The sequence below is a fragment of the Brachyhypopomus gauderio genome, unplaced genomic scaffold, assembly GCF_052324685.1.
Source record: "Brachyhypopomus gauderio isolate BG-103 unplaced genomic scaffold, BGAUD_0.2 sc93, whole genome shotgun sequence".
In the NCBI taxonomy this organism is placed as follows: Eukaryota; Metazoa; Chordata; class Actinopteri; order Gymnotiformes; family Hypopomidae; genus Brachyhypopomus; species Brachyhypopomus gauderio.
In genome coordinates, this window is record NW_027506914.1 from 39,369 (window position 1) to 111,457 (window position 72,089).

At 40.8% G+C, this 72,089-nt stretch overlaps 3 protein-coding genes, 2 long non-coding RNA genes and 1 pseudogene across 5 annotated transcripts; 1 reads left to right on the forward strand and 5 right to left on the reverse strand.

The window, feature by feature from the left end:
• Positions 1–2,411: 2,411 nt before the first annotated feature.
• Positions 2,412–3,296, reverse strand: LOC143495138 (histone H2A-like). The gene has a single exon (XM_076992428.1). The coding sequence runs from the start codon at positions 3,294–3,296 to the stop codon at positions 2,910–2,912; it is 387 nt and encodes a 128-aa protein (XP_076848543.1). The 3' UTR covers positions 2,412–2,909.
• Positions 3,297–3,790: 494 nt separating this feature from the next.
• On the reverse strand, positions 3,791–4,969 carry LOC143495140 (histone H1 pseudogene; annotated as a pseudogene).
• A 1,223-nt stretch (positions 4,970–6,192) lies between these two features.
• Positions 6,193–6,619, reverse strand: LOC143495133 (uncharacterized). Its single transcript, XR_013125581.1, has 2 exons — positions 6,542–6,619; positions 6,193–6,323 (listed from the first exon to the last, which is right to left on the reverse strand). It is a non-coding gene; the product is annotated as an uncharacterized LOC143495133 (long non-coding RNA).
• Positions 6,620–16,140: 9,521 nt separating this feature from the next.
• On the reverse strand, positions 16,141–19,831 carry LOC143495174 (uncharacterized). The gene is made up of 9 exons (XM_076992469.1): positions 19,141–19,831; positions 18,825–18,920; positions 18,301–18,419; positions 17,803–18,204; positions 17,514–17,721; positions 17,103–17,320; positions 16,868–17,021; positions 16,638–16,747; positions 16,141–16,544 (listed from the first exon to the last, which is right to left on the reverse strand). The coding sequence occupies exons 2-9, from the start codon at positions 18,862–18,864 to the stop codon at positions 16,233–16,235; spliced, it is 1,563 nt and encodes a 520-aa protein (XP_076848584.1). The 5' UTR covers positions 18,865–18,920; positions 19,141–19,831; the 3' UTR covers positions 16,141–16,232.
• LOC143495175 (uncharacterized) lies at positions 19,294–22,180 on the forward strand. The gene is made up of 3 exons (XR_013125585.1): positions 19,294–19,836; positions 20,297–20,395; positions 20,572–22,180. It is a non-coding gene; the product is annotated as an uncharacterized LOC143495175 (long non-coding RNA).
• Positions 22,181–40,645: 18,465 nt separating this feature from the next.
• On the reverse strand, positions 40,646–45,738 carry LOC143495173 (uncharacterized). The gene is made up of 9 exons (XM_076992468.1): positions 45,593–45,738; positions 45,278–45,432; positions 45,054–45,190; positions 44,849–44,942; positions 44,391–44,502; positions 44,072–44,295; positions 43,807–43,978; positions 43,536–43,663; positions 40,646–43,440 (listed from the first exon to the last, which is right to left on the reverse strand). Exons 3-9 carry the CDS (start codon positions 45,143–45,145, stop codon positions 43,123–43,125), a joined length of 1,140 nt encoding a protein of 379 aa, XP_076848583.1. The 5' UTR covers positions 45,146–45,190; positions 45,278–45,432; positions 45,593–45,738; the 3' UTR covers positions 40,646–43,122.
• Positions 45,739–72,089: the final 26,351 nt, after the last annotated feature.

Below are 72,089 nucleotides of genomic sequence, written 5' to 3' on the forward strand. Positions count from 1 at the left end.
TTAACCTTATTTTAAGTAGTTAAAACTGTCAATAGGTATAGGTAAAGATATTTTTACATAAATTTATACAAAAAACCCTCAGCTACTTGAAATAGAATAATATTCTTGAGCAATTTTAACTCATCAAGATGGTACTTTTTGCAGTGTGTCTCTTTCAAAAACACAACAGCCATAACTAGCAAACACAAATAGAAAATTTACTTTTCTCTCCCTACTCTCTTTTTTTGGCCTACCTCCACCCCCCCCCCCCCCCCCCCACACCTTCTTTGGAGGACAACTTTATTTTTATGTAAGGATCAGAAAACAATTCTGTACCACCACCATCACCACACAGAGAGTAGCCTGTTCAGCCATACCAGTGTTATGAAAATGAGGCCATTACATTGATTCTAAATGTAGGAGTACTGTTTGTGTGTTTGTATGGGGAGGGGTGGAGGTGGGAATATGCAGGTCCAGAAGAAATGGTCCTCTGGAACAAGGTGAAGTTGAATTGGTGAAGCCACCCCCCACCCCCAAAAAAAGTCAACATTGCCAGAAATTTATATTCAAGTTAGATTTATTGGTATACAGGTGTATATATAAATACACCTATGAATATTCTGCACACACCTGGCACTGCCACATCATCTCTTTTCTGCACTTGCCACATGTGAACCTATCACAAGACACACAATGATTAGTGGCACGGTTACTTTTGCAACAACACTTGACCTGGCACCATGCCCTTTTCCCTGTGTCAGGTGTGGGTGGTTGCTGCTGCTGAGCCTTTTCCTTGGCCACCTCCTTGGCTGCCACATGAGCCTGTGCAAGCTCTTCTGTAAGATTGACCAAAAACTCCGACCGTCTCTCCTTTACCCCAGTGCATGCTTGAAAAAGCACATAGGCATTCAGTGCTGCAATGTCAATCATATTATAAAACACAGCGACTGGCCAACGCCGTGTTCCGCAACGCACTGTGTACTTTCGTACCATCTGGTCCATTATATCCACACCACATTTTAGGGAGTTGTAGTCAGTGATTGTGTTTGGCTTTTTTTTGTGTGTTCCCAGTCTCCACCGTACTGTGCATGGTACTGAGGATGCAGACAGTCTAGACGGGTCTTGGATGGGAAAAGTTGCTCATCTATGGTGATATGCCTTCCTGGGTGGTACGAAGTGATGCAGTTGCCAACGAAAGATTTCCAAATATTAGAAATTGCAGCAAACCGGTCAGTTGCAGCTCGTTCATGAAGTATCTCCAAAGAGATGAAACAGAGGAAACTTTGCAAGCGACTAGTCACTTTTCACTATAAAGGTGCTATAGAAATAAAGATTATTATTATTATTTATATTATAAAAAGGGAAGGGCAGAAAAAAAACACAGCTCAAATGACCACTGCAATGGTTCACCAACTGCTGCTACATTGGGCATCCATATTCACCCAAACACATATGCACACACACACACACACACATCCTCACACACATACACCCACAAACCTTATTTTCAGTAGTTTTTAGCACATGCATGTATGTATGAAAGGTGCTATAGAAATAAAGATTATTTATATTATAAAAAGGGAAGGGCAGAAAAAACACAGCTCAAATGTCCACTGCAATGCTTCACCAACTGCTGCTACATTGGACATCCATATTCATCCAAACACAAAGACAATCTCCCTCAATCTCCCCAAAGGGAGGCCAGAGTTTTTTCTTCTCTATCTGAGTCAGTGAACACATCCAGCTGAACAATGAACTGATGGTTCACACCATCACCCCCCCTCCACCCACTCCCCGTCCACCTATAATGGCTGCATGTGCATAACAAAGGGTGGCCTAATGGGATGCAAATGTCCCCAGAACTGCCCCCTGGTGGAGGCCAGGTAGAAAAGTTTGGAATTAAAATGGTGGTAGTCCTAGTGTTAAAGTGTTATAATCATCACCTTACTAAGAAAACATTCTTGATTTTAATAATTTTACAGAATGTCTAGGCAGTGAAAAAGAAAGACTAACAGTGGTGAGCCTGCAAATGTAAAAAAAAAAAAAAAACATCTTATGAGGTCACAAAGAAGGGCAAGTCAGTCAGATCAGTTGTGAAGGCACATAGTATCTGTGATATAACACACACACACACACACACACACACACACACATTGACATTGCTTATTATTTGACCTCCATGTTCTTTACACAGGTACAATGTATTAGAGTGTTCATTAAGCATAATGAACCTATATTGTTAAATAAGTTTGTTCTATTACACTAATTTACACACACACTTGAATAAAACCAAGTGGATATGAGTTATGGTCAGTCACAGAGAGAGAGAGACATTGTTCTGGATTGTTCTTTCATTATTTTATTTCAAAAACCTCTTTTTGAAGCATATTGCATGGTGTGGCCTCTGTTGTTGCTTGTTTTGTCTAATTGTTACAATTTACCCCAGCATGTGGTAAAATAAGGAGTAAAAAATAAGGAGTAAAGGATTTTATATGCTGTGATTCTATAAGTTTACATAATGTACCATAATCAGTCTCCTTAATTCGCATACAATCTGCTTAAAAACAGACTGCAGGTATAACACTGTTATTTTATGTCTCTGGTACCATATAATCCTACATTTCTCACCTGCCAACACTGCTGGCTTTTATTAGTTGCCAGCAGCTTATGCTTACTGTCCTATATTCTGTTCATAGGAGCAACATCATGTCTGTCTTTATGCACACGTATAAATTCATGTGTGCATATGCAACATTACTGAGTGATTGTGCGCATTTAAACGAAGTGTGCGAATGCTTAGACGTGAAACAGCAGCATCCAATAATGACAAGAGCGCAGAATAAAATCTGCATGAATGAAAAGTTGCACTTCATAAGTCGATGTGGGTGGCTCTTAAAAGAGCCGTTGGATTCTGAAAACAGAAGGGAAATTTACTTGGATTTAACGGTCTTCTCGGTCTTTTTGGGCAGCAAAACAGCCTGAATGTTGGGCAGCACGCCACCCTGAGCGATGGTCACTCCTCCCAACAGCTTGTTCAACTCCTCGTCGTTACGCACGGCGAGCTGCAGGTGACGAGGAATGATACGAGTCTTCTTGTTGTCGCGGGCGGCGTTGCCTGCCAACTCGAGAATCTCAGCAGTTAGATACTCCAACACGGCAGCCAAGTAGACGGGAGCACCGGCACCGACGCGCTCGGCGTAGTTACCCTTGCGCAAAAGCCTGTGTACACGGCCCACAGGAAACTGTAGTCCGGCGCGAGACGAACGAGTCTTGGCCTTGGCCCTAGCCTTACCACCGGTCTTGCCTCTGCCACTCATAATGTCAACCACAGCGCTGTAAGCAAAGACGAAATAATCACGCCTGCTCTAAGAGGGCTGGAGATATAGCTAAATAAGCTGCTCTCCTATTGGCTTAAAGAAGGCATGACGAATAACCAACCCGAAGCGGTCGACATCCAAAGCCAGCCTCCATCTCTTTCCCCTGCAACACTCCATGTGGCACGTCTTTTCTTGTTGTCCTTCGTATATGCATTTCAATATTGAATAAAGTTTTAGAAATCTTCTAAGCTATTCAGGGTACACGCATATGTATGACAAGGACAGGAGAGATTGGCAAATTAAAAAATAGCATACAATAGAATATTACTGTGTACATGTCCATATGTTGAATGAGATGCAAAATGTTTTACGCGCGTTTACTCTACAAAACTCCCTCTCGTAATAACGTTTTTCTATATGTATGCACTTCAATTTAATGTAGAAATGTACTCAAGTTATTCAAGCTACGTACATGTATGACAAGGAGAGGAGAGATGGGCAGACTAATGTATTCATAGCATACAATAAAATCTTATTATATACAATATTTCTGTGAATAATGAAATGCAACATGTTTACTATGGATACAGTAAGAAAAACTGATTGTCGTTGGACCCTAATAGATATATAAAGTTACATATATGTTGTTTTACCGTCATATTGATATTGTAATGTTATGAGTATGGATTGCTTGAAATGCTTGTGTATTGACTTTTCATTCTCCATTTTAATAAAGTACACTTGGGCAAATAAAACACACGTATATAAAATAGAATCTTATTCTACACAGTATTTCTGTATTTAGGACGGGATGAATGTTTTAGGTTGTCATTTTTCTTCCCAATGTCCACGCACTTAATGTAGAGCAATGGATGAAACTGCACCTTAAAATCCACCAACGACACAAAATATTTAGAGTTTAAAGAAAAGCGCTCTTTAGAAAAAAAGGTGGGTGGCTCTTAAAAGAGCCTTTTGGGGAGACCAAGACATGAAAACATGCACGTTTACTTCTTCTTGGGGGCTGCTTTTTTCGCCTTTGCTGCTTTTGGCTTGGCGGTCTTGGGCTTCGCAACCTTTGCCTTCTTGGGGCTCTTGGCTGCTTTCTTCGGAGCGGCCGGCTTCTTCGCTTTCTTGGGACTCTTGGTAGCTTTGGCGGCAGCGGGCTTCTTCGCCTTCTTGGGCGACTTCTTTGCAGCGGCGGCGGGCTTCTTTGCCGCGACCTTCTTGGGCTTTTTAGCCGCGGCAGGCTTCTTAACGGGGGACTTTTTCGCCTTAGGCGCGGCTTTCTTGGCGGGCTTCTTCTTAGTTTCCGCTTGCTTGTTGATCTTAAACGAGCCAGACGCTCCGGTGCCTTTGGTCTGCACCAAAGTCCCTTTCGTCACCAGGCTCTTGATGGCGAGCTTGACGCGAGAGTTGTTCTTCTCCACGTCGTAACCGCCAGCAGCCAAAGCTTTCTTCAGCGCGGCGAGAGACACGCCGCTCCGTTCTTTGGAAGCAGAAACAGCTTTAACGATAAGCTCACCGACGCTGGGTCCCGCTTTCTTGGGTCTAGCGGCAGCTTTCTTCTTGGGCGCTTTAGCCGGCGCGGCAGCGGTTGAGGCTGGAGCCACTTCTGCCATCCTTGAATTTTCTAAGAGAAATAAACACTGAACGAACTGATCTGTGAACGCGAACCTCCCTCCTCGCGACGGACTGTGGTCTTAAAATACACATGAGGACGGTGTAGACTCAACTCGCCCGACACTGCGTGCCTGTGCTTCCGTGAGTAGATGGTACTTGTGTTTTCTCACGACAAATCTCGACCTAATATATGCATCCAAACACTATTTGCAGTGCATCAAAAAACGCGAATGGCAAGAGAAGGCTCTCTCGTTTATTTGCGTGCCAGGGAAGCCCATGCAGTTTCGGGTCGTTTTTCACAACTGCCACAAAAATGCAACCTGCGACTGTCTCACCTAAGAAGACATGCTGTGTTTTGTGTGATATGTGGGGTGAAATTGACAGAAATGAAGGAGTAGGTCTAACAGCTCATAGTGTGTGCTATGAAGGAGAGTCTGAGTAAAGGCATGGAGGTGTTTTGAACGTGACAATGGTGTGTTTATTAGTTAAAAAACCCCTTGTGTAGGTGTGACTAAAACACAAGCATGGGGTGCAGGAGGCCGTGGCCATATGTACAAATACTATGAGATAACAGTGGTGCTCTCAAGAATCAGGACAAATTAAACTTATGCACATGTAGTAGTAACACACAAATAATACAAAAGAAGAGTGTGAATGGTCAGTAGTCCAGAAGAAAAGTAGGCATGGTGCAATGATCATTTATACCTGTGGACAGACATCTATGTAGTTGGAGACATGTGTCCATGATGTAGTAACACGTAGGAGGTGTACTGTGCAATTTAGAGCATTAGGCATTCCTGCAATGCCATAAACACTAACAGCTCTCAGTGGTTTAGAAGCAAACCTGTCCAACAGCAATTATTATAAATACATATATTTCCTAAAATTGATTAGATGTCAACTCCAATTAATATGTATATGGAACAGCTTCATTGTACCCCTGATGTGCATTACCCCAAGTTCACACAAATCCTAATGTGGAACCCTAATCTAAATAATAGGAATATCATGTCAAGCAGTTTTTCTGTGTCCTTTCCTCCGTGTTGTTTGTGTAGTGTCCACCATGGTTTGCTGTGCTGCATGGGGATACTCCAATCGATCAGAGAAAGGAGCAAAAATGTATGGTTTCCCCACTGATACTGAGAGGAGAAAAAAAATGGTTGTCTCAACTAAGCAGGAACAATCTTACCCTCACTAAAGATTACAACAGCAAATATATATGTGAGGTAATCATCAAACACTGCATTTGCACTTTTCACAATAAACACACTATTGGAAAGCTTAATGCCTGATTTATTAAAATACAGAATAGTGAACAAAAAAAATCAAAGACTCCAGACAGACTCGGGTGCAGGGTGAGGGTGCTATCTAGTTGCAGGCTCCATTGAATCCCCTATGGTTCTTTGGCTTAAAGAGAGAGAGAAGAAAAAGACAGGAGAAAATGATTATTATGAGTATTGATGTGATATGAATTAGAATTTGTTGCACATCCTTGGTTGTTTTTTATACGTGTAATGAGTGTATACATATCCAGTAAGTGTTCTCTAATACTGTGTATTCACCCACTATGGGATATATATATGGGTAGACAAAACTGAGTTGTCATGTGTGAGGAGTAAACTCACATCACTCTGCAGGCACATTTTGAGGCAGACCAATTCATCAAAACCAAACAGGGCAAGACTAGGCTGAAAGCAGATGCTGTTCCCACCATTTTTGTGCATCGCCCCGCACTCAGAAAGAGGAAGCCCCCTGCACTACGATGCACCACTGGACCTGTAAAGACAGGCCCCATAGCTGCTGATAGTGTTAGGGGTGACACAGGTATAATAAGTATGAATTCCTAATAATTAATATTATTTCTTTAAGTGATATACTATGTAGTGTGATGAAGTTTTAAATATTCTATGTCTTTTATATCCAGCAGTTTCAAAAACTGAGGAAATACGTTAATAAAATAAAATAAAAATAAATAAAATGAAATAAAAAGGAAAATAAAATAAATAAAAGGATAAATAAATAAAATAAAAGGAAATAAAACGTTAGCTGGTACTCCAAAATTGATATCCTCACTTCACCTTCTCGACCCAACACACTCTACAATCACACTCAAATGTTATATTTAACCAATACTTAGCTACCCCGCAAAAACTTCGCTGAAAAGAGTAACTGGCTCTAATGTGTGCTGATCTGGTAAACGTTGGAGGTTGGAAGCTCCGGTCAGAGAGCTAGACTCAGAGAGATTTTGGTTATCCACCTTTTATTTATTGAACATGGAATATTACAAGGATTGGATGAGAGATGGATGATACAGACATGATTTGGGATAGATGCCCGTGACGATATGTGTAGAGGGTTGTATGTGTGTGGCTGTAATTACAGGAAAAACAGATTAATTACTTTAATAGTACATTCAATCAATTACTACAAGGCTAAGCAAACAAACACATCCTCCAAATTAGTACAGTGACAAACAGAAATTAATCCAATGAATGAAAATGTTACATCTAACAGATCACCAATCATGTGTAGATAAACTGAATGACATAACAGAACACCTGTAAATTACTCAATCGCTCGTAACGAGCTAACAAGGCTACTGAATTTCTCCCGCACCGGTATGCTAATTAGCTCGCTAGCGAAACTAACAACAACACAGGTCGAAATAATAACGACTCGCATCGACCTAGTACATATTATATCACACTCGTTGCAGCATGTACTACATTAGTACTAACCATGGCCGGAGTGAGCCACTTTTTCAGCCCGGGAGTTTCATGCGCAAATCCGGCCCAAAATTATGTTTCCATCCCAATCGGCCCAAACTAGAGATTGACATGAGCCGTGGCTCCGCCCGTGCGCGAGGGCCTCGCTCGCTGTCGATTTGCGAGGTCGTGCACCTCTCGAATTTTGTAACTTCGCGTGCGCGGCACCTCAGCGCAATGAACAAGGTTATTTTTGCAGGGTTCATACACCTGTACAAGTGCTTGAATTCCACCTTGTATGTCACTTTAAAGGTCCATTTCAATATTTCCCAGCACGTTAAACTTAATTAAGTTGAATATTTATACATATACTCGAAATGATTCGAAATAATTCGCTTTTTATCACATTATTTAATGGTTGTTTATTTTCAAAACGCCCAATCATCAGCAGTCAGAGCAGATATCAACGTTCAGCTATCCCCCTCCTCAAAAATGGCTAAACGTAAGGTGGACACTGAGACCAGGGGGTTTCAAGTCAGGTCGGAGACAAGAGTACATGTTCACGGAGGTAAAAGGTAAACCTGTGTGTCTTCTGTGTGGAGAAAGTTTGGCTGTAATGAAATAATATAATCTAAGCAGGGGCGCAGATGGCACTGGGGACGGGGGGGACATGTCCCCCCCCAGATTTATATTCACCCCATCTGAAATGTAGCATCTACAAGCATATATATATATATTTGGGTGACCAAACGTCCCCCCCGCTCAACAACTTACGTTCGCTTGGTCCCCCTCACTTCAGAATTTCCATCTGCGCCCCTGAATCTAAGGCGGCACTATCAAACGTCTCAGAAACACTTTGAAGGAAGTTTGTTTTTATCTGTTTGCCTGTTGAAAAATGTTTTCACTTGAAATTACTGACAGATCCATAAGAAAATATTGCTTTATTCATTTAAGCATTAAATAATATAGCCTACACTGTGTTAGGTCTTGGTTCAATAGGCTATGTGCAATCATTTCAATATGTTTTAATAAACATTGAACCAGTCCGGCCCTCCGGCTTGTAGAAAATTTGGTTTTTTGGCCCTCGGTGTATTTGACTTTGACATCCCTGATCTAGTTCATCCTGATTTCTTATCAGAACAGTATCATCATCTGTATATGTTGACATTTTCCAATTATCTCCATGTATTTTAACTCCACTCAGCCTGGCACCATTTTTAATCTAATGTAACAAGGGACCAACCGCTATTACATATAAAGCCACTGTTACGACTACTCTAGGCAATAGCCCTAACAGAGAATGAGTATTGAGAGACTGTGATAGATATGATGAAATGGTAAATGTTTTTATTCAAAGTATGGCCAAGGGATGTAGCTCCAGGACACAACCCAATGCTCAAAACAATAAACAAAATGTCTCTAACCAAAATAATATCGACTACCTTACCTGAAGTATGTTTAAAGAATTGAAAGTAAAACACAATAACCTATAACTACCTATACAAAACAAAGATAACCAAAATAGCATCTTAGTCCTTTCTTCCCGTCTGGGCCGGATTAACAAGCACAACTATTTACACAGATATTTACACTTATACACACTATATTTATATACATATACACATACAATATCTACATCAGCTACCAAACCAAAAAGGGGCAATTCCAGACTCAAGTTCAGGGACAATATAATTCAAATTCAAACAAACCAGGAAATCAACTACACCAGGAGTGGCCAACCCACGGCTCGCGAGCCGCATGCGGCTCTTTGCCTGGTTTCATGCGGCTCCCCAGCCGGTCCGCGGGCTTGCCTGCACAAACGGGGCGACACACTGTTACATTTTAGTGGTGCGAGGTTTGTTTACAAGCCTAGCGAGCCGCTAATACTTTTAAAACCGGCGTAGTGGAAAACACGCATTTGACTGTCTTCACAGCTAATAATTTACACTCCACACTCCCCCCCCCCCCCCCCCCCCCCCGCCGCCCATGTATGATGTGGCTCTTTGCTACTAAGAAAAGTAGCTCTTGGTCTATGACGGGTTGGCCACCCCTGAACTACACAATCAAACGATACCAAACCACACCAAACATCAATATGAAGAAAGATTCTCCCTTTCTAACTGCTTTGTGGGTCTTTTAAGGCGGCACCGTGGGTCAGGTATATTGGGTAATATTATTGCAAGCCTGTTTACAATTCTGTATTAGCACTCCCAAAATATGGAGTTAAATATGGAGTGATCTTAGGGACTAGGCAGAAGTCTCTCATAACCCTGCTCAGAAAATCATGAGTCAACATATGTGGGCAAAGAATATTATTAGCTAATAATGAAATGTAACAAAGGAAAACATGTCAATGATTATATTATAATTATATATAATAGGGGAAGACTGTGTTTGGTTGTTTGGTAAAACTTTTTGCTTCTGAACCTTTATCTCACTGAATTCTTGAGCTAGATTTCTCAAACTTTTATACAAAGTACAAACATTAGTTTACTACAAATGACACCAATTCAAATATCACAATAGACAAAAGAAGCACAACAGAGGCCACACCATGCAATATGCTTCAAAAAGAGGTTTTTTTAATAAAATAATGAAAGAACAATCCAGAACAATGTCTCTCTCTGTGACTGACAGAGGTGTCAATTCCAGGGTCAGAAAGTAAAGGTCCTCACCAGGATTTTGCTCAGGCTTCCACTAATTTTACCTGGATTGCACTAATTAGAAAATCTAGCAAGCTTGAGCAAAATCCTGGTGAGGACTTTTACTTTCTGAACCTGGAATTGACACCTCTGGTGACTGACCATAACTCATATCCACTTTTTGTTTTATTGGAGTGTCTCAGAGGTGGGACCAAGTCAGTGTTTTGCAAGTCTCAAGTAAGTCCAAGTCTTTATCCTCAAGTCCCGAGTCAAGTCTCAAGCAAAGACAGTCAACTCAAGTCAAGTCTCGAGTCAAGACAAGCAACCGTCAAGTCAAGTCCCAAGTCTGAAACTTTGAATTTCAAGTCCTTTCGAGTCTTTTTTTTTTTTACAGGCACCAACGCTTTACGAATGCTACGCTGATGCGTTTCTTTACTCGTTTTGTTGGTGTCCACCAGCCAAAAGATGACAGATCATTTACATTTTATCTTCTCTTAATTACATAAATGTACTTAAACAAGAATGTTTCGTTACACCATTTTACACGAAAATAGCAAGCTTCATCGTAAGCAAGATGCTGTCATTACGAATGGTTATTCTAAACATTTGGATAAAATGTTTAAATATAGACTAATAAAAAGTTAGGGTTATTTTTTCATTGTTTTCTGTTATTGTGGGGTCACGGTGTACTATTGTTACCTGGAGATTCAGTGGGGTCACATATTCTGATGGCTGACGTCAGAATTGGTGACCCCAGTTAAAAAGGCTCACCTGTACATCCCATTCATGATTTCTTTGTTGGCTGCAATGGTGAGGGGATGGTAAATCTTGTTTAAGTACATTTATGTAATTAAGAGACGATAAATGTAAATATAAACATCTGTCATATTTTGGCTCGTCGACACCAACAAAACGAGTAAAGAAAGTGCATCAGCGTAGTTTACGTAGCATTCGTAAAGCGTTTGTGCCTCTGAACAGAAACTGTGAAATAGCGCCCCCTGTGGTCACAAAACTCGACGGTCACAGAATCTGGTGTAATGCTGGTCTGCGTCAGAAGGACGGAAATGAAATTAATGTGGCGCACTTTATAAATATTAATATGCGTTTTAAAATTTAGATTTGGGATAAAAAAAAAAATCAAGTCTTTGCATGTAAACAGGTTCAAGTCCAATTCAAGTCCCAAGTTATTGGTGTAAAAGTCCAAGTCAAGTCTAAGTCTCTGAATATTTTTTCAAGTCAAGTCAAAAGTCTTAATATTAATGACTCGAGTCTGACTCGAGTCCAAGTCATGTGACTCGAGTCCCCACCTCTGGAGTGTCTGTGTAAATTAGTGTACTAGAACAAACTTATTTAACAATATGTATGTACCTGTGTAAAGAACATGTAGGTCAAATAATAAACAATGTCAATGTGTGTGTGTTATATGGCAGATGTGGTAAATTGTGAGAAGGTTTTTTGGTTTTGTGTGGATAGCCTCGGTGATGTGAGCGTATTATGTCGCGCGAACAGAAAAATGGGTCGCGCGACTGATACTTCGTCACGAGACGTTCACGCGGTGCACAGCGGACACATTTCCCAATACCGCGCGCACGCTGGAGCACTGCAGCACTGCAGGCTCGAGGATGAAAACACCCAGACACAAGCAGGCAAACCGTGACATATAAGACCAGGACATGGGCGGAGTAGTCTAAAACCTACGGAGCCCTGGAGGGGTTACTAGGGAGAAAGCTACGGAGGCCCGGAGAAAGCAAAATCTGTACACACGTTTTATAAATCCGTGCGTACGGTTTATAAATCTGTGCGTATGGTTTAGTAATCCGTACGTACGGTTTATAAATCCGTGCGTACGGTTTAGTAATCCGTGCGTACGGATTTTGCTCTTCAAATTTTTTTTTTCGCCAGTGACCCCTCCGGAGCTCCGTAGGAAATGTCCTTGTGATGCAAATTACTTTGTGCCAGTACACAAATATTTTTAACCCTTTCTCTGCCAGATAAAATTCCTTATGGTAACAGGGCTGCGCGCATGTTGTGGGACACAACTGAATAGTGTAAAAACTGTGACATGCAATACAATGTAAACCAAAGAAGTTGTTTTCATAAGTAAAGGAGATGCATTTCAACAATATACAAAAGGAAGTAATTTATTTAGAGCTTATTTTAATTGTTAAATTTGGCAAAGGATTTGGTCACCCAATGTTTGGAACAAGAGAAAACGGCCATTTGTTGAGGTGGTCCAAAGGTATTCGGTCTTTTAAATAATATCTAAGGTGCTTATTTTTCCACCAAATTTTACAGTTTGTCTTATAACATGTACATTGTTAAAAAAATAGTCATTTAGATATTTTGGATGTGTACATTTGAAATTTAAGTGGTGGGACAGGAAATGTACCAAAATCCTGGAATGACCCCTAAACAGCCTGTGTAAGGAGAGAAGAGAGAATCTATGAAGCAACAAAATGCAACACCTGAGCAATAAATGTACATAAATGTTTATACAATGGAGTTATCTGGGGGTGCTCTTCCAGAAAATAATTTAACATAACATAACAAACTTTATTGATCCCCGAGAGGAAATTCAGTTTCCCCAGGACCCGGTGTAAAGCACCGAGAACCTAGAATGGCCACACATCAAGAGAGCGCCGCCGTACAGATTACGGGAGAAACATAGAGATAAACATCAGGAGGAGACAAAAAAATATGACCACAGATTATTCTCACAAACAGGACAACAGTCTGTGTGCATGCAAAAAATCTCCATCGCACATACAGCATTGATAACACAGACAGTAAGCAGTGAGAGGCGTGATCCATTCAGAGAGGGAGGGGGGGGCAGAGGCCTGGCACACAGTTTTTGTGTCAAAGTTCACGGTGGAAGGCGAGAGCCATCTCTGACAGTCTCTGTGTGGGGGTAGGAGCAGGCAACCAAGACGACGACCTTCTGGGAGAAATTTGTTTGGGCGCCAATGCAGATAATCATGAATGAAGAATTTAGCAGGGAGCTCGTCCTTGAGTGTTTGAGCACACGAACTCCCCTTAAGTCAGCGGTCATATTTAAAGATCAAGTCAAATTTAGTGAATCCTGGTGAGTTTTAAAAGGTATGAGGCTCTCTTGTTTTTATCAGATTCACTATCGTAAAAACACAAGCCGCGTGCGAAGTTACAAAATTCGAGAGGTGCACGACCTTGCGAATCGCCAGCACGCGATGCTCACGCGCACGGGTGGAGCCACCGCGATTACATCATTTTTGGCGCGCGAACCCTCGATTATATACATATATTATATTCTCTCACTGGCGCTCATCAGCGCTGGATGGATGACGGTGGTGTAGTCATGTTTGCGGAGTTCATACACCTTTACAAGGTGCAATTCAAGCACTTGTACGTCACTTTCAAGGTCCATTTCAATATTTCCCAGCACGTTAAACTTAATAAAGTTAAATATTTATACATATGCTCGAAATGATTCGAAATAATTCGCTTTTTTATCACATTATTTAATGGTGGTTTATTTTCAAAATGCCCAATCTTAACGTCTTCACGTTCTCTCATGTTTCGTCCTGGAATTACAAGAGGCTCGTATTTGTTAACATAATACAAGAGAACTGTTCAGTTAGACAGCTATTCGTTGTGAAACGAAGTAGTCACAATTTCAAGCATTTTCAAGTATTTTTGCCTAAATTCCAGCACTTTTCAAACGTGGAACACAATGCAACATTAAAATTCGTCAGGTTCATTCCCCTGTTTTTGAGGGGTGTTTCTTTCTACTAACACATCGTTTCGGAGACACGGTCACTCGAGAAAGTATAAGGAGGGAGGTAACTTTTCTACGTATTGTCCAAAAATCTGAAGGCGGACCCGCAAGTCAATCAAATGACACCGCCGTCATCCATCCAGTGCTGATGAGCGCCAGTGAAAGAATCATATTTCAGCCACAAAACAGATAGCACGCGTATGTGTGGTTTATTATGATTTGACGGAATTGAAATTTGACGGAATGATTTGATGTCCCTGATAACGTTCTCCAGGAACACTTTGAGCACACCACGGGTCTCCTCGTAAATCAGACCGGAGATACGCTTGACACCGCCACGACGAGCCAGATGGCGAATGGCGGGTTTAGTAATGCCCTGGATGTTGTCACGGAGAACCTTGCAATGACGCTTAGCGCCTCCTTTCCCAAGACCTTTACCACCATTTATTTTATTTATTTATTTAGAAATTTCAAAAGACTACATACATAATACACAAACACAAAAACATACAATCATATCCTTATTACAAAAGCATCAAAGATCCAGATTGTCCCAATAGGCTAGAGTGTTGAAAGGGGTGTTTCCCATTCCTCACTTTTTTAAAATGTATTTTAACAGTCTTTAAAATCTGTTCACTAGGAATGTAGATGTGGTCAATTGTCATTCGTGTCCTAGTCTTCCACAATTTTGATTTCACAATATTAAGAATAAACCAAAAAAAATCTTTTTGCTGCTTAGAGAGATTTTCTTCAAAAATTCCATAACATATTGCATTACTATTCATATTAATATTAACTCCCATATCATAAACTTTTTTCCAAACATCTTTAGATCGATTACATTTGAAAAGAAAATGATCCAAAGTCTCCCGTTCATGACAACAAGGCATAGGACATTCAGTGGTTTTAACATAACAGCTCCACCTAACGACAACTCGTACAGGGAGCCTCCTTACTGCAATCAGCCACTGAATATCCCGAACCTCCTCAGACATATTTGCACTAAAAATGTTTTGTATACACAAGCCATTATTACCACTATCCAAATTCCTAAAATTAACTTTATCCCCATACGCTTCTTCACAGATCAGGCCATAAATACTTTTATTAGATAAATTCACCCAATCAATATTCAATTGTTCATATTTGTTAATAAAGTCACTTTTTCCCTTTAATTTTTTCTTTCCAGTTCGAGATGTTACCCACCCACTCAACCTGCCTATTAATTCCATTTGCTATAATCTTGCAGAAGGCTATTTTAAGTTTCAAAGATACATCTAAAACTCCCAAACCCCCTAGGTGCCTACCTTTAAAAAGTAACTCTCTTTTACACTGCAAAAAAGGCTAGTTGAAATATAAGAAAAAAATACTTAATTCAAGCATAAAGTTAATCAATACTAGTCAAATTATCTGTCCATGCAGCAAGATAATTTTACTTGACAAGAATTCTCAAAATAAGTTTGTTCAAGTCTTGAAATTAGATTGCTCTGACAGGCTGCAAGAGCTTAAAATAAGTCAAAAGTACTAATATTTAGATAAAATTACTTGAAAACAGATGTGCTAGACCACAGTAACAAGTCTACTATTCTGAATATGAGCAAATAATGCTTATTTAGTTTTTGGAACTCTTAATATAGGTTTTCTAATGTAAGTGTAAAATACTTAGTACTAGGGTATTATGACTACTTGAAACAAGTTGTCTCATCTTAAAACAGGTACTCTTAAAAACCACATTTTACTTGAAACTAGGTTTTAATCCAGGATCTTACATCTTAAAACAGGAAACCCATAAGTAATTCACCACCAAAACAAGTGAAAATTCTGTCAACATTTATTGACCGTACTGTAGACCATCAAACCACTTTTAAACACAGGGGCTTAATACACACTAAACAACTGAAGTACACAGCAACTGACTTAATACACACTAAACAACTGAAGTACACAGCAACTGACAGTGAACAACTGCACATCATCACTTTCCCAGTATACTGAGCAAACAGCAAGGTGAGGGAGGGAGGTAGGAGTGAGTAGAGAGAAAGAATGTGTGAATGAATGAGTGAGAAAGAGAGAAGAGGGAAAGAAAAAGATTGACACACACACAGAGAGAGAGAGAGAGAGAGAGAGAGAGAGAGAGAGTGTGGAGGCATTTAAATACACAGTGAACAACTGCATTTGAACATGACTTTCCCCACTAGTAAGCAAACAAAAAATGCAACTACTTCTCAATAAATGATTTCCACTCTGCCATTGCCCTCTTATATGCACCTGTAGCATCTCGATCATGGATTGTGTCACACAGTACCTCAGTTTGAATGACCGAGAGGAGGGTTGCAACACATTTTGGGTACGTCAGGTGCATCGTATAGTAGTATGCCATCAACATCAACATCCCATCAAAGAACTCCTCCTTTGGTATGGTGCTTACAGGTACGTTTCCCACGGCAAGGATGCAGACCTTTCCATCAAAGAGTAACACAGGACTGGTGAGAGGGCGCTTTTCCAAGTAAAGTGACGGATCCTCCATTGCCTTTAATTTGAAAGAAAAAGAAAAAATTTATAAATGTCTTTTTCTAAGACTAAGAAAAATCAATACACCAACTGAAATGCACAATAACCTCACCTGAAGGACATGCAATAGTGCTTCACTGGGATTCCCGAGCCGTTTTGGTGGTGAAGTTGGTGAGGGAAAGAGTGATGGGAGACCAGTCAAACAGGCAATGGTGAAATCCGCTGGAAGAGGCATAATTAGATAAATTAACATCCGTGTATCAGAGGTCCTGCAGACACAAATAGGAAGCTGAAGGATTACAGTTTTACAGAGTTCAGATTTGGAATAGAACTGCAACATACCTTCACGCATATTCAAGGGTATAGGTGGTTTCAGGACTTTCTTCCACACACCATAGAACTGTACATTGGCACAGAAGGTTTCCCATCTTTTCTTTGTTTCATCAATGTATTTGGGGTTGGTGCCACCCAAGATTCGACGCAGCTCATCCATTGCCTAGGATAAAATTGTGCATTTAGTGCAGCTGATATCATTACACAGAAACAAGCACACAAAAGAGTGAGATATGAAACTTACATTTTTAGGGTCTTTGAAACATGGATATGCTTCAAATATCTGCGCAATCCTGTCTTCCTCCTTCAACACACTTGAGTCGATGAAGGCCCGCCTTGCATCAAACTCAAGGTCCAAAATTTGAGCAACATCACTTTGGTTAGGTTTTGAGTTGGGCTTGCTGTACATGTTGGAGAGTGTTTTGTAATGCCTTGCCTGCATTTTCAGGCTGTCCTGATGTTCTGAAATATAACAGTAGAGTTCAGAAAGTTTAATTATTTCTAAATATATTTTCTTGATCAGCCAAAGAACAGGGAAAACACATAAATAAAACTCACTGGTAAATATTCAAAGTGCCAGTGTAAAAGGTAAGCTCTTTTAAATTTTATATTTTATACACGCACACAATAAAAACAATACTGCATGCAGTATTACCTGGATTTAAGTCATCATTGCTGACATCGCTCTCTGGAAGAATAACAGTTGAAGCAGTTGAAGCTGAAGAACTTGCAGTACCTTCTTCTTCTGTACTCGTTTCAAAGAGTGATCTCTTTGCGGACCCTCTTTGTGGCTTTGGGCCCTGCCTCTTTCTTGGAGACTTAATATTTTGCAGTCGCTTATACATTTTAGAGTAAATCGTCAGCTGTGGCAAAGGAAAGTTGATAAGTTAAGCTGTCATGTCATCCACCAAGCCCTTTAATGTTTTAGATGCAAAATAACTTACATATGGCAGATCTGAAGTGTCACGTAGCATAGGGTAATAGTCAACGATCTTCTGTGACACTGCTCTCAGCTCATGTTTTGAGGGGTATCTTTCCTCTTTTCCCAGGGGACTAGCACGCAGAATGGCAACCATGCTGGTGATTGTGTTTCTGATGAGCCTGCAACTTAGCTCCTTTGACATCTTGCAAACTTTTTCCTTTCCATTGCGGAGCAAATCAAAATACTGGCTGCGCACCATGTCCAACTCTGAGTCTGTGTACACTACATACTCTGGTGGGTCTGGCAGTTTCACCGTTTTGGCTGTAATTTCATGAACAGGGGTAGAGGTCTGAGGCTGGCTTGTCAACACTGCACAGGTAGCGGACACATTCCCACTTCCTCGATCTTGATCAGGATCACCATCCTATAAGAATTACAAAAACACACACAAAACATTCTTTAAAATAAATTAATTTTATGCTTTCCATAAACTTCCTGAGTTCCTCCACAGATGCATTACCTTTGGGCCAATCATGTCCCATAATTTCTTCCTCTTCAGAAAATTCTCTGGTCCAGGAAAGAGGTCTTTCAAATCTTCCCGACTTAGGGTTTTCAGAACCTCCTCATCAATATTTGCAGCTTTAAAAATATCAGTAACATGCCTGGCATCAGTATCACATTACACATGTTTTGGTACGAATTCTTCATTGAAACATAGCCTACAACTGTTCATATCTATGAATATTTGCTAGCAGCATGACCATGCTAACTGAACAAAAATGGCACACATTTTAAAATACATACAAAACGAGATGAATACACGAAGAATTCTTACACATTGTCCATCCTGATGAGCAAATAACCCCTAACTTAACAGGTCTTTCTTAGAAGTGCCAGCTATTTAATTTAGGTTTATCCTACATATTTCTGAAATGCTAACGTTAGCCTAGCTTGTGAACTTTATGTTGCTCCATCTGCGCATGATTCCATTAATGTACCAACTGACACCGTGCTTTGAAATAGCTTAGCTTAAACACAACTTACCCCGTAGCACCGACAGTGTAGTCTCATCTAAATCATCCATACCATCCAAGAAAGTGGCTTTTCTTTCTGTCTCTGTTCTCAAATGTAAGCAGTTATCTGAGGACAAAACATATCGATAAGTTTGCTAATGATACCTAGCAAAATCATTTAGCTTTGTAATGTAGACTTGCTGACTATGGCTAGCTTTCGATTATAACTTTAAGCTCCTCAGTCTCCAAGCTAGGAGAGCAGGTAAAATATTAAATAATATCGGAACAAATGTATACAATATACTACACCAAAGATATCGTGAACATAATGTTAAATCCGTGCTTACCCCGACGTGCACTTTTCAGGCTTCCGTTGAACACTGCTGCTTTTTATCTGAAAAAGGCGGCAATTCTCTTCAACGTTGAACTGACGCATCTGTTTGACGTGCGGGTGAGCGGAGAGCAGGTCATAGAGCAGAGGTGTGAGCAGCGTGCGCAAATATTTTCTCATATATAAAATTGTACGACATAAGTTGTTGTAAAAATTCATATTCATATTTCTGGCAATTCATATTTTTGGTTAGCAAATAGGAAGCACAGGTGTAACCAATCCCACAGACAAGCACCAAAACGAGCCTACTAAATACTACTGGAGTGTCATGGCGGTGTGGCGGTGCATGATCTGTTTCGTTTTTGTTGCGTTAAGTTTAAAATCGCTCCTCAGCCACATAAATGTCACGCATGGCCGTAGTCAGGATTTCTGGGTTCTTTGTGGAATTGATGGTTGTGAACAAGATTTTAGAGTTTACAACTCATTTTATCGCCATCTTAAACGAACACACCCTTTGTATTTGGCGACCGGATGCCCACCAAGCGGATGGAGGACAACACCTACATCAGCTGTACTTGGGTCAGAGAACTTTGGTGCATCTATCTTTTCTGAAGCCACTACTCCTGCAAGAACATACTTTGTAGAGGAACAGTCACACGGTAGTCAAATTGAAACTTGTATGGAAACAACTCCTGATTCCCATTCTATTCAGGTAAGTTTTGATTTGGCAAATTGCAAAGTTAATTTTAATCCATGAGGCATATTTATGATGCTTGATTAAAATTACATGGTTTAGCCTACATGATTTCTGTATTTTGAAGTGAAGACAGTCAAAATGTATTCTATAAAATGTATTGTAGGTTATGAAACTTAAGTTGAAATTTAATATGTATTATGGATTTGGATATGTGCATTTGTTATGACTATAATAATAATAATAATAATAATAATAAGTTAAACTTATATAGCACCTTTCTAGTACCCAAGGACACTTTACAAAATTCCTATTTCAATTCAATTTCAATGTTTATTTCAAATATGGAAAACTAAAAACAAAACAAATGATAAAACAGATAACAAAACAATTTATCAAAATTCCTATGAGAAGAGAAAAAAATAATAAATGAATAAATACGAAAGACTACTGAGATATTCAATTTTATTTATGAAAGGAAAATAATGGCGCTGGAACATCTGTAACCAAACCGGATATTGGCAAGTCTGCGGCAGCATTTGCAATCAGTGTCCGGGAGGAATGCCATTTGTCACAGGTCAGTTTTGCATAAAAAATGCATGCAGATGGAGTGAATGTAATAATAATTGATAAACTGACACCTTAATTGTAAAGTAGGCTCATTCTAATGCATCAGAATGTGTTGCATTTAATTCTGTGAGGTCATGACATTATATTAGTAAAAAATTAAGACCAATTGATGACTTTTCACAGAGGACCGTCAACAGAGTCATTGGGGGGGTGCAACAGTACCAAGCAACTCTCTTGGATACATTAAGGATAAGAATGAGAAGAATTTTTGACAGACATCCAGAGACAACCACTCAGCTTCAAAATGAGGTTCTGAATACTTTTGATACTTTCAGAGATCCTTTCTCAACCACAGCATATGGACAGAATAGGACTATTTGTGAACTCTTCAGTCCAGTCTGCCCAGAGGAAGTTGTTGTCTCTCAGAAGATTTGTTGGGTGAAACAAGGTAGTTCAAAGGTTATGGCCATAAGAAACAAATGTTTTTACTATGTACCACTAATTGAAAGTCTAAAGCAGCTACTGACCAATTCTAGAATTTTCTCCATGTTGAACACTGTACCACAGAGAAGCAGAGAGGGATTCTTGTATGACTTTTCAGATGGTGCTCTATTTACATCTCATCCTTTATATTCTGTGAGGCCTAATGCTTTGCAGATCATTTTGTACTCCGACGATATTGAAATATGTAACCCTCTAGGGCCCCATACTTCTTCAAATAAGTTGTTAATGGTTTACTACAGTTTAGGTAATATTGATCCAAAATTTAGGTCCAAGTTAGCAGCAATACGACTCCTTGCTATTGCAAAATCTGTTGATGTTTCTAAATGGGGTATAGATGTTATTTTACAAAGAATTATAAAAGATCTTAATCTACTTTATAATGGTGTCAAGGTTGAAACACCACATGGTGAAATGAACTTGTTTGGAGCTGTGATAGCAGTATGTGGAGATACACTTGCTCAACATGAGCTTGCTGGCTTTAAAGAAGGGGTTGGCTTTGCCTATAGCAAGTGCAGACACTGTGAATGCACCTTTGAGGATATGCAAATACATTTTGATGAGAATAATTTTGTCAGAAGAACACTAGAAAGGCACATTAGGCAATGTCTTGAAATAGACAAGGCAAGCACAGATACTTTAAAGGCCTCCCTCAAAACTACTTACGGAATTAATAGAAGAAGCAGACTTATTGATGTTCCTGCATTTGACCTAATCAGACAAACTCCACAGGACATAATGCATGTAATTTTTGAAGGTGTTGCACCAATGGAAATCAAGCTTGTGTTAAAAAGTCTTATACTGTCAGGTAATCTAGAGTTAGATGTGTTCAATTCAGCCATTCAGAGTTTTCCTTACTCGCCTCTTGATATACGTGATAAACCTTGCCCTGTTAGTGTCAGCACTTTGACAGCAAGTGACAACAAATTAAAACAATCATGTGGGCAAATGTTAATACTGTTAAAAGTATTACCTTTTATTCTGTATGACTTGGACAATGAGTATGTTACATTCATTGTTAAGCTGATTGAAATTGTACAGATTGTTCTTGCTCCTATTATTTCTTTACAGACAGTAATACGGCTTAAACTTATGATTGAAGAACACCTTAGTCAGTTCAAACATTTATTTCCCGAAACTAATGTAATACCCAAGCAACATTACATGTTGCATTTGCCCAGTCAAATTCAATCCCTTGGTCCTTTAATAAGAACTATGTGCCTGCGATTTGAGGCCAAGCACAGTTATTTCAAACAGTGGGCTCCAAAATTGAATTTTAAAAATGTGTGCAAGTCACTTGCCAAACATAATCAATTTCTTGAATGTTGTCAGAACGAAATTGGCATTGAACATTCCATTTTCGCAACCGAGAGGGAATTGGGGCCTGTTACTGATATTTCAAATACTGATTATGTTAAGGCCAAATTTAGAGATTTTTTAAATATGGACATCAGTCAATCTGTTGTCTCTGTGAAGTGGCTAATTCTCAATGGAAATAAATACATCAGTGGCAGGTCTCTAATTATTGCAGATGTGAATGATACTTTGCCTGTGTTTGGACTGGTTAAAGACATCTTTTTAGTAGATTCTTCTTTTGTTGCTTTTGAATATCAGCGTTATGAAACATTGCATTTTGATAACAATTTGTTGGCATATGAAGTTACAGTTCCTACTATTGCCCAGGCAACAGAATTGGTGCATGAGCTTTTAGATCAAACCTCATATTTTCCAATAAATTTTAAGGATAGTGTGTTTGTGCCAATAAAATATACTCTCTGTGATGTTATTGTACATAGGAACGGCCCCAGGTACGTATAATGAGCTCTGAATGAGATGTCCTCCTATACTGTACATTAGTTTGCTGTAGCTAGCTATGTATTGGCCAGTTGTAGGCTGTTTGTTTCACTGATCCAATTCCATTGTTGAAAAGTGGCCAAAGCCAATCTTTTGTTGGTTTGCTTACTTTGTTCATCTAATTTCAATGATGAAATGGCATTTACCAATAAAAATTATTGTGAATTCTTCTCGAATTAAGAAATCAAACTTAAATCAAGAAATGTAATGTATGAATCAAACTCAGTTTATGTGGCTAAATCTTGAAATTAGTTTTATGTTGTGGAATAAAAGAGTATAAATTGATTCCTAAGGTATTTTTACCAATAATTTACTAAATTTAAGATTTCTTGACTAAGTAAGATAAGATGGACACATTCATGATGAATTTTAAGATTATGCTATGGGACCAAATGTAAGAAACTAGTGAATAACACTTGAAACAAGATAATCAATATAAAATTTCCTAATGTAAGATTTTAAATCTTGGTAAGAAGACAAAAATTTGCAGTGTAGTCTGTTGGAAAAAAGAAAATTAAAGGCTAATAACTTGATGTGTCAATTTAGTGTTTTTCAGGAAGACTGTGGGAAAGCAGGAGTAAGGAGGCCTCAGTGGCCTTGAGGAGAACAGAAGGGGCCTATTCAGTGCAGGATGTGTAGCAAGCAGTTTTTAGATAACCAGGCACACAGGCTGGGAGAAGAGGAGCAGGTGATTTTCCATGGAGAGCAGCCAGGATTGGGGAGTTATCGAAACTTAACAAATCGAAACTTATGGACAGAGAGTATGAAAGAAAGGACATCGCCCAGCACGACAGGCTTTTCGCTTGGACACTGCTGAGATCCACTTGGGTTAGGTAGATTCCTAGGCAACTAGCACCAGTGCACTGAAGAGTTTGTACCACGAATACTTCTATTATATTGCATTCATTAATATTCTATATAAATCATTTTAAAAGAACTTTTGTTGTCAAGACTTTGCTTGGACCACTCAGTCAAAAACCAGTCGGTTCATCGGGGCGGTGTTGGGGCCCGTCTGGGTCGGAGAAGAAAATTCCCAACAAATTGGTAGCAGAGGATGGTTTTTGGCTGGAGTCGAATTCTGCAATTAGGACTAGAGAGGAGGTCAATCCGTCCGTGAGGTGACTGAACTAAACCGCGCGGTCTGAAAAAAGGTAAGGAGCCATTCTCTCCTATTGGCTGATGTTACTACGTCATAGGCTAAATTAAAGTTCAGTCACTAAATGGTCGAGGCGAAATACTCTCTGTAAATTTAGTATTGAAATTGTATACGTGTTACAAACTCGATATATAGACAGGAGGATTGCCCTACGACTCATAAAGTCGGGAGGAGGACGCCCTGTAAACTGCAGTAAACGGTTGAAGAGTAGGCAGCCCACGTTCTAAAAAGAACCTTGGTTCTAAAAGAGAACGGTGGAGGACGTGCCCAGAGAAAGAGCAGGTAGCCCACGTTCTTAAAAAGAACTTTGGTTCTAAAAAAGAACGGTGGAGGACGCGCTCAGGTGACGAGTAGGTAGCCCACGTTAAAAAAAAGGGGAACTATTGTTCTAAAAAAAAAAAAAAAAGAGAACGGTGGAGGACGCGCTCGGTCACGGTTAAATGAATGAGTAGAATGAGTAGGTAGCCTGGGATTCCAAGAATAATATATATTCAAAGAAATTCCGGAGGACGCGCTCAGCCGGTTTTGGGGGGCCCCCGTGTGTTTTGTTGAAATTGCGTGCGTGATTGGTGAAACTACAGCTGTATCTGTGTATGCGTGTTTGCAAATTTGCAGTGTTGGGTTGGTTTTCATGTACCGTGTGGTTTTATGTTGAATAAAGACCTGTATAAATTGTTTGAGCATACGTGCTATAATAAAACTTGAGAGCCTTTCATTGGGGGACTTACAAACCCACGCCCATAAATCCATGAGCCTCTTATGTGAGGACAGTTGAACCCCTGAGTAAATTGCATGAGCCCCCAAGAAAGACGTTCATCATTGTGTACACAAGCACAAGAGAAACATTTCATAAGAGGTTAAAGTGTAAAACAAAAATTATTATATATTTTCATGCATGAAATTATAATTTGGTTTATGACGCTCCGTAAACGTACGATTTAAGTGCTGGAAGTGAAACTCGCGCGAGCTGTGTTGAGCTGGAGTTGTTTGGAGTGTGGAGATAATAACTTGTGTCTGTCTGCCCTTGGGGTGCGCGCTGGCGAGTTAAAGCGCTTGCGAACACGACGATAAAGTGATAAAGTTTACTGAATTAATTTGGGGGTATTAAAGTGCTAGTGAGTACAACGAAAAAGTTTTAAAATTTACTGAATCGAAGCAAAAGTAATTTGGAAGTAGTTTAAAAATCAGAGTTATATCATGGATAACATTAAGGGTTTGGAGGATTATTTGGTTGATACTATGGAGAAACGTGCTGTGCCGAGAATGAGGTCTGACACAGTGATGTATGTGAAAAAATGTTTTGAAAAGATGCGATCCGAAGGGTTGTGGCCAGACCCGGACGACCGTGGTGTGTATCAGGTTGATTGGGAGCACATCGAGAAGCATTGGGTCACACAGGTTAATAAAGAGAAAAAAAGATTAGAGGCTAGCGGAGCCCTAACTAAGCAAAAGCGTAAAATCCAGCTGGAAGAAGCTGAAACTTATTTGTCGTATGTGAGAACATTTCGGAAAATTTGTCAGAAGATTAATGATAAAGAACGAGTTGAAACCAAAAAGACAGAACTCCCTGTGCCCCCTCCCTATGCAGAAAAAGCGTGTGAACCCGGTGCTCCTCAACGTCCGCGTGCAGCGCTGATGGCGCCAGTGTCCGTGAGTGAAATGAGTGACGTTGGTGTGGACGGGGCTTCTGCACGTCCAAAATCAGTGAGAGAGCGTGAATGTGAAGAGGGGAGACAAGTGGTAATGGAAGTTATTAGTGACATGGCTATGGATAAAATGGAGAGTAGACTAAAGAGGCTTGAAGACTGTGTGCGCGAGACAGCTAGAGAAGGGCGGAAACACCGATAAGTTGATGAAAGATGCATTACTAAAATTGTTAAGGGAAAGGGACAATTCAAAGCCTAAAAAGCAATTAGTGTCAAAGGAAGACACTCCAGTACAGGCAGTGGCCGTAGAGCCGCCCGCGCAACCAGTGATGCAACCCATACAACCCATGATGCAACCTTATGTTATGCCACAACAGGTCAACAGCTGGGCGGTGCCACAACAGCCCGGTTACTACGCCCAGGCAGGCCCATACCGAGGCAGAGGCAGGTCCAAAGGTAGATTCAGGGGAGGCAGAGCAGGGAACTTCCAAACCACACAAAGCAACGGCTGTTTTGGTTGTGGCCAGATGGGTCACTGGGCAAGAGATTGTCCGATGACGCAGCAGCAGCCAATGCAGTATCAGCAGCAACAGCCAATACAGCAGCAACAACCAGTACAGTATCAACAGCCAATACAGTACCAGCAACCCCAAAACGTAAATTACCAGCAGAAACCCGCACTCACACAAGGACAACAGGTTGTGCCTCCTGGCATGCAATACATGCCAGCGCCACCTGGTGGCCAATGAAGCTGCCCGATGTCCAGTTCGCCCACATGCAGTGAACCAGTTGTATGTCTATTGGTGGAGGGGGAGCCAGTGGAGTTCTTAGTCGACACGGGAGCCACCACGTCAGTCTTAACAGACAGGAAGTGGAAAGGCTACTTGTCGAAGATGTCACTATCCACTACTGGATTTCTGGGAAAAACTACACTGCAGCCACTGACTGTGCCCTTGAAGGTGTCAGTGGGCTCAGGCCCACAGGTCGAGCACACATTTTTGTTTTCAGAACAGTGCCCAATTAATTTGTTAGGTAGAGATTTGTTGTGTCAATTTTCAGCCATTATTGAATGCACACCGAGTGAAGGTAAATTAGCTGTCTCTGTCACCAACCACGATGAGCGCCTCAGAATACTTAATCAACAAGCAGCAGACGGCCCAGCTCACATTTACTGGGCCACATTACAACATCCTGAGGAACAAGCAACTGCAAAAAATTTGCTTTACACGTTTAATTTATGGAAACCATGGTTCCTGTCACTTCAGAGTATGACCCCACCAATAGACAGCACACACTGCACTTTTAATTACATCAGAGGGGAGGATGGGGTTTACGGACAGCTGTGGAATAACATTGAAGGTCAATTACAAAATATAAATTGTGAATCAATGATTTTTGGGCCTGAAGGTGTGGCTGCACTAGTTGTGTTAACAGGAGAACAGATGACGTACTGGAGAAACCCGGACCAGCAGGATTCACTACCACATGTCTCGCTGTTGGTCTCGGCTGGACACGAACCTCGTGAGCTGGGCCCCATGCTGGCCACTGCCATGAAGGAACAGTTTCGCCCAACCTGTCTGCCAGGGGTAGAGGGTACGTCGGATGGTAAGTACTGGAGAGTCGCATGTGACACCAGTGACTTGGCGTATTTCTGTAACCAGCCCCTGACAGCCACACACGGCAGAGCACTGTTGGATCACCCCCAGGCCAAAGAACAACTAGAGACGGTCCCAGCCAACTTGTGGACCACGACAAAGGTAGATGTAGGATGTGCATCACACCACATGGCTCCTATTAGGTTAAAGCCAGGAGAAACAGTCGTTCATCAGCCACAGTACCGAATCAAGCCAGAAGCCATGGCAGGTATTACAGACACCATTGCAGATTTAATCAAAGTTGGAGTTCTGAAACCCACGACGTCACCGTGGAACACGCCCATACTACCTGTTAAAAAACCTGGAAAAGATGAGTATCGTATGGTGCATGATTTGAGGCGCATTAATGATGTCACTGTAACTGAGAACATACCAGTACCTGACCCCTATCGATCTTTGCAGAACCTAACGACTAAACACTGCAGCTTTTCATGCATAGATTTAGCTAATGCTTTCTTTTCTATACCAATTGATGAGAATGTGAAAGACATTTTTGCGTTTACCTTTAAAGGTCAACAGTACACATACAACAGGCTACCTCAAGGCTACAAAGACTCACCAGGCATCTTCAATCAATGTCTGTTGAAAGATCTGTCTAGATTAACTGACAATGATTTGATTGACTCTAACACCGTACTAATACAGTTCGTGGACGATTTGTTAATAGCTAGTACTTCACCTGATAAGTGCCTTAGAGACACCATAACCATTCTAAACTTGTTAGCTGAATTAGGTTACAAAGTGAACAAGTCAAAACTCCAGGTGGCCAGGCTGATGGTCACCTTTCTGGGGAGAAACATCTCACACAAAGGTCACACCCTGACTCCAAATCAGAGACAGTCAATACTGTCATTTCCAAAGCCCACTACAGTGTCCCAAATGATGTCATTTTTAGGCCTGACAGGCTACTGCCGCAACTACATACCTAACTACAGTGATTTAGCTCACAGCCTCAGAAAACTCGCAGTGTCAAAAGGTCTGAGTAACGGGAAGGTGGAGCTTGACTGGACGGTTGAGGCAGAGAGGGATTTTATAACTCTGAAACAAGCACTTGCTAGCGCTACTGAATTAGCAGCACCAGACTACACACAACCTTTTCATTTAAATGTTTCTGTAAGAGACAATCATGTTCATGCTTGTCTCTTTCAGAAGGGGGAGAGTGAAGGAAGGAACATTTTATTTTTTCACAGTGAAGGAAGGAACATTTTATTTTTTCACAGTTCCAAATTAGATCAACCAGTGATAGGAACAGGACCATGCACAACATACATGGCAGGACTCACCACAGCGATAGAGAAGACAGCACACTTGGTAATGTGTCACCCACTAATAGTCAGCACCAATCACGGAGTAATGGCGTTCATAAACTCACAAGCCTTTTCTTTGTCAAGAGCACGACAGAACAAGATAAAAGCCATACTCACACAGCCACACATCACGTACAACACTGCGTCAAAACTTGTGAATCTGACTGATAACATTGAAGTAGCCGAAGATGCGACACCACATGACTGCGCTGACGCCACAGAAAGATACATTCAGCTCAGACCAGAACTGCACAAGGTCAGAATTACTAAACCAGGAGCATGGGAACTCTGTTCAGATGGGAGTTGTTGGAGACAAGGTAACGAACTGAAGGCCTCTTACGCTGTGGTACAAGCATGTGGGGAAGAGTGGGAGGAGGTGGAATCAGGAGTGGTTCCACAACCAGCTTCAGCTCAGCTGGCAGAAATGGTCGCACTCACTAGAGCACTGGAACACGCGTCAGGTCAGATTGTGAACATTTACACAGATTCAGCATACGTGCACGGGGTCATCCACCATGAACTAGTCAGGTGGATGGATAATGGGTACACTAACGCCACAGGACAGCCAATCAAACATTTGAGAGCAGTACATGAGTTGAGTGAAGCTATCATGTTACCCAAAGAAGTGGCAGTGATAAAGGTAAGAGGACATCAGGGTAATGACAGTTTTGTTTCTAGAGGTAATGAAGCTGCTGACAGAGCAGCCAAAGCTGCTGGAGGGTACAACCCACAGAGCTTGTTGTTGCTGGAAACTCATAACATGCCTGAGTTGACGGAGAGCCACCTGGCACAGATCCAAGAACAAGCCACGGTCTATGAGAAGCAATTGTGGATAGACCGGGGAGCCACAGTCACTAAAGGACTCTGGAGGAGTCCAGAAGGGAGAGTAGTTTTGCCCTTAGAGAAGATGAAATTGATACTATGCGAAGCACATGGGCCTACTCACTCCGGAGTGTCGGCCATGGTGACCAAATTAAAATGTTTATGGTGGCATCCATACCTCAGAGACCATGTGAAGCAATACGTGAGCGAATGTGATATCTGTCAGTCATACAATGTGAAGAAACCATACCGGGTGAGAATTGGAGGATACCCAGTGCCCGCGGGGCCATTTGAGGAGATTGTGATCGATTACACAGACATGGGGCCAGACAACAGGGTAAGGGGGTACAGGTACCTGTTGGTCATGGTAGACAGATTCACCAAGTGGGTAGAAGCTATACCCACCAAAAAGGAAGATTCAAAATCAGTCATAAAATGGTTGCAAAATGAGTTGATTCCCAGGTACGGCCTACCAAAAGTGATTAGAAGTGACAATGGGTCCCACTTTGATAACAAACACTTGGCAGAAGTAGAACAAAAGCTGGGCCTAACCCACAAGTTTGGCACTGTCTACCACCCGCAGTCACAGGGGTTGGTGGAAAGAGCCAACCAGACCATTAAGACTAAACTGGCCAAGGTGTGCGCAGCAGGAGACATGGACTGGGTTCAGGCGCTGCCACTAGTGTTGATGTCCATGAGAGCGACCCCCACGGGAGAATACAATCTCTCACCACACCAGCTCATGACAGGACGACCCATGCCAGGGTGCCCTCGACCGAGGATTGAGGGACCAGCTTTGGAAATCCAGGAACAGGAGATGTCAGAGTACATGAGAGAATTAACCAAGTTGCTTTGTGAAATCAATAAGTCTGTTCAACAGGAAAAAGGAGAAGAAGACCTGGAATCACCCAAGGTGAAGGTGAAGCCAGGGGATTGGGTAAGGATCAAGGTGCACAAGAGGAAGTGGAACGAGCCACGGTGGACAGGCCCGTGGGAGGTCGAAGGTGCCAACGAGCACTCAGTGAAAGTGAGGAAAGACAAAGGTAAGACTTGGTACCACATTTCACACTGTGTTGCAGCAAAAGAACCAACAAGAACCACAGGAGAGATCAAGACACACCTGGAGGAGACAGGAGAAGCCCCAGGGAAGGAGTTAGTGGTGAGTACCGACCCCAGTGTAGCTTTTTACAGAGAATACATCACAGCCGAGGACTGGTGGGAGGAAGGTGAAGGAGACCTGTTGGAGACTGACTGTGAGGCTATAGCACACTGTGTGAGCGCGGACCTGAACCTGGGAGCTGGAGTGGCTCTGCAGATCAGACAAGCGTTTGGCACTACAGGTATAGCCAAGGTGCCCATAGGCAAGTGTGCCACACAAACCACACAGACACACATTATATTTCATTTAGTGACCAAAAGATACTACAGGGAGAAGCCAGAATTAGGAGATCTGATTTCAAGCATACAACACCTGGCCACATTGTTAATATCATTGAACATTAACACTCTAGCCATACCGAAGCTGGGTTGTGGACTAGACGGATTAGACTGGAGGACTGTGAAACCAATCATTAAAACTTTACTTAAACCAACCGGTACCAAGGTGGTGGTGCACCATCTTCCATCCTAGGATGGAACTGTGGGAAATAAGAGACATGTTGTCGGGACGTGTCGGACGTCCAGATGAGGCTCAGTACCAACAATATGTTAGAGTAGGGAGATTAACTTTGAGAACATGGACTTGGCTATGGGGGGGAACATTTCTAGCCGCGGTGATAATAGGAGCGGTGGTGATATTTAGTGTAGGAAATCAGAAACAATCCAATAACGTGAACGTGACTTTATGTCGGTGGGACGACAATCACACTGCCTGCAAAGAGGTGAGGCCCGATGAGATCCACAGCCCTAACCCGCTAGTAAACGCGACCAAACCAGAGAAAATAGACTTTAAAGTAAGAAAACCAAGAGGAGCTGGAACCAGGCCAGTAGGACAGTCCAAGGACCGGTGTGTACGGACATACGGAGGTGTGGAGTTGAGTTATAGAGATGGTACAGCCTCGAGCTGGACTTTTGACTTATGTGAGGTAGTGGACTGCGGGGGAGCCAATGCCTCATACAGGGGATGTGATTTGTACATATGTTGGACTAATCAAGTTAATGCGGGCTGTCAAGGAAGGGGAAGTTTCTATAGTGCAGACTGGTGTCCTGGTTGGGGGTCGGTGATAAAGTACTCGGGGAGATGGAAACCGACATTAGGAGATAAGAAAGGTAACCCTTCCACGACCTCTTTGAGCAAATGGTGGGTCGATGTGTCGTTTCAGCGAGATTATCACGTGTCCCAAAATCCAGTAACTTTTTCTGTCAGATGGAATGGGCAGATATGGGGTAATAACAGACCGTTGTACTTCACCCTGGGGGTGGAGCAATCAGGACGTGACATATGGGGAATAATTAAACTCAGCTATTTAACCAAACCCAAGCCACTCAGCCCAGCAAAACCTGAGGCAAAAATAAAAGAGGTGGAGGATTCAGCAGACAAGTTCACTCTAACCACAGATTTCACTAAATTATCGTCCCAGCAGTTAATAGAATTAGCAACCGGTTACAGCGGCTCGAATTTGTGGTTGTCATGGCTAGAACAAAACAGTAGAGAAAATGGGTTAGAAGGTTGTGTGGCCTGTGCAGCGGCCCGACCCGCGTTAATGACCTCACCAGCCCCACTGAATCCTGAAACAGATCCAGTAGGATATCAGTGTATGTTGAATTTAACTAAGGTGAAAAGTATTACGACCTCAAATTGTTCCAGCCTGGACAGTATTTTTCCGTATGTCAAAAATTTGGAAGGAGGTAACGCTCCTTTCGTGCCAGTAAAACTTAAAGGACAGTACCAATGTTTTAACTTGACCGAGAAAGACGCAATCATGAGTGTGGGAGAAATTGAACCAGATTGGTGTAACGCCACAACGAAGGTCCCGGGGATAGGGAGAGTAGCCCGGGCAGGGATCTGGTGGTACTGCGGAGGACACACTCTGTTGGCATTAATACCAGGAAAAGCTAAAGGAATCTGTGCTATGGTTAGACTAATCACACCAATAACAATGATAGGGCTGAGGGAAATCACACCGCAGCCTGCTATAGCCCAAGGGAGAAAGAAGCGTGACGCCTTTGATTTGTCCATAGGGTCACCAACATACATTGACTCCATAGGAGTGCCTCGGGGGGTTCCCAATGAATACAAGCTAGTTGATCAAATAGCTACGGGCTTTGAGAACATTCCAATTATATCAGCCTTGTTTCCAGTAACACCGAACAAGAATGTAGATAGGATCAACTTTGTCCATTACAATGTGCTGAGATTAACCAACCTAACGAGAGACGCAATAGAGGGGCTGAGCGAACAACTGAGAGCTACCTCACTGATGGCCGTACAAAACAGAATGGCTCTAGATATGCTCCTAGCGGAAAAAGGGGGTGTATGTTTCATGTTTGGCGACAACTGTTGTACCTTCATTCCCAATAACACCGCACCGGACGGGTCGGTGACCAGAGCTCTGGACGGACTGAAGGCTTTATCTAAGGAGATGCAGGAGGCCTCAGGTATCAGTAACCCCATGGAGGAGTGGTTCACGAAGGTGTTTGGGAAATGGAAGGCACTGATTATGTCCTTGTTTATGTCAGTAGCAGTGTTCATTGCAATTGTTGTTATTTGTGGATGTTGTTGTATACCATGTATCAGATCTCTCACCCAAAGGTTGATCACAGCCGCGATTGAGAAGGGGGATGCAAAGAACCCACCACCATACACCATGCCACTGATGGTGGAGGATGATGATGACATATCATCTGAAGAAGACGATTCTGTGTGAAAAACTTGTTGTTTTTGATTAATTATGCTTGCTTTGTAGGTATTGGCAGCGACAGCGACTGATGAAGAATGAAGACGCACCACACATTAGAGCACAACCAACAGCACATGAAAGCTGATTCACTAGCTTAAAAGTAATATGCATGACACATGGGCACATTAATAGAACGGGTCGAGGTGATCTCCCACCAGGCGGGACCTGGGTCTCGGGGACAACGTCAAGTCACGAGACCGTGGGAGATGAAGGGGGGCATCTCCGAATAGTCTGAAAGGTCTCGGCCCACGACTGGGGAGTGATCCAGAACCCACCAATCACATAAAAGAACACATAGACGTTGTACTAACTGACATAGTCACACTATGAATGTATACACATTTAGGGATTTTTATGATTGTCTTTCTTTTAATAAGTGCACTGGGCTAGATAGATTTTAGTATTAGACTAGAGTTAGACCAATGTTTTGGTCTAAAAGGGGGAATGTTGGAAAAAAGAAAATTAAAGGCTAATAACTTGATGTGTCAATTTAGTGTTTTTCAGGAAGACTGTGGGAAAGCAGGAGTAAGGAGGCCTCAGTGGCCTTGAGGAGAACAGAAGGGGCCTATTCAGTGCAGGATGTGTAGCAAGCAGTTTTTAGATAACCAGGCACACAGGCTGGGAGAAGAGGAGCAGGTGATTTTCCATGGAGAGCAGCCAGGATTGGGGAGTTATCGAAACTTAACAAATCGAAACTTATGGACAGAGAGTATGAAAGAAAGGACATCGCCCAGCACGACAGGCTTTTCGCTTGGACACTGCTGAGATCCACTTGGGTTAGGTAGATTCCTAGGCAACTAGCACCAGTGCACTGAAGAGTTTGTACCACGAATACTTCTATTATATTGCATTCATTAATATTCTATATAAATCATTTTAAAAGAACTTTTGTTGTCAAGACTTTGCTTGGACCACTCAGTCAAAAACCAGTCGGTTCATCGGGGCGGTGTTGGGGCCCGTCTGGGTCGGAGAAGAAAATTCCCAACAAGTCACTTCCCTTGTTGTATTCCAAATAAAATTACATAATATCTTATTAATCCTCTTGCACCACCTGTCAGAGGGTGGAAATACGCATACTAGAAAAAGGATTTTAGAAAGAAAAAACATTTTTAAAATACCTATTCTTGCTTTATAACTCAAATTTTTATATGACCATTTTTTAATTTCAACCTTAATTTCTTCTTGTTTCTGTTCCCAATTATAGTCTACATACTTTTGGTTATCTATCCAAATACCTAAGACCTTAATCTGTGATCGTTCGGGGATATCAGTTTTAAACTTCAGATCCAGATCTCCAATCCAGAGACATTCTGATTTTAAAACATTTAGAACTGCACCTGTATGGAATCAGATTTGTGCCAAAATTATCAAACAAAACTTCTTAAATAGCAAACAAAATCAAGAACTCAAGAGAGAAATAATGTTACTGAAGTGATAAAAATGTCAGCTCAAAAGCAAAACTCATTATCAAAAGTGTAAATGACTACTGGTTTAAAGTATTGCAGAAATAATTGTTTTGCAAATATTATGTGCCCTTGCTTGCGATTCTCTTTGCTTGTTTCTCACTGACCAGACGTTTGCTCTCGTTGTCACGTTTGCGTTGCCAGCTGTCTCCTTTGCGCTGCCTGACTTTTTGTTTGCAATTCTGACACAAAGATCTTGCGTGGGCGGGGTTTTCTAGGGGTGCGTTCCCATTGGCTAATGGGAAACTCGGTGACCCAGAAGAAGTTGTTTAGCACAGCAGGCCTGAAAACTCCTGTACGGACATAAGAGGACAACTCACAAAATAACTTTATTAGTGTGTAAGTATTGATCTGTGTTCGTTGTATCTGCTGTACCAGACATATTGTTTTGTTAAGTTTGAATTATATGTAAGATAAGCTCCGTGTTCGCTTTAAAATAATGACCTAACTAGACATCTATCATGATTTCTAGCTAGCTAATTACCACGGTTGTTATCTATCTATCTATCTATCTATCTATCTATCGTGATTGCTAGTCTATCTATAACGATTCCTTGCTTGCTTACAAGTTAGCTATTTATCATGATTGCTTGCTAGCTAGCGCACTGTTATTGACCAAGTGAGCGAGTGAATAGACACGCTCGCACACAGACGTGTCATCTCTGGGTAGATATGCATGCAACAACAGTTTTAGTTGTTCTCTCTGTAGAGCAGTTGTGACATCTGAGGAGGGCCTGAGCCAAGATGCAGTCCCAGGTAGGTCAATTATGGTCTGTTTTAAAGGATTAGGATAAAACCATTACATCTGTTTTGGCATACAATGAGAAACTTGGCTTATCTTTGGCTTATGTATTTCTACATACTACTTATACACGTACTTTTAGATCCCAGTGCCATTCTTAATTATGTCAGTTTAACTTAACTATGACAATGTTTTTTCTTACTGCTATAAAAAATGTAGCACAATCTGTGAGCGAGACTTTTTAAGAGTCATGTAATGAAATGTGTTTGTATAGACACAAATGTTTCTCAGTGCTGATTTGATAACATCTGTGCCTGCAGGATCAAGTATGTAATGAAATCTTGCAAAGGATTCAAACATGATTCAGCTTGATTCTCAGAAATGAAACACTAGATTTGGATTACCTTGTGAATGTTGCTCAGCAAGAGCTTTCCTTAGCCACAATGGCATCACATGTCCTAAATATTCCACTGGAACTTATTAACAGTCTACATGAGTTGATTAACACCCTTAGCTTTCATGATCAGTGGTCAGCTGTCACCTGTAACTACTACGATGTACTGCATACAATGGAAGAAGAGCGGTTGGTTGACTGCACAGATGAAATGCACCTCTTTTGTGTGCATTATGTGTTTCTTCCACGATTGAAGTCTGACCTGGAGTGCTTCCTGAGTAGCTGGAACAGGCATCCCATCAGAACAGAAGGAAACCTCTCTCCAGAGCAGCTGTGGCACATTGGGAACCTCCAAACACCTGTGGCTGAGCCAGATGTAGAGGTACACTTGAAGCATTGTATACACTTTACAATTTGCCCTTTAACAAGTTTTGACTAAAATCTTCCTCAGCAGAGTAAATATGAGAGAATGCCAGTCCTTTTTGTATTATTCATTTTATTGGATTTTTTTAACAGGAGTATTCTACATTAAATTGGAACAGGCATAGTAAATGTATTAAACACTGCACAATAAAATTATCAACAGTGCAGTATGTTGTAAGAAAATATTTTATAACTATGAAACCAACATTTAGTAATAACCATTTAATAACCATTTAGAGAGGTTAACAGGCTTTTTAGATTCTATAAAAGCCTGCACCACATTTGATTGCTGTTGCTATGTTTTCTTTAAATTCACAGTATTGCACAAAGTGTGCAGTAGGAAATGTGATTGTGTGTGTACATGCACTAACAAGTGGATAACAAATTGTGTGGCTTTGCATGCGTTCTATGCAAGTGTGATCAAAGTGCACTACAATCTTAAAGTTCTCTCTTTCTGAAAGTAGTAAGTGCCTGTGTCACTGCCCAGTTAGTCACTGCAGCACTTGTGGTACAGAAAGTGGATCTTCATCTTCAGTAGTTCCATCTAGACAAATAAAAAACGAGAATGTCATAATAGCTGAGCAGAAATACGAAATTAATTTAAGACCTGGTTTTGGGCCTGCCAAATTCCAAGATACTGTGCACTCATTTAAAATTATTAAATTGGCATAATTAAAAAATCTAGTTTAGGACCAGCTTCTGCTAGTACCTGGTGTCAAGTGATTTTTTAAAAGCAGGATAGTAATGCAAGTTCTCTCATCTAATACTGAAATAAGATAAGATTTCTCTTCTGTTCATAGCTTACATTGGCATGTACAGATTGATTCTAGCCCTTGTTACTTTTGTGAACAGGGTATCTGCACATTTTTAAATCTCAAATTCAATGACATTTAAGACCTTTTTAATACCTCTCACAAGAAAAATTAATAACAGGTGGGGGGGACACAAATGGGGGTTCTGGCGTTTTCCAGATCGTAGACCGGGGGGGGGGGGGGGGGGGGGGTGGTGACCGCAAAGTGTTGACGCCGGGGGGTGTTGTGGGGGTGTTCACGTGTTATCGGAGCGGTTGTTTTCTGCATGGTCCTAGCGCTAGGTTCGTCGCTATTTAAATATTTGTTTTTTTTTTTTTAACCGTTAAAAACTGTGGGGGACCAAATCCAGCTTTTTAAAAAGTACCGCTCCCCCCCCCCCCCCCCCCCCCAATTACGTCTGTGACTGTTGTAAAAAATGACAAACAAGGTAATAGTATACAAAACTTTTTACTTAACTGAAATAAATAATGCAGTCCACCTTAGGGAACAAAAAACTTAAAAAAAAAATTTAAATAACTATTAAATAAATATGAAAGTGCACTGTTAAGAGAACTCTTTAAATAACTAAAGAACTTAAGAATTAAAGTTGTTCTATAAACAACTAAAATATCCAAACAACTAAAATATCCAACTTGTTCTGCACCATACTTCTGCCAGAGACAATCTATAGAGTTGTTTGACTGTGTTTGTCTCCCATGTTTCGCAGCTCGGCAGTCTTCTCTTCAATTTCACTAGTAAGAATTAGTAACTGCTCTTTTTTCTTTTGCACGTCTCCTCAGTGTGTTTGACTTTGTTATAAGTGTTGCCATCTTGGTCCCTGCAGTATTCTCTGCTTGTTCTGCGAAGTTGTCTGCATCCTTTTGGAGACTCTCGCACACATTTTGTATAGATGTTCTTCTCCTCTTTAGTTCTTCTATGCTTTCTTCTGCATTCTTTCTCTTCAGTTTTTGTTCAGCCATTTCCTTCTTGCTTTTTTCCTCTTCCAGGTAAGCTCTGTACCTGGTGCGTGCAGTTGCACAGTAGTTCAGCATCTCTTTTGTAAGTGGTACTTTGGACACTGAACCATACACTCGGACATGGTCACAGACAAGTCTCTGTGCAATAATGGTATCCTCTGCTATGTTGCATGTTTCCACCTCTTTGTTGACTGAGAACCCCCGTTCAACTTCTGCTTGCCCATGGGATAAGAGCAGCAACTTCTTGCAAAAACTCCAGAGCTCAGGGTAAGAACTGCTGATGTGATGATGTAAAAATACATCAACTCTGGAGCCTTGGACTTGTGGACTGAATGACATGAAGTCTTCAGCTCTGGCATTGTTAAACAAGAAGGTCTCAAACTGCTGTGAAATCATATCACCTGCAATTAGAAAAACATAAATATTCATACAACAACAATAGCAAAACACACAAAGTTTGAATGAATTAATAATGTCAGAACAAAATTAAAACCATAACATTAATAATTGATAACAATAATTTTAGCATATATTCAAAGACTTGTGTAACTAAATTAATCTATCACTCAACAAATACAAAAAGTGCCCCCTGCCTCTCAAGCTGTGACTGATCCCAAAACACCCAAATTTGTTATACACGGTTAATTGTGTATAATTTCAATTTGTGTCAAATATCAGCACTTAGTGAGGCACTCATGAACATGAATATACTGGCCAAGTGAATACTCCCTGTCAAAATAAGAGACTTGGTGTAGGAAATGTCATTTCAATGTTTAAAGAGAATATTAATATCCATGTGGGAATAAATATTATTTCTTAGCTAAGAAATTAATGAACCTAATAGTCTATTCCATGATATTTCTATTTCAAAAATTTACCAGCAGATATTCCACCCGTCAACTGATTATCCTGCACAAACTTCTGGATGAAACACCTCATTTTCTGCAGGCACTCATCTGGCTTGGAGTACATTTTGTTTGGGTCCAAACACATCATGTTTCGTACTACAGAGTACTTCAGAGGGCACTTATCCAAAGCTTTCTTGCAGATGCTTGAGAGGGCAATCTCACAGTCTTTCAGAAATTGCAAGACTCCATGCTCGTTTACACTACTTTTGGCCCCCGACAGTCCCTGGCAAAAATAAAGTGGTTTGTCAAATCTCCAGAACAACTCAAACAACTCTGAACATATCATATAACTCATGGACATACAGCTAAAACGTTCCTAATTAGTCACACATCTATGACCTAACATCATGGTGCTTAGATATTCTGCAACAACAATTACTGAATTGTTCTGATTAAAAGGGATGAATATACTGGATGTCCCACACCTGGATGACATACCTTGAGGATAGCTGCTGCCCCCATACCAATGTCGACCTCCCTTGGACTGACCCAAAGTTTCTGGTCTGTGACGTCAAGCCTTACAAGCTTGTATGGAGTAATGTCCAGGGCATCCCGCTTGATAAAGCGTCTGAGAAGACTCTGAAAAGCAAAGTTATTTAAGTAAGTGTGTGTTTGAGTAGTTCCATTGTCAGAGGAGAATGTATGAGTGTGTGGGTGGACATCATATAATTTGCAGCTTTTGAAAGGTGATATATATATATATATATATATATATATATATATATATATATATATATATATATATATATATATATATATATATAATGTTTATATATAATGCTTATTATTATTATAATTATTATTAGTAATAGTAGTAGTAGTACACAGTAAAAAATGAAGTGTTAAATTAACACCTACAGAGTTGAATTTAACTCCGTTTCAGATAACATTTGGTCCCACTCCAAAACAGTGTTAACTTCACTCTATAGACAGTGTTAGATTTTCAGAGTAAATTTAACTAAAAATAGAGTTAATATTAACTCCAACATGTGTTGAAATATTTAACACTGTGATTTAATAACACGGATAGAGCAATATAATAACATTATATCAGAGTTACTTTAACTCTAAAAAAGGTAAAATATTTACACTTTATTGTGTAATTGCATTTAACCTTAATGGAGTTGCATTTAGTATTTGCTACATTTAATTGTAATAATTGGATCAAATTGCCCATTACTGTAATTATCTTCTAAAAACTGTCACGTTGAGGACCCCGGCCCCTCCCTTTTGGGCGTGTGTTTACGTAGTCTACGTGCATCGTCTGCGTCTGTGGATATTCCGTGGTGATGGCTATGTCATGTGATAATCCGTCTCACCTGTGAATCGTCTCGTAATCACGTGGGGTTAATGTGATTTGTCTATTTAATGTGCGCTCGCGCAGTGTCCTGTGCTCGTCGTTGTCTAAGTCTACACGTTGTGTGTACCTGTTTATTATTCGTGCGCCGATTGCGCAATAATTGTAAAAATAAAAGTGACGTCTGTCAAGACGAAATACGGATTCTGTGTCTCGTCCGTCTGTCGCCGCCCAGCGTCACAAAAACAAAAAACAATAACTCAAGATCCAAATAAACTCAAAGATACAAATAAACCTTGATTGATTGAAGATGAAAGTAATGCAGCATTTAATGACATAATAAAACACTGCACAAACATGTGCAAACATTGCTTATCCTGTGCCATTGGATACTAAAATAACTTAAAATAAATACATCAGTGACCAAATGAAAAATTACTAATTTACCAAAGAAAACAATATGGGACAATCAACAGTGCGGTGTCATCTGTTTCATATGACCTTTGTATGTCAAAAGGCCTATGATAACACAGGCTATCAACATGAAAAAAACAAAAATCATGTTTTGACTTATTCACTTCAAATGCATGGAAATGTTCTCGAAAAGCTACAGTAATTAAAGGCACAGTGAGCAGCAACAATCTTTCATGTACTATCAGAACAGAATCAATTATATAAAACAGAGGCATTTCAGATTCGACTTTACCACAGATAACCAAGTTTGGGCGATAAACAAACCCATGATATTTAGCCCAACTCACTTTCAAAACCTGAGTGCTACTGGGCACCTGCATTTCCGTGGCAATTCCAGAACCTCCTTTTACCACATTCAAAGACACCATTTTTCCTGGACCCATGTCTAAACGTCTAAATGTTGTTGAGGACTGCCAACTGTTTGCCATGTGATTTTGATGTTTTTTTGCCAATGTTTTGGTAATGTTTTTAAATGATTTAAGTTGTTTTTTAAAAAAATTATGTTTGCCCTCATACCGCATACACCAACTATGAAGGACAGGTCCAATTTTTTGGATGCAGCGAGGGTAATGGATAAGAAAATGGTGTTTTGGTAAAAGTTTTTTCTGAGGAAACAACTGCTTGAACAGCTTATGATGTTCCACAATTAAGTGCTTCAAATAAACGCTCAGACCTTGAGATAACTTGGGTGAGAAAACAATGTTAACAATCTGGAGTAATAGAAGAAGAAGTTCCCAGTGTTTGTCGGTGGAAGTTAACAAATCTCCAAAGATGAGAGGAACATTCCTGAGTAAGCACCATGACTGCACTGCATTCAAGCCCAGATCATTAGAACTTTCACATAAATTTAAAGTTGCTGGTCTATTATTTTTTTCCATGAATCCATAATCAAAACTTTGTATTCGTAAATACAGTTCTCCTGATGTTATATGTCTTTCCTTCAAATAGACAAATAACAACTTTAATTCGTACTGGGCAACCCCTTCTAACACATCATGCATCACATCAACTGAGAAGTTCTCAGTTGTGTGAAAATACTGCAATGAGTTCAGCAAACATGAACTCTTTACACCAAAAACATGAGGAAGTGATGGATTCATTGTCATCTCTTGACAGTGAGCATTGTGAATTTCTTTTGTGCGCAGTACTATCTTAGGAGAATCTTCAGAAAATTCAGTTTGAAAGTCATGTTTTTCTGCTAAACAAAACCTGCAGCAGTACCTTGCATTGAAGGACTCCACCAGACCAAACAAACAATGTAAAGCCAGATTATCACCAGTAACTTGTACAACACTGCCACGAATATGACCACCATAAAATGGAATGTCAATACCATCACACTCCAAAATTTTAATGTCTTGAACAACAGGAGCAAGAATTGCATTAAAACCATACCTTTTAAGATCCTGAACATGAAACAAGGCACACAAGTGTATATTAGCTAGACAAGAATTCCATTTTGGAGAGAAGTTTCGCAAAGTAAAATATATACCACCCAATTTATGAATACCTCGCTTGGAACCAAGAGGGTTTGCCACCTCAAAATCATCATAGAAAATTTGGATTTGAAGAGTGTGTCTTTCTATTGAGAACAGAGGGTGACTTTTAAAAAAAGATCCATCACAAATATCTCCAAGTTTTGAGCTGTTGGGACATGTTGTTTGCAACATTTCTGGGGCATACTGGCTTTTAAATATTAACTGCAAAGTAGACAAAATTGGAACATACATGAATTTGTCTTGAACTACTTTTTGATCATATGTTCCAGTTTTTTTGTTTAGTCTTGTGTCAAATCTTGAGCCAATTACACATTCAACTGGTTCTACAGTTTCCCACTTGTCTGTTAAAAATTTAGATTGCTTGTATTCAGAATTTAGAACCATGAAAGGATTCTCTATCTCATCAAAACATGCTTCAATCTTTTTGCACATTTCAGGTTGTCTGTCATCATTACAGACAACCTTAATCACCTTTTCTTTAGCATGTTGATGAATATCTTGGACAATATCCTCCATAGAAATTACAACGGAATTCACTAAACTTTGACTAACTCCTGCTGTCTTCAGATCAGCTATTACAGATGCACAGCTATTAACAAGGTCAGGAAAAGAAGACAGCCCTGACTCGGACTCTACATTTTCAGCTGACACATCATCTATGGCATTACAAATGTTGAGGTCACTTTGAGAACTTGCAAAATCACCAATCTGTTCAATATCTAATAAACTGTTTACATGGCACTTGTTAAGATGCTTTCTGAAACCAGAAAAGCTACCAAAAGAACGTGAACATCCCACTTGACCACATTTAAGATAAAGTGTCCTTCCCGTACAGAGTCCATGAATAACCTTAAGATGTTTGACCAAGCTGTTCGGACTTCCATGGTCACTTTTACAAAGGAAACACCTCATATTTTAACTTTTGTTTAATGCAACATTCTGGCTCTTAACTCTGCAACTCGAGGAGTCTCCTTTGTTTCACCCATGTCAATGTTGTAGATAGTTGTTTGGACAAAAGTGAAAAAGTTGTTCAGGCAAGAACTGTAAGACGTACCGAAGACGAAATGTGCCTTAAAGAGTTCGTCAAAAGCTCCCACTGAAGCTGTTGCCTTGCATGGAAGTGCATATTTGTCGATCACAATGAAGTAGGCGTGAATGTTGTTCTTTGTGGGTCCCAGGGCAAGCAGATAGGGCTGACAGCTTACTTTGATGGTGTCTAGGTGCTGCTGCACACTGGTTCCAACCTATAATGGAAACAAATTGAAATGTTATATGACCAGTTTATTATTTCAAATATCCTTGCAGTGTGCATTACATTAGTGTTGTAATAACAACTTACCTTTTGAAATCTGATGAGCTGATCTACAGCTTGAGATGCAGACATCTTTCCGGGGCGTTTTTTTCCTTGTGCAGATGGTGGTAATAGATGCAACAACAGCATGATTGCAGACATGTCACTGTCCCAGGCTACTGATCAGTAAAGAATTGTCAAGTTGACATAATATCACAATTACATTAAAATGAGACATCAACAAAAAACCTGCACCATTACAAAAATAAATTGTGTACCTACAAGAAATATTAATGTCAAGATACAATAGCACACATACCATGCTCATCTTCATTAGCAGACTCAGCATTTTGCAATAAATCCAGTAGAACTGAGGTTGCTACAAGTCCATGGCTTTCCTCCATTATTTTTCTTTTAAAGGTTGTTGGCCACCTTTCCAGGAACTTGTTAGATGTTACCTCACCAAACAGAAGTCTGAAGTCTTGCTCTATCTGAAATGCAACAAACACAAACAAACTAAAATAAAAACAAACACGATTTCATGAGTGATCTCTGCAATGTAGTGATTAAAATAATTTAAATACCAGTCCTGGTGTGTCCAGGAACCGTGGGAAGACAGAAAAGACATCTGCTGATTTGTTTGCATCTTTAATCATTGCTTGGCGATAAGAGAAGGTAGTTTTCATCTTGGAACGGACAGTGCCTTCATCAGCAGAGTATCTCAAAACAGCAATGGCTGCTTCCATGTCCTCATCAGTTGGCACTTCATCACTGGTGAAGGGTTGTCGGCCACAACCTGGTCCACCAACTTCAGACAAAACAATGTGATAGCCTCTTGAATGCACAGTTCTCAGCTTATAATCTTATATTAATCATTAATATATTATTCATTATTGAACTTACTTTTGGGCGATTTGCATCCTGTGGCACCTCTTTCTTCTGCTGTTTTTCTTTGTATGGTCTTCAATCGCCAAGCCAGATATCCAGATCCACTTTCTGGATCATAGTAATGTTCCTAAATAAATAAAAATTAATGCATAACTGCATCTTTTACAAAATATTCAAGGTGGCAAAAGTGGAATGACGTTTGGGAAACCTAAGCAACAAAACAAAAGCGGCAATAAACCTCTATTTCATTTAGTACAAATATTTTAAGCATGTGAATTGAGAGAAATGAAAAATATCTGTACACTTTAAAACAATGAGATAATAGTTGCCAAACTATTTTAAAAAAGAGAAGTTGCATCACAGATTATGAAAAATTGTGAAAAATATTCTAAAGTTGCACAGAATGGCTGAATACATTAATATATTTACACATGAAAGTGTGAATATGTGATTAATATTGCACTTTTACTTACATATCCATGTTGGGAATATGGATCCTCCAGATAAGGAAACAGCCCAACTATTCCCTGTGCATACATCACCCTAACACTCTTCGGAGGAGATGTCCTGTAGGGAAGGTATATAAACTCAATCAAGCAAATTTAACTTCAAAAATAAAAATGATTACTAAATAGAAAAGACAAAATTTCTTCACCATAAACATATGTCCGTGCTTACCCATGTGTTTCTGTCATCTCAGCGGCAAGTATATTTATCATCTGTCTTCTGGTGGGATCTGTCAAGGTTTTGGTTTTTGCATACTCTTGCATAATTCGTTCACCACCAGGTTTCGATGCTAGGATTTTTTCAATCAACTTTGGATTGGAAGTAAAATTGGAAAATAATTAGCTCAAAAACAATCCCCATCCAAAAAATAAAATAAAATTAAATTAAATACCTACCGCTTTTGCCTCACAGTTTATTCGACATGGTCTTTTAGCTTGGCTACTTTCGCCAGTGGCTGCTTCTGCATCCGGGTCACAGGAAGTTACGGTTAGAATAATGGTGTCATCAGATCTTACAGATGATGAGGATGACTGAGAGGCGCCTGTGAATTCTAAAATATAAACATAACAGAAACATTCAGTAAAATGACATGGATTTAAAAAAAGTACAATACAGACATAAAGAAAACCTGTATCAAAGTACTTGGTTTTATAGTAGCTGTTCCACTTTATAATAACATTTTAGTTGTAGTAGTAATGATGCATGATTACCAAGTTCTTCATTAGCTAGAGTGACTCGAAAAGTTCCAGGTGACTCCTTTGCAATGTCTTCAAAGACTTCAGCATCAATTTCTGTGTCTGATTGGTCATACACCTTGATGTCTGGCAGTCTATCCTCTGGTATGTTAAATTTGGAATGCACTGTAAAAAAATACAAACATTTAATTCACAAAACGAGCACACTTATTTTAATTAACCTATAGTTTTAAAAACAATACTGATGCAAGAAAAAGACGGCAGTATCATATGGAGCCTTGATTTTAGACATATAAAACTGTAGAAACTTCATTGACACACCTTCCTCAAATGTGAGTTCGGGGAGCTTAACATATTTTTGCTCTCCCCCAAACCGAACACGTACTAACATGTTGAATCTGTAGAAAAAAAAACAATGAGTAACAATTAAACCAACGAAAATTTAACATTTAAGAGTTTAAGGTGGCACCTGCACTAACTGCTACCCCACGTAATGAGGAACAGCACAGCGAGATTATAAGTAAAGTACAGTGATCCTTCGATGCTTCACGCTTCAGTGGCTTCGCTGGTTTTCATAAGATATTAATGAATTCGATCGGCGGAAAATATATATATGGTAGCGTGTCGGCGGGAGTAAGAATGCCACGCAGGTTTTGCATAATCTTTCCAACACTTTTAGAGAGAAAGAGAAGTTATACATGCACTCAACTCCCTTGTTCTGACCTTTTTCATACACCGTTCAACCTAGGTCATCACTCCCTCAACACAACCTGAATACGGTGTGCCTTACCAGTGCTAGATTAAACGCAAGTGACTACAGAACAAACCCGCAAATTTTATGTAGCATAAACGTGTGGGGAGGGTTTATAAAGCCTTAATATAGTGTATATATACTTCTTTACGATTTTCGGTTATCATTCGGATAAATGAGGGATTACTGTACATTTATTGGAGGATGATAACTGGTTGTATGTCCTCGATATGACTCTTGAACAAGCAAATATAGCTTACATTTGCTTACTTTTTATGTTTGAGTCGACAATAAAAATGAAGAAACTCGGAAATATTAATCAAATGTGTATTTTTTATTCCTTGACAAACAATTACAAAACTAAACTCATACCAACTGACAATCTATAGGTCTATATAGTAAGTAGCCTAAGCTCCGAATTGTTTATGCTAACTTCCAAGCAACCAACTAAAATTTAGAGCTAACTGGTAATTAAACTCTCACATTTCAGCATCACTAAACGGAAAGCTAACTTCATCTCTTATAGAAAAGAAATGCTACAATTTGTTGTTCGAAACACAGAAAAACACAGTACTTACTAGTTTTGCAGCTTGAAGCTCGAAGCAGCACCAAATAGACCACATTCAGCATTCAGGCGCGAATTTTACACTCTGAAGAGTAAAGGTTTTCATTGTACATTTTATGAATTTAACACTTGGTTTTAACTCCACCTTTAGATTGCATTTACACTACATAGTGTAAAAAGTACTCATTCTGGATTTAAATAAGTTAACTCTGAAGTATTAACACTCCATTTTTTACTGTGTAATAGTAGTAATAGTCATAGTAGTAATAGCAGTACAATAATAATAATAATAATGAATTGAACAGTTACCTTGATCAAATTCTCCAGGTCATTCCAAAGGAATGGGATCATTGGAGCATCTGTCTGGTATTTTGTCAGAAAAGGTTGGAAGACCCTCGAAATGGCCATGAAGAAATGGAACTTGGCAAGAAGAAGTGGATCCATTCGGGCCACAGCAATCGTGTCATATGACGATGACCCTGGGTTGGGAAGCTTCTTTGTTTTGACCAGGTCCACATACTTCACAATAGAGGGCCAAACTTTAACTGCTCTTTCAATGGCTGGCAAATTTTCAAGCCACCGGTGGCCACAGAAAGGTAAAGGGAACACTGATGATTTTGTTACAGAACTGAAGTCGTCTCTTCTTGCTGGTGCACAGTTGAAGAGGGAGTGTAGGGCCCTGAGCACTTTCTCAATCTGCCACATCAGAAAACCACTCTTGAAAGAGTTGTGGAGTGTATGGAGGCCACAGCTTACAACTATTTCGAGTTGAGCCCCAGCAAACTGCTCGCCATAATCTTTTTGTATTAGCTCGACAAACTTCCAGTTAACATTGGGTCCATCCATCGACAAGGAGACCATGTTCTTAAGCATGAGTTCCTTTGTACCCTCCTGCAAATGTGAAAAATAAAAACAAACTATAAAAAAAAACTAACAATACTAATATGCATTACACTTTACCAAGTTATGTTATTGTCACATTATTTTAGATGTTTTGGTATTTTAATTTATTTCTTGTATGAAAATAGCTTGGCAATAAATATTCTTATTTTAGGCTAATAACAACAGGTCCATGCCAAACAAAACAGATCATTAACAGTAAAATAAATATCAGGTATCAATAATGTGTCTAATTGTGATAAGTTGCATAGCATATGGCTTACCTTGAAATGTTCCAACAAATCATCTGCTGTCGAATGGCCCATGAATTGAGAGCCAAAGAAACGGGTCTGAACATGGGTGCCAGTCTCATCAGTTGTCCAGTATCTTACATGTAGATCCAATTGTTTATTTTTAGTGGTCCTATTCAGGCTCTCGTCAAACATAATGACAAACGAATCTTCATTCACTCGTGAGATGAGCTGCTTTTTTATGTAAGGAGCAAGTCCAAACCGCACAATGTATGCTGTCTTGTCCCTTCCACAAGTGAATGTTTTCGCAAGTTCGGAATCAGGAAACATTTCCCTGAAGACTGTGTGAATGTCGTCGTTTGAAGTATACGAGTGGTGTCTACTTATTGTTTGCAAAACCCAAACCCTTCTGCCTTCAGCGTGGCTGTTGTTGAAAAAGTACTGAACGGGTTCTGATACCCGGTAGCGGGGCCAGGAGGCTTTGCTGGAGCGGATATATTAACAGTAGACGAATGATTTTTGCCACTTACAGTTAAACTGCCAGTAGCAGCGAATGACTCGATGTTCATATTACCTTTACGAGTGCTATCATATCGTTTGTGTTTTTCGGATTTCATATGCGAATCCAGCGCTTTACAACCCATTGTGCCAAGTTTAAATGTTTTTCGGCACAGTTCACATCGCGCCTCATGGATCACTGCAAGGTTTCAGCCAGCCATAATATTTATCATCCTCCAGCCACTTCTCATTGAATCTACATTTACCCATGTCTGCATTGAATTTTTTTTCCCGCCGCAGCCCTCAAATAAATAAGAAACGTAGCGTGCTAGGTAGTCTGCTGTTTCCGCCTGTTAGGTAACGCCATCTACCATGCGAAAAATACGACCGTTGCGGAAATGATCATTATTGTTGGATATACATATTGTCGGTAAAATAAAACAGAACAACTGAGCAACACACACTTATAATAATTTAATGCCTCCCCTCATAAAATTCCAGACATTTTAAGACATTTTTAGACCTTGAAAATGGAAAACTAAATTTAAGACATTTTAAGACTTTTTAAGGACCCGCGGGTACCCTGGTGAAAATTACTGACAAAACTGATTGCACATCTTGCATGTAGCAACATGAATGTTCATCATTCATCATCAAACCTGCTTAATCCATCAGTCACAGGAAGGCTGGAGCCTATCCCAGCAATTTCATTCTCCAATTCACCTGAACATACCATCTTTGGACTGTGGGAGGAAACCCACACAGAGAGCACATACATGCTCCACACAGAAAGACCTGGATCACCCCAGCCAGGAATGCAATACGAATATAATCATTCTTTAAAGACATTGTAATTAAATGGATCAAATGATGTACAGTGGAATATCATACATACAACAGATAGTATATGGTTTTGAACATGTTTAATTACCACAAAACATGATTAACCCTTATATCGTGTTGGGGTCAATTTTGACCCGTTTTCAAAGTTCAGGTGTGTAAAAAGTACTGTTTGCTTTTTTGTATTGGAATAGGATTTCATGAGATCTTCAGAAACAGCTATTTTAACACAATAAAGGCATTTTTATAATTTTAGTAAATTTTCAAATGGCTCAAATTCAAAAGTACCCTTCATGGTGTTACGGGTCACCACTGACCCGGCATAGAATACTTGCTGTTGCTCCCATCACATAAAAGGTGTGACTCACCGCACACACCCAAACACCCACCCACACAAACACACACCCATGCACACTCCCACACACACACACCCATCCACACTCCCACCCACACACACCCAAATACCAACCCACCCACACACACCCATCCACACTCCCACACACACCCCCACACACACCCAAATACCAACCCACCCACACACACCCATCCACCCACTCACCCACCCACACACATACACACACCCACCACACCACACACATATACCCACACACATACACCTACCACACACACACCCTACCCAAGCCCTCTCCATCTGGAATACAAACTTTCCCACAGAATATTGATACATACGTATACACACACACACACAAACCCCCACACACACCCAACCACCCACCCACCCACACACCAATCCACACTCCCACACACATACACCCACACCCACCACATACATATACCCACAGATACACCTACCACACACACACACACACCAATCCACACTCCCATACACCCACACCCACCACACCACATACATATACCCACACACATACATCTACCACACACACACAGACACACCCTACCCTAGCCCTCTCCATCTGGAACACAAACTTTTCTGCAGAATATTGATACATATGTACACACACACGTGCACACATACAAAATTTTGTTTTTCGATGTTTATAGCTTACACACACAAACAATTGTTCTGGGCATTGTTATGGGCATTGTTCTGGTCATTGTTCTGGTCATTTTTCTGGTCATTTTTCTGGTCATTGTTATGGGCATTGTTATGGGCATTGTTATGGGCATTGTTATGGGCATTGTTATGGGCATTGTTATGGGCATTGTTCTGGTAATTGTTCTGGGCATTGTTCTGGGCATTGTTCTGGTCATTGTTCTGGTCATTGTTCTGGGCATTGTTCAGGTCATTGTTCTGGTAATTTTATGGTCATTGTTCTGGACATTGTTCTGGTAATTGTTCTTGTCATTGTTCTGGGCATTGTTATGGTAATTGTTCTGGGCATTGTTCTGGGCATTGTTATGATCATTGTTCTGGGCATTGTTCTGGTAATTGTTATGGGCATTGTTCTGGGCATTTTTATGGTTTTACAGGGTTCAATCTATAGTTTAATTTTCAAATTTGCACTTGATAAGTCTGTGTAAAAAGTAGTGGATGAATGACAGGCTAGGGTTTGACACACGCAACCCCCCCCCACCCCCCCCCCCTCCTGCCCCGCACCCCCCCGGCCCGGGCAAAGATCGGCACACATGGAGCCAAAAAAATGAAACCCTGAAATTGAAAACTGTGGTTACATGGATTTAAACACATACTAAGTTAGCTATGAGGTGAGAAACAAGAATTTTCAGGCCAATTTAATTCGGGTCCGTGTTGACCCGAGACACCAAGAACTGTTTACCCCGTCTAACATAAGATAAGGGTTAATGTATTTTAAATATAACGGTAGATAGATAGATAGATAGATAGATAGATAGATAGATAGCAATCATGATAATTAGCTAACTAGCAATCATGATAGATGTCTACTTAGGTCATTATTTTAAAGCGAACACAGAGCATATCTTACGTATAATTCAAACTTAACAAAACAATATGTCTGGTACAGCAGATACAACGAACACAGATCAATACTTACACACTAATAAAGTTCCTTACACCTGATGCTTCCTCGTAAGTTTTAAAATGATTAAGTACACACTGCATTTCTTCATTGCTTTTCACAAAGACAGTAATATCATTGGCATAAGCAGTAATTTTAACAATCCTATCACCGACTTTAACCCCTTTTATTTCATCGTCATTTTCAAATTTTTTTAATTAAAGGGCTGATTGCTAGAATATAAAGAGCCGCACTGAGGGGACACCCTTGCTTCATAAGTTCTAGAGACATAATCTAATGCTTTTTTTTAATCCAAAGCTACAATAAAAAAAACTTTCATTACTTTCATACAGTGCCTCTCTGAGTGTGCAGAGGTTGTCCCATAACAGTTGCCCTTTTATGGCACATGTCTGTTCTTTGATAATCACTGAATCCAAAACCTTACTTAATCTGTTCATTAAAATTTTAGCAAAAATCTTATAATCCATATTCGTCATAGTGAGATGTCTATAATTATTTAATAGCCGCACGTCACCCTTTTTATATAATAAGGATAGAACACCATCATAAAAAGTGTCATGCATACACCCTTTTTTTATACCTTCATTATACACCCATTGTAATGTGGCTCGCGCCACGGAGCGAGGGGATGGACACAAACGCTGAGAAGAGCGAGATTTATTGCAGGACATACCATAATCGTCGTCATAGTAACAGGCAGGGGTCGCAACGGGAGAGCCATCAAGGTTAGACAGATACAAGGGCATTACGAACAGAGAGTACACGAACCAAGGCAGGGCAACACAAAACAGAGAACATCCAAACAATCAAAATACCAGAACATCCAAACCTACCGATCAGGGACAAGGGACACTCAGGGATTATATATACACAGAACACCAAACATGGATCAGGTGCAAACAATGACGACAGGGGCGTGGTAACAAACGAGGAATCAGAGACAACGAGCTGGGCGGGATAAACAGGCAGGGAATAACAAAACCAGGAGGAACAGAGACGTTGGAGTGACAGCGGGGAGAGGGGGCGTAGCCATACGTGACACCCATGTTAAAATTTCACACAATTCACCCTCACACACCTGATAAAACTCAGATGGCAAACCATCTTTACCAGGAGCTCTTTTTTTTACTTAAACCTGTAATTGTGGCCCTTACCTCACATACCATGATATCACTTGCGAAATGATCATAAGAATCTTATAACGCTGCACGCGGAGCGGAGCGGAGCGAGAGGACGGATACAATTGCTTAGAAGAGCGAGATTTATTAAAGGGCATACCATCATCGTCGTCGCTAAACCAGTCCGGGTTCATAATAGGAGGGCAGTCCGAAAAGCAGGCATATATAGGCATGACGAAAGGGAAACACAATAACCAGACAATGAATCAAAACAGGAAGATGCTATGGGTAAACACAGCAAACAAACATCCAAAACAACCGACGAGGGACAAGGGACACTCAGGGACTTAAATACACAGGACTGAAACAAGGAACAGGTGGGAATGATAACACAGGGGCGTGGTAACAAACGAGGAATCACTGAGACAACGAGCAGGGCGGGATAAACAGGCAAGGAGCACAGACATGAGGGAACCCGGAGTGACAGCTAAGGGAGGGGGCGAGGCCATACGTGACAAATCTGAATGTTTATCAGTTAGAAAACTAGCCATGCTTTCGTTATCTATATCAATACTTTTATACATATTCTCGCATACTGCTTTAATTATTTCATTTATTTCATTCATGTCATTAACAACTATACCATCATTATTTAAAATACTACTACTAAGAGTTTTATGTTTTTTATCAACAAGCTCTGCCACATGCTGCGGATTTAAATCAACATCAAGGTCCATTCCAAGCTGCACTTTCAGATTCACTAATGAGTCATTATTATATTTATCAATAACTTTCTTATGTGTCTTCAATTCCATTATCTCAAGATCACTTAGTTGTTTATTATTTTTCAATGCTATAAACTTAATTATACTATTTTTATATTCATTATTAATTTCTTTGTTTATTTCTAAACTTTTAATTTTACACCACGCCCTGCTACGTTTCTTTAAGACTTCCCACAAGGTGAGTGGTTCCACAAATTCACTCATTGATGTGATTTTCAATAAGTCACCTTTAAGATCCTCAACCACAGATGTAGATTGTAAAATTCTAGTGTTTAATTTCCAATATGATTTCGTTAAAGAACCACTTAAGTGAACCTTACACATGACTGCTAAGTAATCAGAATCCACAAGCATTTTAGTACAATAAAATTTAACATCTAAATTATTACTATTATAAATTCGATCTATTCTGGTTTCAAATTTAGAATCACTCCGAGTAAAATCAGAGCCATTGGTGAATAACACCCTATAGGTGTCTTGCATGTTACCCTGGATCATTATTTGTTTTAACACTTCGCCTGCTAGTCCTAGTTAAAGGAAAAACATTGTTTCTATCCGTTACTGTATTACAATCTCCACAAACAATAACATAAAACCCTACCGTCAATAATACTTTTATTTTATGAAATAAAGCTACCTTTCTTACTTTATCCTGTGCTGTATAAACATTAATCATTCTTATTTTATGATTATTTAAAATTACATCAGCAAACATTAATCTCCCAGGAATACATTCACGTACTTTGATTATATTAACTCTTTGATTTAATTTTCCCAAGTTAATTTAATTTTCCTCCTTTCCCAAGACCTTTACCACCCTTTCTTTTTTTTTTTTTTAATTGAAGAAAAATATCAGATACAAAAACAATACACAATATACTCAACCATACATAACATTACAAAATTATTATATCACCACATATCATCACTTGTACAGCAAATTATTATTATTTTATAGCAACAGGGAATTCCACAATGTAGGGTTTTTAAATATAATAATTAAAGATCTTGTCCTTTTTAAGTAACATATAATATTTTTAAAAACTTGCTTACCTGGTACAAATTGCTGATCGATCGTCATGCGAGTTCCAGTTTTCCACAATTGATATTTAGTGACACAAACAATGAACCAATAAAATTCATGAAATGTAACGGGTACAGATTGATCAAAAAGTCCATATGCCACAGATTTTAAATTAATATCAATTTTTAGACCAATGTCCTTCATGTCCCACACTTCACAAGATCGATAACATTCCATCAAAAAATTATCTAAAGTTTCTTCTTCATTACAGTTTAACATTGGACATTGTACAGTTTTAACAAAACAACTCCATCGAACTACAGCTCTAACAGGTAATTAGCAATTACCAGGCATTATCTCTCATCTTTTCTTCTCTTCCAATACTTGATTTTTTTTATTGAGCTTTTATCTTTTATATCTGTCACTGCATTAAAATCACCACATTTAATTATATGAAAAATGAAAATAGTAATGTTCTAACTTTATTAAATATTTTTATTTTCCCTGTTCTATCTTGTGGTGCATATATATTAATAATTCTTGTTTTTTTATTTGCTAAATAAAAGTCAATATACATGATTCGTCCGGGGACGGGTTCTCTTATTTTAATAATATTGATCTTCTTAGTATAAAAGAATTAACCAATCCCATCAGCAGTGTTCTGACCTATTGATAAAAATCATTTCCCGATTTCCCATGATTCATATATATTATTGATATCATTAAGTGTTTTTAATCTGGTTTCTTGAACACATAATATATCAAAATTTTGCTGTAATAAAATATTTATCTTTGTCCTTCTATTTTTGTCAGATTGTATACCTCTTAAATTACACGAGGCAACAGTAAGATAAGATGATGTTAACATGATAATTATTTTGTAAAAATTAGTTTTATATCAATTTGAATTTAATAAGAGTCTAGACATTTTCTTCATAACTAACGTTATGCTGGGATTAGAGCTTGCTGTTCTTGAGTCTGAGTTGTCTGTAGTTCTGAAGTGATGATCTCTTCAGAAGTTGAGAGCGGCGCTGAGTCAGTGCTGGGGACTCCGGGGTCACTTACTGCAGGTTGTTCAATAGTCAGGACAGATTCCCTCGGGTCTCTCCTTCGCTCACCGTCGCTGCCTCCGCTCTCCGTAAGTAGACGTGTGGCTTCCTGCAAATCCGTTTCTTCTTCTTGGTTCCTGGGAAGGTGTTAACATCGGGCTGCTCCTTCGTCCTCTGCGCTTTCACCCGGCTACTGAAGGAACTGGGGCAGGTGAAATAGTTATGGCCCTTTAAGCCACACAGGTTGCACAGTTCTTCGTTTGTACAGTCTTTTCCCCGGTGGCCAAAGTTGCCACATTTCCAGCAACGCTGGAGTTCACAGTCCTTCACCTGGTGGTCTGCAGAGTGACAGATGTAACATCCTTGAGACTGACCTTGGTAAGATACCTTCCCATTATAGGGTCCAAGGGAGATGGAATTAGGGATATGGCACAGAGCTCCATTGGATGACATGTCAGGTTTCACTTTATAGCGTCGAACTCCGTACCACATTCCAAACTGATCTACAGGTTTGAAAACTGGTTGCAGGATAACACAATATCTTCTGAGATATTGCTCCACATCGGCATCAGCGACTCTCCCGGTCCAGAATTTGATGTAAATGGTTTTGATGTCTTGTGGAGCTGAAGTTTGTAACTCCCAGTCCTTCCAAAAATGGCCACTATTAAAAATTTGAGCAAACATGCTCAAACCTCTTTCAGTGAAAAACATAACTTCAAACATTTTGTTATTAGGGAGAGCAATGAAGGAGTAAATGTCTTTCACCGAGAGCCACTGACTAGACAGCAAGTTCGATCCGATTTCAGTGCGGCTGGGCGTTTCACCTGGACCAGTGTATTTAATTTTGGCCCAGTGTTTCCCCACTGCGTGAGGTGAAGCCGCCATTGCGGCTGTATTGTCACACCAAGCTTAAAGTCTTTAAGGTGTACGACAGCTTATATATAAAGCGTAGTTAGCAGTACAAAATGGCTTCAAGACCAAACAAGACAACACGATTACCACCCTTCCCTCTTCCAGACATCGCCAAACGCTTCTTTAACTACTCACAGAAAAGTGAAACTAAAGCTGCAACAACCAGTGCGCCTCTGTTATACTTCTCTACAGGACCTGCTTGAAGACACTGGAGCACTGGAGGAGGCGGAGCTAAATGCCACGTTCCTCCAAAGCCTCCAGCACCACATTTAGACCAACTGGAACAAGGACTCCACGCTAAGTCACAAAAAGTACAATTTTACAATTTGAGATAGTTTAGGCAAGCACAACAAGCAGCAAATAAAAGGGAAAAGAGAAAGCAAAGAAAGACAGCAACAGTTTAAGAGCAACAAATGCGGGCCTAGAAATCTTACTGTTACTACTACTGCTAATAACAAGAATAAGAAGACTTGGCATAGAAGCACACTGTATTGCCAAAAGTATTCGCTCACCCATCCAAATGATCAGGATGAGGTATTTCAATCACTTCCTTGGCCACAGGGGTATAAAATTAAGCACCTTTGCATGCAGACTGTTTTTACAAAGTATTTGTGAAATAATGGGTTGCTCAATGAATCCAGCATGAAACGGTGATAGGATGCCACCTGTGCAACAAATCCAGTCCTGAAATGTCCTTGCTCCAAAATATTCCACAGTCAACTGTCAGCTGTATTATAAGAAAATTGAAGTGTTTGGGAACGACAGCAACTCAGCCACTAAGTAGTAGGCCAGGTAAACTGATGGCGCAGGGTCAGCGGATGCTGAAGCACATTGTGTAAAGAGGACATCCAAAATTCATGTGGCCTTCAGATTAACTCAAGAACAGTGTGCAGAGAGCTTCATGGAATGGGGTTCCATGGCCGAGCAGCTGCATCCAAGCTATACATCACCAAGTGCAATGCAAAGCATCAGATGCAGTGGTGTAAAGCACTCCACCTCTGTACTCTAGAGCAGTCGAGGCGTGTTCTCTGGAGTGACAAATCACGTTTCTCTATCACGTTTCTGAAAATCTGATGGACCAGGCCTTCTCCTCCAACATCAGTATGTGACCTCACAAGTGCGCTTCTGGAAGAATGATCAAAATCTTCATGAACACACTCCTAAACCTTGTGCACAGCCTTCCCAGAAGAGTTGAAGCTGTTCTAGATGCAAAGAGTGGACCAACGTCAAATTGAACCCTATGGATTAGGAATGAGATGTCACTTAAGCTCATATGTGAGTCAAGGAAGGTGAGCGAATACTTTTGACAATATAGTGTAGATCCTCAGCACTGGGAACTAGAGTTTCAAACATCTACGTTAGAGGAGTCCTGCTGTAAAATGGAGAAATATGCACTCTTTCTTTAAAATGAGAAGTCTGAAACCTGTTCCTCAGGGCAACCTGAACACAGCTCAGGAATTTTTTTTTTATAATAATAAATATTATTATTGTTAGAGGGCTTGAAAAGCCCACTATTGTTATCCCACTGCTTCTTCTTATTATAGAGCTTGAAAAGTCTTATTTTGTTATGCCTCATACTTCTTCTTATTATAGGGCTTGTGCTATTTTTTTTTTTTTTTTTTTTTTGAGTTGACAGGATTTGTAATTGTTTATGAATTTAAACATTCTAAAAGCCCCATAGAAATTAATGGCAAAATTTTCAGAATTAAAAATTATATTTGCCAGTTAGTGTGCTGTCGTGAAAAATGATCAAAAATCTCCTGGATAAACTGCTGTAAAATCCTTAAACATTTACCTAGAAGCTCCATTTAAATTTTACATAGGAGATAAACTTGTCCTTTCCGGCGGTCCTAAATATCTAAATCATTTGAATAATTACTTTTTAAGTTATGACCATTTGTTTGGCCCTATGCACCACAAATTGCCCCATGGGCTCTCATGTAAACTTATCAAAATCAAAGTTAGGCTTTTTCTCAATTTGCCTCAGTGTTTTAACTTGTCATAAATCAGACAATACATACATACATCTCTCTCATACACACTCCACACAGACACACACATACCTACATCTCTCTCATACCCACGCCACGTACACAGACAGATACATAGCAAAGGAGGTGGTCATACACAATACACCTTCATACACACAACATATGCATCATATATGCCAGGGGTACTCAACTGGCGGTCCGGATCCGGACCCGAACGCAGTCCTGTCCGGACCCAATCTCATTCCTGATTAACTGGATACGGACCAAAACAAAACCGTAGCATTTATTTCAGGGCTATTGAAAAAACACTCCGTCACTAGTGTTACGTTTGCCACCCCCGCTCAACAACTTACGTTCGCCACCCCGCTCAACAACAAGCCTGCCTGGTTGACGCTTCGCGAGCGGCGCGAGGGTCCGCCCGGCGAAAATGACGTAATCGCTGTGGCTCCGCTCCGCGTGTGCGCGAGTGTCTCGCGCGCTGTCGGTTCGAGAGGTCGTGCATCTCTCGAATTTTGTAACTTTGCGCCGCGCTTCAGCGCAATGAACAAAGTCACGTTTTCAGGGTTCATACACCTTTATAAGGTGGAATTAAAGCTCTTGTACGTCACTTTCAAGGTCCATTTCAATATTTCCCAGCATGTTAAACATAATTAAGTTAAATATTTATACATATACTCGAAATATTTATACATATACTCGCTTTTTATCACATTATTTAATGGTTGTTTATTTAAAAAACGCCCAATCTTCACGTCTTCACGTTCTCTCATGTTTCGTCCTGGAATTACAAGAGGCTCCTATTTGTTAACGTAATACAAGAGAATATTCAGTCAGACAGCTATTTGTTGTGAAACCAAGTAGTTACAATTTCAAGCATTTTAAAGTACTTTAACTTAAATTCCAGCACTTTTCAAACCTGAAACATATAGCAACATTAAAATTGGTCAGGTAAATGTTCATTCCCCTGTTTTGAGGGGTGTTTCTACCACATATCGTTTCGGACAAAACGCCTATCGTTTCAGAACACTGCAGTGACGCTCGCGAAAGTATAAACGCCTCCACCGTTCGCGCACCGCCCGCTCCCCCCCGCTCAACAACTTACGTTCGACACCCCCGCCGCACCGGACCTCAGGGCACAGGTATCTGCCAAAATTGGACCGCGGACAAATTTAGTTGAGTACGCCTGATATATGCCATAAACATACACACCACATACAGTCCCATGAACCATAACCAGACAAGACTCTACACACATTGCACTCTAATCCTGTCACAACAGGTAGCTCCCCCCACACACCCACACACATACATCTGTCTCTTACCCATTCCACACACACACACACCACAGAGACACATACATACATATATCTCTCTCATACCCACAGCACACATACATACAGCACACTGTGCACCTTCATACACATCACACTATACACACTATTCACCTTCATGAACTACACGCATCTGGGCTTTAGAAAGTCCTAGAGAGTCAGTAGCACCTAGTGTAGCAGGCCCGGTTTGCACAGCCGTAGCCAGCGAGCCCTCAGCTCCGATATTAGAGCCCTCGCAGCAGGGAGAATGGGTGACGTCTCGGCAGCATAGCTGGAGGGCTGAGCACCGTTAGACTCAGGTTCCTGTGTCAAACAGGTTTGCCCCACTCAGTAATACACTGACTGAGCTGGTTATTGGAGACTCACAACTCTGACACGTGAATGTAGCAAATCCTTTAGAGACACCAGCGGCCATAGTCAAATGTATCCCGGGGGCTAGAGCACCTTACATCAGGGCTAATTTGAAGGTGCTGGCTAGACGTAAATATTCCAAGATAGTTATACTCATCGGCACCAATGATGTGGGATTGAGACAGTCTGAGATCACTAAGGATAACGTTAAAGAGGTGTGTGAGTTAGCGTGGACGATGTCACATGCCGTAATATGCTCTGGTCCCATTCCAGTTCGGCGTGGTGCCGAGACCTACAGCAGGTTATGGGCGCTACACTGTTTGATGTCTAAATGGTGCTCAGGAAACAAAGTGGGTTATATACATAATTGGACATGATTTGAGGGCAGGCCTGGCCTTTTGAAGTGAGACGGCATCCTTGGGAAGGTGCTGCTTTCATTTCCAGTAGCATATCTGCTAGGCTTAATAGTGGTAGTGTAGGAGTAGTTAATGGGGATTGATAAACCAGAGCCGAGGCCAGGCAGCAGACACACAGGCTAGGCTGACTGTCTGCGAGCTGCAGGCAGATGTCACTTAAAATCAAATCAAATCAAATCAAATTTTATTTATATAGCGCTTTTTACAACAGTTGTTGTCACAAAGCAGCTTTACAAGTGCCGAGTCCTAGCCCCCAGTGAGCAAGCCAAAGGCGACAGTGGCAAGGAAAAACTCCCTAATTTTTTGCATGAGGAAGAAACCTTGAGAGGAACCAAGACTCAGGGGGGGAACCCATCCTCCTCTGGCCGACACCGGTCACCATGACAACAACAACAATATAGACAGAATGTAGACAGAATGTAAAAGATGCAATAATGTCCATTTAGACAGAATATAAAAGATGTAATAATGTCCATCATGCTGTAGGCATCCGGTTAGGCAGGAGGTGGCCGGCCCAGGATGGATCGCTTGTCTCTCCTCATCTCATTATTCCTCAAGCAGGCGGGCAGCCATGTGGTGAAATGAAACAGGGAAAATTAGCTCTGTATGAGGACATGTACAGGACAGGTAAAATTATAAACATTTCTGGAGTGTGGCAGCAACTCCGGCATTAAGTTAAATTATTACAGCCTAGCTAAAAAAGGCAGAACCAGAAGGTAACATAGGCTTGGGGACATTCTGAGACAATGGCATCTGTCCACTGCACTGTCAACAAACTTGAGTGACCACGAGCAGTGACAGGATGACAGCACCAGCACCCCAGTCTACCATAAAACCCTTCGTCTATGAACCCCTGGATCTGTACCTTTATCTAAGGGGGAAATTAATTATCAAACGCTAGACTAAATAAGTGGGTTTTCAACCTAGATTTAAAGATTGTGACTGTGTCAGAGTCCCGGACACATTTAGGAAGATTATTCCAAAGCTGGGGGGCCTTATAAGAAAAGGCTGCTGTTACCTTGTTAATTTGTGGAACTAATAACAGACCAGCACCCTGTGATCTTAGTTGACGTGGGGGTTCATAGTAGGAAATAAGTTCCTGGAGGTATTCAGGAGCAAGCCCGTGTAGTGCTTTATATGCTAATAATAGAATTTTAAAATCAATACGAAATTTAACTGGGAGCCAATGCAGGGCTGATAGGACTGGTCTAATATGCTGAAATTTTCTAGTTCTGGTCAGAACTCTAGCTGCGGCATTTTGAACTATTTGAAGTTTATTTAGATTCCTATTTGAACATCCTGACAGTAGTGAATTGCAGTAGTCTAGTCTAGAGCTAACAAAGGCGTGCACCAATTTTTCTGCATCATCCTGTGATAATGCATTTCTTAATTTGGCAATGTTGCGGAGATGTAAAAAAGCTATCCTAGTAGTATTATCTATATATTTATCAAATGATAGGTCAGAGTCGAGTATGATGCCTAGGTTTTTGGCTACTGTGCCAGGTGTAATGGGATAGTCTGCAAGATTAAGCATTAAATTTGGAATTTTCTGTCTTGCGGCCTTAGGGCCCACAAGGAGAACTTCTGTTTTGTCCTCATTTAATTGTAGGAAGTTTAGAGACATCCAGCATTTAATATCTCTTACACAGGCCTCAATTTTTCCTAAACTGAGTTTGTCATCGGGTTTGGCTGATATGTAAAGTTGAGTGTCATCCGCATAGCAGTGAAAATTGACACCATGTTTGTTTATAACTGTGCCCAATGGTAGCATATATAATGTAAATAATAGTGGTCCTAAGATGGAGCCTTGCGAGACCCCATATTTAACCATTGTACGTTTGGATGAAATATTATTGAGCTCTACAAACTGATAGCGATTGTAACGTTTCACGGGGGCAGGAGGTAGCAGGAGTGACGCAAGTGCAATTTAACTAATTTATTAAATACAAACACCACGTAATATAAACAGAATCCAGGGGGAGAACAAAACTAAGAGACATCAACTAGAAGGAGACAGACAAACCCTACCAGACAATACACAAAGGGAAACACGATACAAACCCAAACACAATAGACACAGCGCATACACGAAACAAGGAAGCTAAAGTAAACGCTACGAAAAGGACACTACTACAACGGTTAAGTAAGCATCAGGGAGAAGCGAACACATGAGAACATGATAACAGACCAAAACACACGAGATGCAATCAATACAGGGGGCAAACGGAATACTGGCAACACTACAGCATAACGAATAACTACATAGACCATGAGAGAGTGAAACATAACATTACTAACGATGGGAAACAAAAGCAGTGATCAACAAGCGTAAAACACAGGGAACAATAACCAACGGACGAGGAGAGGGAGCAAAACAGAGACTAAAGAAGAGAAGAAGGAAGGCAAGACAGGGGAACAGCGAGGACTCACGTACAGGGAATGACCGACAAGGGAATGAAACACTTGGGGTTCTTTATACACAGAGACAAGACGGTGAAACGAGACTCAGGTGTGTGGGCACTAACGAGGGGGGCGTGACAGACAGAGGGAGGAACGAATGGGAGCGGGGAGCTAGGCGGGACCAGAGAGGAGGGAGGGGCTGGACGTGACAGCGATTTGTTAAGTAAGACTGAAACCATGAAAGGGCTGTGCCTGAGACTCCAACCCAGCGTTCTAACCTTTCTAGCAAGATCCTATGATCAATTGTGTCGAAAGCTGCACTAAGATCAAGAAGCACTAACAGTGATACATAGCCTTGATCTGATGCAAGGAGGAGATCATTTGTTACTTTAACTAATGCTGTTTCAGTACTGTGATGGGGCCTAAAACCAGATTGGAACTTTTCAAATATGTTATTCCTATGCAGATATAGGCATAATTGCTGGGCAACAGCTTTTTCTATGATCTTAGATATAAATGATGTGTTTGAAATGGGTCTATAATTAGATAGCACAGTCGGATCAAGATTTGGTTTCTTGATCAGAGGTTTGATAATTGCTAATTTACATGATTTGGGCATGTGACCTATTGTAATGGATGAGTTAACTATAGTTAGAAGAGGTTCAGTTACAGCTGGTAATACCTCTTTTAATAACTTTGAGGGAACTGAGTCTAGTGTGCAGGTAGTACAATTTAAGGAAGAAATTATTTTCTCTAATTCTGATTTTGGGAGTGGATGAAAAGCATCAAGTTTTTCTCCCGGTATGTAATTTAAATCAATATCAACCAAACCAGATGACATACCAGTTGTATTGCTAATAAAGGGTTTTATATTTTGTCTAATATTCTCTATTTTATTATCAAAGAAATCTATAAATACATTACTAGTGAGGTTTACTGGAATCTGAGGTTCTGTGCCTGCTTGATTTTTTGTAAGTAGAAATAGTATTAAAAAGAAATCTAGGATTGTTTTTATTTTTCTCTATCAGTGAGGCTAAGTATGCTGAGCGTGCTTTAGCACTAGAGCTCCTAGAGAAGCGAAAAATTTCACAGGGCTTGGTAGGGTCCATGCAGAGCCGGAGTGGCTAATCGGGAGATTCGGGAGGATTCCCGATGGGCCGGCTCATGTCAGTCTCTAGTTTGGGCCGATTGGGATGGAAAAATAATTTGGGCCGGATTTGGGCATGAAACTCCCGGGCTGAAAAAGTGGCCCACTCCGGCCATGGGTCCATGTAGCCCACCCCCCTGCTGTGAAGGGATTAACACCCATTGTATTGGTAATGCGGTGGAAGCGGCTCACCCCCAGCTCATACGCCTGCCAAAGCACAAGCTGGCTCACCCCCAAGCTCATATGACCAAAACACCAAACGTGATACTTCACGAAAAAGTTGAAGTTACAAGCAGACTGTATGTTACCGATACTACAACAAACGGCAGAAAATTTGTAGACTCGTGTTTCAAAAGTTACAATTCAATCGCACGTAGAAACGACAGTTTCTCTAATGAGTCCCGTCAAACAATAAAAATAAATAAAATTGTTTGAATCTTGCTCTTTGTATATTTCATATACTATACTATATAATATTTGTTGTAATCAAACACTTTCTGTTTCCGCGTTTGAATTCGCGTTTGAAAAGCTAAGAAATTATATGGCGCAATTAGCTTGATGCTAATGTTATATAGGAAATCCCATATCATTACTAGCGAAAATTAGCATGGTCGCGTTGCATCACTGCATCACTGATAAATGTTGTGATCTAAACAGCAGGCTGGAAAAGGAGAGGAAAAGACAGGAAAACAAATTCATGTGCTCTCTATCTATCTATCTATCTATATTTGTGTTAGAAGCATTTGATAGAAGCATTTGTGTTTCTGCTTGTTTGTGATCTAAACAGCAGGCTTGAATCTTGCTCTTTGTACATTTCTTATACTACCTCTCTATCTATCTATCTATCTATCTATCTATCTATCTATATTTGTGTTAGAAGCATTTGATAGAAGCATTTGTGTTTCTGCTTGTTTGTGATCTAAACAGCAGGCTTGAATCTTGCTCTTTGTACATTTCTTATACTACCTCTCTATCTATCTATCTATCTATCTATCTATCTATCTATCTATCTATCTATATTTGTGTTAGAAGCATTTGATAGAAGCATTTGTGTTTCTGCTTGTTTGTGATCTAAACAGCAGGCTTGAATCTTGCTCTTTGTACATTTCTTATACTACCTCTCTATCTATGTATCTATCTATCTATCTATCTATCTATCTATCTATATTTGTGTTAGAAGCATTTGATAGAAGCATTTGTGTTTCTGCTTGTTTGTGATCTAAACAGCAGGCTTGAATCTTGCTCTTTGTACATTTCTTATACTACCTCTCTATCTATCTATCTATCTATCTATCTATCTATCTATCTATCTTTGTGTTAGAAGCATTTGGTAGAAGCATTTGTGTTTCTGCTTGTTTGTGATCTGTGATCTGTTTGACTTCTGGGTGCAGAGACTTTCTGGGTGAGGCTGCTGCCTCAGTCTTGCTCTGTGAATTAACATAATAAAGGGTGATGTTTGGCTTTGCTAATTGCTGGCAAGAAGGAGAAGAAGGAGGGGTGATGTCCAGAGAATCCTGAATTCTCAGGAGCTCTAGTGTTAGTGAGTGCCCGTTTGTAGTCAATAATGCTATCCTTCCAGGCACAGTACTTCCAATTTAGTAGATCGCCATTTCCGCTCTAATTTACGTGCTATTTGTTTTAAGTTTCTAGTTTGGTCAGTGTACCACGGGGCGAGCTTTTTGGATCTAGCTTTTTTATATTTTAGTGGAGCTACTATATCTAGAGCTGATCTGCAGGTATTCTCTAAGTAGTCGGTTAGACTATCTAACTCTCCTGGATCGGATGGCGAGTGGGCTAAAGCAGTTAAGTCAGGGAGGGTTTCAATAAACTGTGTTGCTGTTGATGAATTTATCGAGCGCTTTATACACTGCCAAGGAGACGGGTGGGTATTTATGTTAAGGTGAAAATCGAATTTGACTAAATAGTGATCGGAGATTGCTACGGTTTGCGGGAGTATGTTTATATTATCTACGTCGATACCCAGCGTTAATATTAGATCTAGGGTATGATTTCGATAATGTGTGGGTCCTACTACGTTTTGTTTAATGCCGACAGAGTTCAATATAGAAGTAAAAGCCCTTGTCAGTGGATCCTCCGCATTATCAAAGTGTATGTTAAAGTCTCCTACCATTATTATTTTGTCACTACATACTGCTAAATTTGCTGCAAAATCAGTGAAATCATTTAAGAAATCTGAGTAAGGCCCTGGTGGTCTGTATACATTGGTTAGGGAAAATGTACTTTAATTTTCAGATGGACTAATTACATTAATAGACTGCATCTCAAATGAGTTTGAGATATCTAAGTATTTCTGATGAATTTCTAAACAATCACGATAGATTATACATATTCCACCTCCTCTGCCTGACAGTCTAGGTCTATGTATATAACTATATCCCACAGGAGTGGCTTCGTTTAGAGTTAAATAATCACCAGATTGAACCCACGTTTCAGTTAGACATAGAATATCAATTTTCTGGTCTGTTATAAGTTCATTTACAAAAACTGCTTTTGAGTTGAGCAATCGAATATTGATTAATCCAATTTTCAGATCGGTCATATAGGTTGTAATAATTTGATGTGAAGTCTGAATATTAGTTAGAAACTTAGGGCGGATTATTTTCTTATGATTTAATTTAACCCGGGGCACAGACACAGTCTCAATCCTATGGGATCTTGGTGACGCCTCTAAGCAGCTCGCAGACAGACGGTTTAGCCCGTTAGTCTGCGGCCTGGTCGCGACTCTGGTTAGTCAGCAGCTCCTAGTACTACACTGCCCACTAACTAACAGACTACGGGCTATGCTGCAAGATAACAGGGCAGCGCCATCCCGGGTGGGGTGGACACCGTCCCTGCCTAAAAGACCAGGCTTGCCCTCAAACTCTTCCCAATTATTAATAAAGCCCACTTGATTTTCTGAACACCACTTGGACATCCAGCGGTTTAGCGACGTGAGCCTGCTGTACTGCTCATCACCGCGCCGCATTGGGATGGGGCCAGAGCAGATTACGGCATCGGACATCGTCTGGGCTAATTTAACCACCTCTTTAACATTACTCTTAGTCACCTCTGACTGCCGCAGACGTATATCGTTGGCCCCTACATGTATAACTATCCTAGAGAATCGTTTATGGGCTAACAGTCTAAGGTTGCCACTAATGTCCGGCGCTCTGGCTCCCGGTAAACAGCTGACTGTAACCGCTGGTGCCCCTACAGGAATAGCGACTTTCACGTGTCGGACTATAGAGTCTCCTATGACCAGAGTCTCCTCAGAGGGTGTAACACTGAGCGGGGCAAACCTGTTGGACACGTGAACTGGGGAGTGGTGCTCTGGTGGGCTAGCGCTGGCGTTAGCGGTAGCTGCAGCCCTCGCTCTCCGACTACGCCGCCGAGACGTCACCCATTCGCCCCGCTGTGAGGGCTCTATCGCCGGAGTCGCTAGTTCTCCCTGGCGCGTCCACACCTACTACAGATCCTGTCCCTGTCTCTCTACCCCTCAATAATGAGTGGACGCGTCGCTCTAAGCTTTCCACTTTCGCCACGAGAGAATTTACTAGTTTGCACCTCTCACAAATACTACCACTATTACTGTCGGTGGCGAAAGGGTCTAGACTGAACATGCCACACTCCGAACACGGGAACAAACCAACACCAGCCATGAATAAATCAAAACACTTACCGTGTCTAGCCGATATATAAACTTACGCTAGCTGATTTGTGAAGGCAGAAAGTTGGTCAGCGGCCGGAATAAAACCTGTAAAATTGATCTAGGAAGGCAAAAGGTAAAGATTAGCACGTAAATAGATTATTATACTTTAGAAAACAATTTCAAAATTCGCTCCGCAACAGCGTCGGCAGGAAGCAGCGTCACACAGAACCGTCACACAGGAAGCCAACTATGGCTCACACAGGAAGTTAACTATGTCACACCGAATTGAAACTGTCTGTTCTAGTGTTGTCGTTCGCGAATGATTCGTTCAAATGAACGAATCATTTGAGTGAACGAACTGAATCGAATTACTTCCTCAGCTGATTCGTTCCTTTTTCAGTTCAGTAGTTGAGCTCAGCAGCGATCGTGCAGGCCAGCAGGGGAACTGCTGTGTGGCCTGTGAATTACCGAATCACCCGTGAATCTGGAGGCGGAGACATTCATTGTGAGGGAACTGCGCATGCTCAGTGATTCGTTCACTGTACTGATGATCCCGTTCACTCTGATTTGTTCACTGAACTGAGAGGTCTCGTTCACTCTCTGATTCGTTCACTGAACTGAGAGCTCTCGTTCACTCTGATTCGTTCACTGAACTGAGGACTCTCATTCATTCTCTGATTCGTTCACTGAACTGAGAGGTCTCGTTCACTCTCTGATTCGTTCACTGTACTGTGGGCTCTCGTTCATTCTCTGATTCGTTCACTGAACATACTGTCACCCAGAGAACTGTTGCTAAGGATGTGATTTATGTTTGCACTGCCACTCACTCACATTTTCTTTTTGATTGCACATTTAAGTTGATATTTTCTTCTGAATGTACAGTTTTTATCTTAATGTTGCTCTTAATTTAATATTTATTTTGCACTCAGTTGTAGGTTAGTTCATACTTATTTTTTTGTATTAAGTTACAGTGATCCTGCGCCACTTCACCCTTCAGCTTTTGCGAATTCACTCTTTCACGGGTTTTTATAAGATATTAATGTGACGCGGGGCTGGGCAGCGATGAGACACGAATCCTTGGCGGCGATCCACGTCACTTTTATTTTAATACAAATAAACGCTTAAAGCGCACGTAAAACATGAAACACACACGGAGACGTGCAACTGTAGACAACGACGAGCACAGGACATTGCGCGTGCGCACATTAAATAGACAAACCACATTAGCCCCATGTGATTACGAGACGAGTCACAGGTGAGACGGATTATCACATGACATAACCATAACCACGTAGATCCACAGACGCAGACGATGCACGTGGACAACGTAAACACACGCCCAAAAAGGAGGGGCCAGGGTCCTCAACGTGACAATTTATGGGTAAAAATAATTTGCAGGTCTTCACTTTTTCGCCGGTTGTCTGCGGAATTCGATCGGCAGACAAAAAATAAATTTTTTCATTTTTTACATGACAAAATCCCAAAATGTATAAAAATATATTATAAGTATTAATTCTTACAATTAACAAGGAATGTTATAAATAATAAAATAGTACGAATTACAGTAAATAGTGCATATTTACTCTTGGAAACGAGAACCAGCATCGCTTGCCTGAGACTCTACTCGCCTACATGAGATTGTATACAACACGACTGCTCGCTGGACAAGCACACATGCACAGAACAGTGTGGGAATGGTGTGGTGGAAATTTGGTGATTTCCATTTATGTCAGGCTTTCTTAGTATACATTTAACACATTAGAGATAGGTGTTAGAGATCTTTTACATATACGTGTGTTGATCATGGCACTGAAGCCATTCTCGTGACTTCAGTAGGCCTCAGATGTGTATGTGTGTGTTCTCTGGCCTCGGCTGAGGCCTAATCTGATGTTCCTCTGGTGTTCCTAAACTGACCTCGCTGGAGACGCCTAATCTCTACTTGGAAGGGACTACGGCGACACTCAGTCTGCCGGGACATCGCGAGGATGCTGAGCGTGGAGGGGACATGCGTCATACGCATCTGTCAAATCAGTGTTAATTATTTCATGTATTGTCCAATCACATTTGGTTGATCACCTCGTGTTCACCTCGTGGACACCGTGTGTATTGATGATTAAACATATAAAAGATGAGAGTTTGGAATGGGGAATTAGCTCTCTCTTGCAGACACCTTGTGCGTTTGTAACAGGGATCTCTTGGAGAAGGGTCTCTGAGCTCTCTCTGTGACAGATACCTGGCGTGTTTGTAATGGAGATCTCAGGGGTTAATCCATGCTTTGTTGAAATAAATCATTGTACTTTATTATCTAACCCAACTGCTTCTGACTTTCATTGTGCTCACCATTTAAGGGTTTCAGAATTTCTAGCACAATTTGGCACCCCAGATGGGACTCCACGACTGAGGACGGCACACCTGAAGGGGGGAGTAAGCGCTTAGTTCCTGAAGACCTTACTTCAGTCAGCCAACGACAAATTTTGTGGGGCGGGACTCGCAGGTGTTTGCCTCTTCGGCGTCGGAGTTTTCCCGGAAACAGACAAACAGTTAAGTTAACTAAACCCTGGTGAGTACAAACTGTCAGATAAACTTAGTGCAGAGGTGGTGACTTCTCTCCTGGTGCGTGTATACACTGTTATGGTTATCCGGTGGGGTAACTAAGCGACTGAGTGTTTCACCCTCAGCTGAGAGTCGAGGACCAGAGTATCATGGAGAGTGAGAGTCAGGTTCTGCGTGAGTGTGTTGTCTTCAGAAGCAGCAAAATGGGTGGATGTAATAGTAGTCGTACTGGCGGCGAGGTCAGTGAGATACTGTGTGAACATCCTAGAATAAGGTAGATGAACGAACGGTATGGGTCCGAAAGTCTAAAACAATTTCACATGTGGGTTACTAAATGTGATTTCCCAGAGGGAGGGAGTTTTAACATGAACCGAATTGCAGCATTAAAACGAAACCTAGTAAAAGAACAATATGACGGGTTTAAGGTCAACTGGGAAGCTTTTGACTTGTGGGAGAGGGAGGCGAAACGGCGGGATTATAGGTTGCAAACAAAAACTAAACTTGAGGTTCGAAAGGAACTTCAGAATCTCCAGTCTGTTAAGTGTGTTGCAGATCCAGACCTGGACGGATGTCCCAGGCGACCCCCGACGGCCCCACCCAACCCCATCGACGTCAAGCCCCAGAAACCAGGCAGAGGGAACAAGCCTCCTCCAGCACGTCCAATCAGCTCAGTGGCTCTGCACACGAGATCGCGAGACGGGCAAGACGCAACAGCCGGACCAAGCCAAGGACACATGGTCCACGTCAGCGAGCCGCCCCTGCCCCCACCTCCAGAGGAGAAGTGGATTCCGGAAACGACCAACGATCAGGTGATGTGCCCGATGGTGGAAGTGGCGGGTCAGGATGAACCTATGCTTGTTATGAGAACATGGACTGTTGCAGATTTACAGGAAGTCGTCAAGCAGCTCAAGCACCCTGGTGACATTGGGGGGGCGTAAGTTTGCAGATGAACTGGACATGTTTTGCCGTGAGTTCAGGCCGACGTCACATGAGCTGCACCGACTCCTGGGGCTGAAACTGGGAGTAGAGGTTGCAAGGATCCAGATGGACTGGTCAGTCAAGAACATTCAGCTGGTGAACAGCAAGTGGTCACATGAAGGTAACGAACCGTATCGGACAATGTTACATGACTTGTGTTCAGCAATACGGGATGCCTTTCCCCTTGTGATGGATTTAACCAAGATAGCTAACTGCAAGCAGGATGACAGAGAGACTGTGCAGGAGTACCTGTGTCGGCTCACCCAGGTGCATGATGCTCACTGTGGCATGGACAAGCCCAACAGGATGGACAATGGGCCAGTCACACCTTATGAGGCTCATTTGCGGAATGCTTTCATCAATGGTCTGAAGCCGGAGATATCCGAGAAGCTGAAGGACACCTGCATCACTTGGGAGACAGCCAAGATGGAGGTGATTGTGCAACATGCTATCCACGCGGAAAAGCGACAGAAGAAGGTGAGTGCCTGGAAGCAAGACAAAGAACCGCGGCAAACACAACTTTCCATGGTTCGAGTGGTGAGGGGCGATGAAAAAGGCAAAGACTGGAAAGGACAGAAGAGGACTAAGAAGGTGAAGAACCGCAGGAGAGATGATGACGACAACGCTTGTTACATCTGTGGAGAAGAAGGGCACTGGTCAAGGGAGTGTCCACAAAGGCGAGATAAGCGGGAGAAGCAAGGTCAGCATGGTGGGGACTGACGGTCGGAGGGGTCGACTGGTGATGTTCCGGAAGGGTCAGGTAAGACACAAACTTTTCCAATGCTTTGCAATGAAGAAATGCTTCCGCTAACGCATACTGATGCTGTTTTAAGTGATATCATTGATAGTGATGAAATGCTTTGCAATGAAGAAATGCTTTTGCCTTTAAACGTTAATGAGAGAAGTGAACTGTCATGTGGGGGGACATATGCTGTTTATGAGACAAATGCTGCTGCAGATTTGCCTACGTTAAATGTTATGGTGGGGGGCACTGAGATGACATTTTTGGTGGATTCTGGCGCTGGCCATTCTGTTATTAAAGCTT

What these genes read in the sequence shown, in the direction of transcription:
- LOC143495138 (XM_076992428.1), bottom strand. Translation starts at nt 3,296, where the DNA reads ATGAGTGGCAGAGGCAAGACCGGTGGTAAGGCTAGGGCCAAGGCCAAG.
- LOC143495174 (XM_076992469.1), bottom strand. Translation starts at nt 18,864, where the DNA reads ATGGATGATTTAGATGAGACTACACTGTCGGTGCTACGGG. An exon ending in GGGACATGATTGGCCCAAAG is followed by an intron (nt 18,205 to 18,300) that starts GTAATGCATCTG and finishes TAATTCTTATAG; the next exon opens with GATGGTGATCCTGATCAAGA. An exon ending in CAATGATGACTTAAATCCAG is followed by an intron (nt 17,321 to 17,513) that starts GTAATACTGCAT and finishes GTTATATTTCAG; the next exon opens with AACATCAGGACAGCCTGAAA.
- LOC143495173 (XM_076992468.1), bottom strand. Translation starts at nt 45,145, where the DNA reads ATGCAAGAGTATGCAAAAACCAAAACCTTGACAGATCCCACCAGAAGA. An exon ending in GAGATGACAGAAACACATGG is followed by an intron (nt 44,943 to 45,053) that starts GTAAGCACGGAC and finishes CCTTCCCTACAG; the next exon opens with GACATCTCCTCCGAAGAGTG. An exon ending in AGCTCATCAGATTTCAAAAG is followed by an intron (nt 43,441 to 43,535) that starts GTAAGTTGTTAT and finishes TTTCCATTATAG; the next exon opens with GTTGGAACCAGTGTGCAGCA.